Source organism: Rosa rugosa, chromosome 2 (genome assembly GCF_958449725.1).
Source record: "Rosa rugosa chromosome 2, drRosRugo1.1, whole genome shotgun sequence".
NCBI classification, from domain to species: domain Eukaryota; kingdom Viridiplantae; phylum Streptophyta; class Magnoliopsida; order Rosales; family Rosaceae; genus Rosa; species Rosa rugosa.
The window spans coordinates 45,376,254-45,438,710 of NC_084821.1; the positions used below are offsets into that span (position 1 = coordinate 45,376,254).

General features: G+C 39.2%; 6 protein-coding genes, 3 long non-coding RNA genes and 1 pseudogene across 22 annotated transcripts in view; 6 read left to right on the forward strand and 4 right to left on the reverse strand.

Annotated features, from left to right (window-relative positions):
- Positions 1 to 3,577: 3,577 nt before the first annotated feature.
- LOC133732986 (putative disease resistance protein RGA3) lies at positions 3,578 to 7,028 on the reverse strand. Of its 2 annotated transcripts, none has more exons than XM_062160582.1 (2): positions 4,246 to 7,028; positions 3,578 to 3,920 (listed from the first exon to the last, which is right to left on the reverse strand). In XM_062160582.1, the coding sequence occupies exon 1, from the start codon at positions 6,957 to 6,959 to the stop codon at positions 4,344 to 4,346; it is 2,616 nt and encodes an 871-aa protein (XP_062016566.1). In that variant the 5' UTR covers positions 6,960 to 7,028; the 3' UTR covers positions 3,578 to 3,920; positions 4,246 to 4,343. The 2 variants fall into 2 exon arrangements, with proteins under 2 accessions (XP_062016566.1, XP_062016567.1); XM_062160583.1 differs by lacking the exon at positions 3,578 to 3,920 and having other exon boundaries at positions 4,731 to 4,842; positions 4,941 to 7,028.
- A 2,749-nt stretch (positions 7,029 to 9,777) lies between these two features.
- On the forward strand, positions 9,778 to 15,079 carry LOC133733404 (uncharacterized). Of its 9 annotated transcripts, XR_009857684.1 has the most exons (7): positions 10,960 to 11,515; positions 11,973 to 12,101; positions 12,209 to 12,307; positions 12,671 to 12,804; positions 14,263 to 14,334; positions 14,447 to 14,601; positions 14,759 to 15,079. It is a non-coding gene; the product is annotated as an uncharacterized LOC133733404 (long non-coding RNA). The 9 variants fall into 9 exon arrangements; XR_009857685.1 differs by lacking the exon at positions 14,263 to 14,334; XR_009857681.1 differs by lacking the exons at positions 14,263 to 14,334; positions 14,447 to 14,601; positions 14,759 to 15,079 and adding an exon at positions 9,778 to 10,734 and having other exon boundaries at positions 11,133 to 11,515; positions 12,671 to 13,344.
- A 9,983-nt stretch (positions 15,080 to 25,062) lies between these two features.
- LOC133734533 (uncharacterized) lies at positions 25,063 to 27,319 on the forward strand. The gene is made up of 3 exons (XR_009858385.1): positions 25,063 to 25,105; positions 25,838 to 25,913; positions 27,045 to 27,319. It is a non-coding gene; the product is annotated as an uncharacterized LOC133734533 (long non-coding RNA).
- A 197-nt stretch (positions 27,320 to 27,516) lies between these two features.
- Positions 27,517 to 30,411, reverse strand: LOC133730845 (uncharacterized). The gene is made up of 7 exons (XM_062158359.1): positions 30,322 to 30,411; positions 30,172 to 30,216; positions 29,922 to 30,061; positions 29,633 to 29,833; positions 29,401 to 29,457; positions 29,190 to 29,245; positions 27,517 to 28,464 (listed from the first exon to the last, which is right to left on the reverse strand). The coding sequence occupies exons 1-7, from the start codon at positions 30,409 to 30,411 to the stop codon at positions 27,812 to 27,814; spliced, it is 1,242 nt and encodes a 413-aa protein (XP_062014343.1). The 3' UTR covers positions 27,517 to 27,811.
- On the reverse strand, positions 29,255 to 34,404 carry LOC133730847 (eukaryotic translation initiation factor 4G-like; annotated as a pseudogene).
- A 453-nt stretch (positions 34,405 to 34,857) lies between these two features.
- On the reverse strand, positions 34,858 to 35,664 carry LOC133728787 (uncharacterized). The gene is made up of 3 exons (XR_009856012.1): positions 35,568 to 35,664; positions 35,126 to 35,252; positions 34,858 to 34,919 (listed from the first exon to the last, which is right to left on the reverse strand). It is a non-coding gene; the product is annotated as an uncharacterized LOC133728787 (long non-coding RNA).
- Positions 35,665 to 36,015: 351 nt separating this feature from the next.
- On the forward strand, positions 36,016 to 38,144 carry LOC133732314 (peptidyl-prolyl cis-trans isomerase FKBP12). The gene is made up of 3 exons (XM_062159841.1): positions 36,016 to 36,349; positions 36,617 to 37,060; positions 37,886 to 38,144. The coding sequence occupies exons 1-2, from the start codon at positions 36,101 to 36,103 to the stop codon at positions 36,953 to 36,955; spliced, it is 588 nt and encodes a 195-aa protein (XP_062015825.1). The 5' UTR covers positions 36,016 to 36,100; the 3' UTR covers positions 36,956 to 37,060; positions 37,886 to 38,144.
- An 821-nt stretch (positions 38,145 to 38,965) lies between these two features.
- Positions 38,966 to 41,694, forward strand: LOC133734530 (protein LHCP TRANSLOCATION DEFECT). 5 transcript variants are annotated; one of them, XM_062162161.1, is made up of 4 exons: positions 38,966 to 39,290; positions 39,690 to 39,972; positions 41,020 to 41,149; positions 41,303 to 41,396. In XM_062162161.1, exons 1-3 carry the CDS (start codon positions 39,021 to 39,023, stop codon positions 41,121 to 41,123), a joined length of 657 nt encoding a protein of 218 aa, XP_062018145.1. In that variant the 5' UTR covers positions 38,966 to 39,020; the 3' UTR covers positions 41,124 to 41,149; positions 41,303 to 41,396. The 5 variants fall into 5 exon arrangements, with proteins under 5 accessions (XP_062018145.1, XP_062018143.1, XP_062018144.1 ...); XM_062162159.1 differs by lacking the exon at positions 41,020 to 41,149 and having other exon boundaries at positions 39,690 to 40,113; XM_062162160.1 differs by having other exon boundaries at positions 41,020 to 41,396.
- Positions 41,695 to 56,881: 15,187 nt separating this feature from the next.
- On the forward strand, positions 56,882 to 59,549 carry LOC133728540 ((-)-germacrene D synthase-like). Its single transcript, XM_062155941.1, has 7 exons — positions 56,882 to 57,086; positions 57,185 to 57,455; positions 57,559 to 57,940; positions 58,061 to 58,279; positions 58,397 to 58,535; positions 58,633 to 58,881; positions 58,977 to 59,549. The coding sequence occupies exons 1-7, from the start codon at positions 56,949 to 56,951 to the stop codon at positions 59,274 to 59,276; spliced, it is 1,698 nt and encodes a 565-aa protein (XP_062011925.1). The 5' UTR covers positions 56,882 to 56,948; the 3' UTR covers positions 59,277 to 59,549.
- A 903-nt stretch (positions 59,550 to 60,452) lies between these two features.
- LOC133730848 (aspartic proteinase 36-like) overlaps positions 60,453 to 62,457 on the forward strand; it is a 6,107-nt gene continuing 4,102 nt past the window's right edge. The window contains exon 1 of the mRNA XM_062158360.1: positions 60,453 to 60,865. Within this exon, the coding sequence (XP_062014344.1) occupies positions 60,453 to 60,865 (413 nt within the window). The remainder of the gene's footprint in view (positions 60,866 to 62,457) is intronic.

Consider the following 62,457-nt stretch of genomic DNA (forward strand, 5'->3'; position numbering starts at 1 on the left):
TATCCGAACTCCCATGATTGTTGCAATCAGGGGGAGATATTGACATCAGAGGGAGGTATGATGTCTACATGTTCGATCTCGAAGAGTGAAGGATGTGTTGTGCTCTTTTTGTCCTTCGACCAGGGTTATTTTTGTCCCACATGGTTTTTGTTACCTGGCAAGTTTTTTAGTGAGGCAACGATCAAAGCGTCATCACCAAGTTTGAGCGGCACAAGGGGGAGTGATGAAGGAAGTCGACATCATGTGTGCCTCTTCAAACTAGGGTTTAGTCCTAGAGTTGTAATAGGAGAAGGTTCTAGATTTCCTAGTTATATTCGGATTCTATTACCTTTTATATACTTTGTAAATCCCTATATTAAGGACTCCTATTATCAATAATAATACACGATTTCTCTCAGCAATTCCAATTTACTACAACACATTCCACATTCTCACCAAACTAGTTGCCCAAAAGCCTTTTGGACGGGCATTTCTGTTTTATGGTAATAAATGTTTCACATCCAAATTGTTTTGAAAACACCAGAAATGAAAATAATAGATACTTCTTCTCAAAAAAAAAAAAAAAAAGATACTTAATTGTAAAACATAGAATAGGCAGGCGTGACTGAGGTTTTAACTGTGAACATAAAATAACAATCATATTTAATGACCCATATATTCTTAATTGTAAAACACTACATGGATAAGAGAATATATATATATATATATATATATATATATATATATATATATTTGAAACAAGAGAGACTTTATTCATCAAACACGATTGAGATCGTACAAGAGGGCATCCGATAAGAAATCCGGAGCATGATTGAACCATTCAGTTTTGATATCAGAATCAAAACTGATGTTGGCTAGCCTATTAGCTTGTCTACTGACATGAACTAAAATAAATAAGGGCCAAGTTTGTAGTATATCTTTGATGTCTACTATCAAATTACTCAAACCTGATAGATCTTCAAATGGGGATGAAATAGCATGAACAGCAACTAAACAATCAGTCTCTATTATTGCACTGTTCACTCCCAAACCCAGAAGCAAGAGCAGCCCATGTTTTATGGCTAGCAATTCGACATGAAGAGGAGAAGTCACAAAGGATTTCCTGATAGAAAAGGCAGCCAAGAAAGCAGCTTGATCATTACGAAGAACACCCCCTACACCACCATAAGTAACATTAGGGAGATAAGACCCATCAATATTCAACTTCACAGTCTCAGGCCTAGGAGGACACCAAGATTTGGCTACAGGCCTCATTGGTGTAGAAGGAACTATGCCAGAAGGAACGTTGGCTTGGAGATACTCTTCATACCATCCCATTGCAGTGGCTACAAGAATTGGACCATCTTTGTGTTTCTCATTCCACAACTTATCATTCCGGTTCTTCCATAGGCTCCATAAAAGAACCAACATTTTGTCAAACAAACCGGAAGACAAGGAAGTAGCTCTCTCAAGTAGCCAGTTTTTGAAATCCAAATGAGATGAAACATCAAGAACAAGATTGAAAGGGTGGGCACCCCAAATATTATGAGCTATAAGGCATTGACATAAGATATGACCTAAATCTTCCCAAGGAAACTGACAGTGTAAACAATGAAGATCACCCATATAACCTTTCAGAGATAAACAAGCACGAGTTGGCAACAAATTGTGAGAAGCTCTCCACCCAAAGATTGCACCCTTACCTGGAACTTTAGCTTTCCACAATGGAGCATATGGGTAGCCTCCTGAAGAAGAAGACATAATATGACTCAAAGTAAAATCTCTAGCAACTTTATAAGCAGACTTTACTGAAAAGAAACCTTTCTTGTCCGGCTTCCATGTGATGGTATCTAGTGCTCTTCTCCGACTTAGAGGGATGCACATAACCTGTGTCACAACATCAGGGGGAAAACAAGCATGCAATGCTGCCACATTCCAAGAGTGTGAGCCAATATCAATAAGGTCTGCAACTTTATCAAAAACAGTATTAGCTGGTTTAGATAAAGAGTGAGAAGAGATTGAGGGAATCCACTCATCTTCCCAAATACTAATGTGACTGCCATCTCCAACATTCCAAAGGAGACCAGCTTTGATGACAGGCCTAGCCTCCATGAAGCTCCTCCATGCATAGGATGGTCTCTCTCCCATATCAGCAGTCAAAAAACTCCCATCGGGAAAGTAGATTGATTTGAATAAACGGCTCACTAGTGAGGCTGGATTAGACATGAAATTATATATCGTTAAGGCATTGATAACAGCCTTAAAGCTAGTACGGTTCAGGTTGACAGATTCAGTCCGTCCATTGGTTTAAGCGAGTTAGATACCTTAACCATCATCAATTTGGCTGAAAATTTGCAGAGATGATCTATACACTAGTACCTAAAAAATGAACGGTCCAGATGTGGATATGCGACCGAAAAGTGACCCCCAAAACTCAAACTTCACACGTTAATTTCAAAGAGGAGCTCCGCTCTGGATAAAATCTGTATATATATATATCTGTGCGTGGGAGAGAGAGAGAAAGTATGTACTGTAATGGTAGAAAGCGGCCTCTAAGTTTCATCTCCTTCCTGGGGCTATAAACACTTGTTGTCCTTAATTTCAATAAAAGAAGAAAAAGCAAAGGAGACCAGTTAGTCCCCTGGTTTGTATAGATATGCCTAGACTAACATTATCCCCTTCCTGGGAAAATCTCTAAGCAAAGGAGACTAGTTAGTCCCCTGGTTTGTATAGATATGCCTAGACTAACATTATCCCCTTCTTGGGAAAATCTCTATATGTATGATTGTATGAAGTCATTACTAATCAGGAAGTTCTCTCATGTTATTACAACTTAATGAATTTATGGTCCCTTTGAGTCATTACGAATCAGGGCATGATGTGATTGTTGTTGGAATCAATCTGATTGATGCAAGTTTTGTTTACATATATGTTTACTTCAGGGTATTGGACCTAGCTAGAGTGATGTGGATAGGGATTGGCGGTTCAATCTTTTTTGGCGTCCTCGAGAGATTAAAGCGCTTACTTGCTCAGAGATGACCAAAAGTTGGTGAAGACACGAAGCAGGACTAACGTGTAGATAAACCAAGGGGGATCCTTTATGTTCTCCATTTTTTGAGTGTAAAATGCCCTCGGCATTAAAATTGATTTCTGGGGTAGTTTGAAATCTTGCCATCAGCTTTGATAGGCTTTTTGTTTGTTTTCTTATTTATTTATTTATTTATTTTTTGTACAAAGAGGCCAAAAATGTCATTAGCTTGTACCAGATAGTGAATGGGTCGAACCGTCGAACACATTTCCTCTTCCTTCTCTGTTATTAAATTTCCTTTGCACCTCTTTTTTTCCATTCCATTATGTATTTTCCTATTCATGCCTTACATCTTTAATAAGTTGCTTCTTACACTAATTATTCATTCATAATGTCAAACAATTTGGCCAATAAATGGTTAGCAATGAGGTGATACTGTTGATCACCATTTAAACACTATGACCGGTAAATTGACACGAACGCCTCTGTATCGGAGTCTCAATCGGCTCTGACAACAGAGGCGTCCTCACAAACATGGCCTATGACAGATGATCATCTCAGAAGTGGATGTCTTAAGTTTGAAAGCTTGTTTGCCTTCCAGTGATAATTATAATATCTTGAAAGTTTGATCAGCTTCAAATTTGACTATACATTTCTCAAGTTTTTGAAACATTCTAGCGTATGTGTCTTATCATACACGGAAATCACACAATTATCATAAACGAACCTACTCAAACTCGAACAATCTTATTGTTTTATCACACAACACTTTCCAGTTAATCAACATATCTCTTATTCCAAACTTGAACATGATCCAAGCGTAAAACAATACAGCAGTGCAGGATTTCTTCATTCTGAATAAGCACCTCCAAATCTCCAATATATAGCGGCATGCATGCTTTTGTTGGAAAACCTACACGTTAGAAGTTTATGAAAATCAGATAGCTAACTTGCTTGTTATAAGAATCATTTCTGATTATAATTGGGAGCAGTTAATGAAAATTCGCATATTTTGGGTACTAACTCCTAAGCTGAATCCTCATTTTACATACTTTATTGGATAAGAAGCTATTGGTATACTTTATCTTACAATGCAGGTTGGAAAAGATTGGTCAAGGTAAAGATCACAATTCACAAAACTACCATTTTTTGTTGTTGTTAAAACTCTCGAGTCTTGATTATCTGATATATGAAAGCCACATATGTAGAGAAGAAATCAGTAACAGATAGTTTGTTACCTATATGTATCAGTTGATTTGGTATTGTCATTGAAAGCTCCTTCTTCACCTTCACCTTCATCTTCTTCATCATTGGTGTACCTTCATCTTCTTCATCTTCAGTCGATCATTGGTGTACCTTCATCTTCGTCTTCTTCATCATCAGTATTCACATCATCAAGCTTAATCTTTGCGTGACGTGCCATCTTTGACCAATCCTCACCTTTTAGTTGCCTTTTGCAGCTTCTGCTTAATTTAGGACACCCACTGATCTTCAATTCTCTCAACTCAGTTAGGAGATGCAACCCTGGTGGCAGAGCAAACAACTTGGAGCAGTCTACAATTTGTAGATGCTCGAGGAATGTAAAGTTTTCCAAGTCCAGAAGTTTGGACAGATTATTACAGTATTCCAATGATATGCTCTGTAAAGTTTCTGCAGAATCTTCAATCCAAGGGGGCAAAGCCTCCAAATCAGAATTAGTGATCTGCAATGATCGAAGGCCTTGAGGGCCTTCCTCCAAGCTCATCAACTGTAACTTCTCACAACCACCAATACCCAAAGTATCTAATGCGGTCAAGTGTTTCAAATTTGGTGGAAATGATTCCAAATTTTCACAGCTAGTAATAAACAGTTTACCAAGGTTAGTGAGGTACTGGATCTCTTCGCCCAATGATTTAAGATTGACACATTGGCAAAACCATAAAGATTGAAGTACCTTAAGGCGTCTCATTGATTTTGGCAAGTACATCTGCTTTGTAGTTATCACCAGGTATATGAGATTGATCAGGTTCCCAATGTCTTTGGGTATCTCCTCAAGTGCATCACAGAACCCAAGGTTTAAGGACTGTAAATTCAGTAGCTCACAGATGGATTTCGGAAGCCATTTGATCTTATCATTACAAGACAAATCGAGTGATCTTAAGTGACACAACCTACCAATGGAACTTGGTAACTCCTCAAGAAGCGACCCACTCAAATCTAGAACCCGCATATACTTGAAATTTGAGATGCATGTCTTTAAGAAACGTTGATTTATGATCTGGCAATCATCATCAAAACTTAGAATGGTTCGCAATTTTCTTGACTGGAGCATGAAATTGGGAATTTGGGATAAATCCTCCTCAGATATCGACACATGTCTGACCTTTTCAAAAGTACTAGAGGGACGACAATTAATGGTGGAGAACTCTACTTGGGCCACTGAAATTGCTAAATCATGAACTAGATCATGAATTTTAGAAATCACGACTGTTTTGAAATCTTGGTCAACTTGAAACAAACATCTAGAACAAAACTGCCGTACATAGTCTAAACCCATTTGTTCAAAATTTTGAGTTTTGTCAGAAATTTTGAGATAACCTTGTGCCATCCAAAAGCAGGTTAATGTTGCACTATTGAATTCAAAACCCTTAGGGAACAGTGAACAAAAGGCAAAACATGATTTCAAGTATGGTGGCAATGCGTCATAACTCAATTTTAATGCAGGTAGAATATTGTCATTTCCTATATTCCACATTTCATCGTCTCTGACACTTAACCAATAGTGTCGCTCTACTTTCAAATAGAGCATGCTCCCTACAGTAGCTACTGCTAAAGGAACTCCTCCACACTTCTTCACAATATCCTCTCCAATTTCTATCAAATGTTGATAGCGTTGCTCCTCTCCTTTCTTAAATGCCTTTTTGATGAACAAGGACATGCAGTCTTTGTGGGGAAGACCTTCTAAGGGGTGCATGTATAAGGGACTCACAAGTAAAGCAACTGATTTATTTCTTGTTGTTAGGATGATTTTACTTCCATTAGCTCCCACATTTAACAAAACTTTTAGATCAATCCATTTTTCAATCGTTACTCCAATTAACTCCGTATCCCAGACATCATCCAACACTAACAAAAACTTTCTACCTCTCAAAGTATCTTGCAACCTTCTTTTCATACGGTCCAAACTATCATCCTCACATTTTTGTTCAATTGCAGCATTGATAATGCCACGAATTAATGTTTGGACATCAAAATTCTCTGAGACACATATCCACATTTTCATCTCAAAATTCTCCTCTACCATGCTATCATTGTACACTAATTTAGCAAGAGTTGTCTTTCCCAACCCTCCTAGCCCAAGAACGGAAATAATAGAAACATGTTCCTCACTAGAGATAACAGTGTTATTTAAGAGATAGCTAATAATCTGTTTTTTATCATCATCTCTCCCAATAACATCTGAAGCCTCCACCAAAGAATCAGTCTCTCTTTTATTATTGTGCTTCCCTTGGGACACATGATGATCTTCAGATATATTAGCAACTTCGACAAGAGCAAACTCTCTCTTATCATTTTCAATCTCAAGTAATTGTTCTCTAATCTCTTTCACTTTATGTCCCATCTTAAAGTTAAACACAACTGGATTCCAACGTGAAAAAAATTGGCATACCTTTCCTTTGACAATCCCACGGTTGTTGACCAGAACTTTCTTTCGCAGCTTTTGAAACTCTAGTTCGTCAAGGACATCATCAACGTCATGGCAAACATCTTTGAGATTTCCCAACCAATGAGTGATTAGGGGATTCTTCACTTGCTTCTTCTCTGCATCCTGAAGCACTAGTTTGATGGTAGATAAGGTCTTACTGAGCTTGGTGAGCTCAAGTTGGGCACCCCATGCCAAGGAGATCTCTTGGGAAGCATAGGAAGCTAGCCTACCCAAGACGTTCTCTGCAATGCTGGTGGCAAACTCCATGATGAGAATGAAGGAAAGAAATAATTTCTTTGAAGGAGGAAACAGTAAAAGGTTTTGTTGATAAAATGGGAAGGAAGTGAATGTGCGTTTTATAGAAAGTGAGGAGCTTGCTTGCTGTTTTCCCTTCGACACTGACCCAAAGAAATGTTGTGAAAAATGAAATAGAGAAATAACAACTGGCTGCGGCCATACAAATTAAAGATGGATCAATAATATAGCTCAAGTCAACTTAATTTCCAGTAGGACAAATTTGAATAGTTAAGCAGAGCCATACAAGTGATCATTTTAAATGAGTTAATTGCTTGAATAAGGTGATCGTAATCTTTGGATTCACATGGTGAAAATGTCATATATACAAAAATATTATATATTTAAAACGTATTGCTTGAGAAAACACCCAACCCAGAATTTAAAATATCTCAACTTCCCGGCCAGTGATATTCAACTCTGTTACAGCTAATCATCTGTAATTAAATTAGTAACATTGAAGCTGATCTTAATCAACTTGCGTAATACATTTTAATTTTGTCCTCTAATCTCCTTTGCTAGTGGGTCACATGCATCCATATGCCTCAGGCATCTTCCACGGCTCTAGACTTTGTAAGTCGTTCCAATACGTGTTCTTGTATAATACATTAATGTAGTCTATTCTTAATTTATTCAAGACCATCGACGTCTCGGGGTATCTTTTAAAATTTTCATTGTTTTTCAGGACCGGAGGCCATAGTTATTTTTGATCGAGATCGGTGCTATTATTTATTTCAATTAATTAGTTATAGAATATGTCTGAACCTCACGCATGTTTAAGTGGAAGCTGTTGCTATGCTATTACCAAGTTCCATTAACTTATTATGCGCCCGAAAAATATTTCACTCGAATTAATAAGATGAATTAGGCCGAGACACAAGCCTCTGAAGTGTCTGAAAATCCAAAAAGCACATGGTTGTTGTTGATATCACTTATACCACATACCGCCAAGCATAAGCAACGACCTCATAGGTGGGCCCCACGACATGGCTAGCCCCGCCTATGACATGCATCCGGTAGACCGACACTCGAGCTACGTTGCCATGGTGGAGGTCGGCCGGTAACTAGTCGGGAGGCCACCCTCCCATGCTCTCCAAGAGGCTTCAAGGGAAGCAAATATGTGTATTATTGTCCCACATTGGAAATATAGAATAGGATGGGACGACTTCTATATGCATTTAGTCCTTACAATTTATTTTGGAGCTGTAAAAGATGGACCAAAAGAACTCCAAGGAACAATCTCTCCCAATGAAATTGTCATCTGCAAATTTCTACTACTATTTTTCTTTGTATATACTGGACCGAACTAATTGTTGAAGGATGTCGACATAATGTGTGCCTCTACAAACTAGGGTTTAGAGTTATAATAGGAGAAGGTTCTAGGTATTCAATGTATTCGGATTCTATTACCTTTTGTGTACTTTGTAACTCCCTATATAAAGGGCTCCTATTATCAATAATAAACACACAATTACAATTCTCTACAACACGTTATCAGCACGAGCCCTAACCCTAGCTTAAAAGAAAAAAAAACCCTAAACCTGCCGCAACCCTCTTTGTTGTCCCTGCAGCTAACGAACCCAGCACCCAGCCTTGAACCCTAAAACCTAAACACCCAGCCTTGAAGCCTCTGCAGCCCTGCAACCTACCTGGCACGTTTGCTGCCTTGCTGCTGCCCTGCGTATCGCGAATTGGCCGCTTCCATTACGGTCGATCTAATTTCATAGCTTCCACACCTGCTCATTGGGGAGCCAGCGGATACACCTTTGTCATTCTTTCTAGGTCTAGCTACTCGAACATAGTCCACAATGACTTGACGATCAGCGACGCCAAAAGTCTTATACTCGATTCGATGGTCAATTGTTGGGGAAGTCAAAATTGAACTATCCCCATTCCCAGCCCGCGCTGCTGCCTTCCTGCGCTCCTACCGCACACCCAGCGCGCCCGTGTGCCTGGTAGCCCGCCAAGCAACGCGCCCGCATTCCCGCAGCCCCGCAACCCACTACAGCACTGCGTTTCAGCCCTCTGCCACGACCAGGATTGCAAACCGACTACAATCCTAGCTTAGGATCTAACAGCCACTGCAATCCTATCTAACAGCCACCGCAATCCTAGCTTAGGATTGAAGCAGCATCTGCAATCCTTTCACGGTTTCAAGCCCCGCAGCCTCCTGCCGCAAGCACTGCAGCCTACTGCCGCAAGTTACAATCCCATATTAGGATTGAAGCAGCATCTGCAATCCCGACCCAGGATCGATAGCACGTCCGCAATCCTTTCACGGTTTCAAGCCCCGCAGCCTCCTGCCGCAAGCACTGCAGCCCACTGCCGCAAGTTACAATCCCAGATTAGGATCGAACGGCCACTGCAATCCTAGCTTAGGATTGAAGCAGCATCTGCAATCCTTAACACGCCTGCTCCAACAGGCGCGTGTTCTCAAGCCCCGAATCATCAAGTAAGCTTTGTGATTAAAGTTGCTGCTTTCTTGTCTTTTAAATTCCTTTATTTTCTGCAGGATTTGTATAATACGAACATGGGTTCGATTATTTAATAAGCGGAATTGTGGGGATTCACGCTAAACGAACTAAGAGCGTTCGTAATCAATGAACTAAGAGTGTTCATAATAAACGAACTAAGAGTGTTCGTAATCAATGAACTAAGAGTGTTCATAATATTCGGACTAAGAGCGTCCGCAAGCATCAAATTGTGACCATATTAAACATCAATGTTTCGGTCTAATCCAATCACTACTAGAAATCTGTTCATAGACATCACATGTTTTAAATCGGTCAGACTTGCCCACGATGTAAAAAAGTAATCTAACATCGTTTTACGAAAATACCGATTTAAATGTATGTCATTAACACCAGTTCTTAAAATGACCGGTGTTAAAAGTTTAGTTCGAAAATTTGCGGGAACCTATTTTTGCAAAAAAACGCTAAGTTTTTAAGTGAAATGAAGAAGCGGGGACTAAAACTCAAAACTTTCACACTTAGAAAAAAAATTGCGCCCAAATAGAAACAGATGGAAAACCCTAATGTTACTCTCCCTCGACCTCCTTCATTCTGAACTCCTCCCAAACTAGATCTCCTCCCAAACTCGACCTCCATTCTGGACCCTAAGCTCACTCGAACTCGCCGCCATTCTGGAGCTCCTCATTGCTTCCTTCATCTCCCTCTCTCTCCCTCCCTAGTTTCACAGGTAGCTAGCTCACACAAATCGAGCCATGGCTCCTCCCAGTATTCTCGGTCCTCCCGAGTTCCACAAACCCTCACCCACCACCACCGCTCCGCGCGCCACCCCAACCCAAATCCAAACCCGACTCCAAACCCACCACCGGCGAATCCTTCGTGGACCTGATGGTGGCGAATTTCAACGACGTCGGAACCAAGCACGACCTCCCAATGGGCCTGACGGAGAACGACTCTGCCACGTTTCTCTCCACCGGCAACCCCTGCCTCGATCTCTTCTTCCACGTCATCCCAAACACTCCAGGCGACTACCTCACGTCCTCACCGATGGGACTCCAATGGTGGCCAGTGTCGTGTCACTGGATTCTTCCTTTATCGCAATCACTTCATCTTCTTCACCTTCATATTCTTCTTCGTTTTTAACGAAACTAAGGCACGCGCCGAGTCTGTGACTTTGTTTTGCAGTCACGCCCTTGAGTGGGAAGAAGCACATGGCTCACACAATTGCTCACATCACTCTCGGCCTCACTCAGATTTCTTCTGTCTTTGAAGCCCCAAAGGTTTTGCTCTGCTCCGTTTCGCTGAAATATTTGGAATTTTAAAATTGCTTGGCATGTATGTGTTATTTGTATAGAGATTTTGTTATCTGGATTAGTTTTTGGTGTTAATTTTAGGAAAATAAAAATCTAATCTAGAACTACTTTGTAGTTGTTCATGATTGCTCTTATTAGTTGTTTGATTGATCTTGAGCTTTATATATGTAAAGGATCGATCTATTTTGCTGTGGTGATTCGATTTTTGTGTTTATGTGATTAACTTTTGTGGAATTGAAGCTATACATAATATGTGAGCAATTTGATTTGATTGTAACTGGATTTCGTTGTGTGATGTATTGATTTGATTGTGATTTATGAAGCTCACTAGCAGAAGAGGCCTCAAACATTGCTTCCTTATATAGTGATGTTCTACAGGTAGAGGTTCTGGGCTGTTGGTTGGGCTGATTGGGAAAAGGTGAAGTTTTCAAAGGTTGAATTGCTCCCAAAAGGCTTGGAAATCCGGACTGAAGTTTTCAAAGGTGAACTTTTTTATTTTTTGCGTATCTTGAACGAGGTTGAGTATGTTATACTGTTTCCACTCAATATTTGGAGTGCGAAATCTTGCCAATGTTCTCACACCTGGTTCATTTTAGCTTTACTATTGCCATTTTGGTGGGCCATACTTGTAATTTTTATGTTGATTGAGTTATATCTAGTATTGCTATGTGCTTGCTTCCTCGAAGGCTTGGAAATCCGGTTTCAATTGCTCGCAACAGGATTGGAAATCTGGTTTCTTTCACAGAAGGTATGGCCTTCAGCAATATTAGTTGCTCTGTTTTTTATTTTCCTCCAGTTCAATATTGCATGTAAAATCCTTTTCTGAACTCAACCATGCTTTGTTCTTTATTTATTCAACTCTTAAACTAAGGAGATATATCATTTGTGTTTATCTACTGGATGTGTGGTTGTAAATAGCATCATGGTCTCAGAGTTTACTGCATGATTATTTTTATTTGTTGTAAATAGGATCATGGTCTGAAAGTTACACATTTTGTTGAAAGAAGTTATTGTGCGTTTGTACTATTCTAACTTGCATCAGTTAGGATTACGAGGTTTAGGGAAATTGATATCAAAGAGGTGCCAACTTTTGCAAAAGGATCAGATTTCTCATTATTCATTGCACATGCTGAGATTAGTATAAACCTTGTGAGTGTGCTATTTCACTTTGTTCTCTATGATTGATGATATGTTTAAACTTACAGATTTTCCTCTGCTGAACTTGCTACGAGGACTGGTATAATCTAGGTGGTTTTCAGGTAGGAGGTGGGATCAATTCAGATAATTCTTTGCAATACATAGAAGAAGGGGCTACCCACGTCATTGTCACTTCTGTGAGTTCTGTTTTTCTCCTCTTCTAAAATTGAAAAACCATGTATATTTCTTAGAACAATTAATATCAGGAAAACATTTTCTAAAACTTGTCATGGTTTTCTTGCAGTATGTATTTAATAATGGGCAAAACCTTGAAAGGCTTAAAGATCTTGTTCGTGTTGTTGGAAAAGAAAGGCTTGTTTTAGACCTTAGCTGTAGAAAGAGGGTATGAAGTTATCCAGAATTATACGTCTTATGTCCTTCATTTGTTCACTTTCTTTACGAGGCTAAGCAGCCTCATTAGACTACGTATTCTTGAGCAGTTTTAATTATTGCCTTTGAAATATCAGTTTATTAAAACTCAGATCATATTATGAATGCTAGAACACAGTGGACGAGTTTTGCAGCAAGCTACTGGAACTATTGTATTTTTTTTTTTTTAAGCATTTTCAAGTACCATGTTTAATATATAATAGGCTTTTGTGCTTTAGCCTAATAAGCAACTGTCACACATTCGCCATCTCATTAATTTATTCAAGCCCCTCTTTTATTCGTTGGCCTTAATGTGTATCTGGTCTTTTATGTGCAGGAAGGTAAATATGCAATTGTCACAGATAGATGGCAAAAGTTCAGTGACGTGTATCTTGACAAGGAAATATTAGACTTCATTGCCAAGTATGCAGACGAGTTTCTGGTACATGGTGTCGATGTGGAAGGGAAAAAGTAAGTCATTTTTATTGCCATACATGTTTCTTTACACAATACATATGCTTACATAAGTGCGGCAGAAATATAGATATTTAAATAAATGCTCATGAAAACCATTTCCTTGTGCGAGTCTTTTTTTATATTTTGTCTGTTTCTTTATATGGTCACACTCTTTTTGTTGTTATCAAGAAAACATATTTTACCAATAAATTAGAATAGTTGAGGAAATTTGGTGGATTCCCGAATTATAAATTACTACTGATTTTACTACTGTTCAGAACATAGTGTATATGTTCTTTGGTTTACCAAGAGTCGAAGTAGTTTAGATTGAAAAGATTTGGCTTATTGCTGCTTTTTCCGTTAGTTTTAGGCAGTGTTTGGTGAGACTTCTTCTGATAATCAACTAGCAGAAGAACATATGTATAGCTGGTTTGACTTTTGAAGATGATCCAGTCGATAAAAGTGAAAAGCTGGAACGAGATGGGAAACAATGGGTTGATATGTGCTCTTCAAGGTGTTATGTACCCAGAGTGCATGATAATGTCCTGCTGCAAAAGTGGCTATGTGGGAATAATACAAACGTTTTCTTTAGCATAATTTACCCCAACCTAACACTGGCTGACCTGAATAAAGAACTGTTCAGTAATTGGTGCTAGGGTAGGTATTCACAATCTGGTCAGTTCAAGTGTGTTTATTATACAAATAAATAAAAGCACATTTATGTAGATTATGTTAAATTTCTACTTGTTTCTGACTATATCAGGAGCTCAGTTAAGGCCCTGGAAGTCTCTCATTTTGCTAGTTACTGATGTCACTGAAAACATGTGCATATAAGTATACCATTTTTCTTGTGCTCCTTGAATCCTGTTTTCTTTTTCTTTTTCTTTTTATGGAGAAGAGTGCTCCTTGAATCCTTAAGCCTGATACTCTTAACTTTCATTTTATCTTGTGCTTTACAGATTATGAAAATAATGTTTCTGAATACAGGGTTTGTGCATCTGGCTTCTGTTATCCTTATTCTTATCTTTTCCCATCAAGTTCTTTATATGGGCAGTTTTATTATACTGTTTTCCTATGATACATCATAACTGCTTCTTGGAGTTGTTGTGATAGTGTTTTTTTTTTTTTTTTTTTTCTTTTTCTCTTTTTTTCTTTTCTCTGTGATAGCTTCTCTGAGCGTTTGTATAATTCGCTAGTATGTGATTTTCATTGTTATATCAAGAATCAGTTCAAATTGGAGCTAGTCTTATGGTTGCTCAGAATTATACTGAAATGTTCAACCAATGATACTTAAATTCAAATAATAAGTGATGCATTTTGAAATCCACAATCAGAAATTACGCAAGCATATATATTTGGCTGATTGTAAAGTTGCTCAAATGACATGGCATGTTAGCATTCTTCTTGTAGTTTGTCCCCTAAGTAGTGGTAAAATTAACAATAGCATTCTGCTGCCTATCAATGTTACTGCAGATCACTATCTTCTCTTTGATTTTCCAACACCAGGAATATTATCATGAAACTCATAAAGAAGTTAAACCTCAAGTTATGATTATATTCTTCTTTTGTGATATTGTTGCTTTGACCATTCACCATGACCATGAATGATTGATGTGCCTTCTGCTCTTCATTTGGTTGGCTTCCTGATTTTCTGCAGTTGGCTGCAACGCATTTAGTTGATGCCCATATATGCAGTGACGTTGCAAAGTATGTTACTGCATTTCTTCTTTTTTATCAACCATGATACATATGGAGCTCCCACACATAAATGTCTTCTCTAAGATTGATTTGATACATAACTATGGAAGCTAGGTAATGGCTGCAGCTGTCTTCCCTTTTTTTTCTTTTTCCCTTTGCTTACACATGACTTGCAATGTAACTGTGTGGAAAGGTGATATGGGATTATGGGGTTTTGCTGCATTTGGAAAACGAGTTTGCTTGCAATTTCATGTCTTTGCTTTTGACACAGGTACTTGCATGAACTTCTTACTCAAAGAGATGAATTTGACACCATTGCTTTGTTGATCCGGCATCTACATATAATTGTCAAAGAGACGACTTTGTACGTATTGAAGTGGCTGATTATATACAGAGTTTGGCTACCAACATGATTTTGAGTAAGACTAGTTTTTGCTTTGAAGCAAAGTTTGGTGTTGAACTTTTGTAGTTGGTTGCTAATATGTTTATAGGCTAGCCTTTGTAGGTTTTGGGGTTTTATTTTGTGAATTATGTAGAATCATGAATGAAGATGAGAAAATTAATGGAAAGCCCCAATTTTTGAATGATGAGAATGTATTTCAAAATATTTTCCCACCACCAGCAGCTAGATGATTATTTGCACATCATTCTTATATATATGAACTGATGTATATAAATGGGGAACAAAACAATAATGACAGAAAATGATGTCAATTCAGAGATTAGAAATCAGTACCTAAAACTGGACTGATGTCTCATGAATATCAACATATCGAAATGTCACCCCAAAATCGATGTACACAAAATCAATGCACATCGATATCTAAACACCAGACCGTTATCTAGTGTCAACGTACAAATCAGCTGTTATAAAGTAAACCGATTTACCATGAAATACAGGACATCGGTTTTGAAAAATAGAAATGATGTCTACAAAACTACTAGACATCGTTTCAACTAACGAAAAGCGATGTTCCTAGTAACATAAAACATCATTCTTAATAGATTAACTGATGTTGCCTAAAGGTACATACATCGTTCTCTGGAGAATAAGACGGCAAGATGCACGTAAAAATGGACACGAACAAACAAATTTTTTTAGAGACTGATGTCTACGAGTGTATTAGACATCATTTCTGAAATTGTAATCGATTTAAATGTTCACTTAGGTATTGTTCGAGATATACTTTATTAAGCATAAAATGTGAAAATATGAAGAATTAGACATACCTAACATACAAAAATATGATGATTATAACGATTATACATCGATTTGTTTTTTAGAATCGATGTTGGTTGTTGTCTGGGACATCGGTTAAAAACGCGCTTATACTGATGTCTATATCTTTCTCTACACCCACTAAGACATCGGTCGAAAATTAGTTTAACATCGGTTCTGGGCCGATGTCTATGAACAAAATTCTAGTAGTGAATTATTCTTGGAAATTGATTTCTTGGTAGCATAGCTCAGAAATCTTATTATTATTAGTTTTCATGGAAGTTTAGCTCCGAAACTAATTCGTTCTTGTTTTACCCTTTTTCAGGATGTCAAACTCGAACATACTCGATTTTGTTCCATTGAATTATGCAGGCAAAAGATACCTAACGTGGGCTCAGGATGTTGAGCTCCACCTTATTGCCCGTGACTTATTGCATACAATCCAAGAGCTTTGTCCTATAGAAACAGCTCCAGACCCTCAAACTGAGAAAGATATTTCCAGGGCACTTGCCTTCATGAAACGTCACATGGATAATGACCTCCAGTTTGAGTTCATAAATGAGGATAGCACTATAAAGCTTTGGCAAGCGCTTCGCGAACGATATGGCAATGTTCGTGACTCCATCCTTCCGAATTTAGAAGCAGAATGGAATGATCTTCGCTTCTCTGACTTTGATACAGTCATACAATTTTATTCAAAAACCCTCTGCATCAGAGCAATGATGCACTTCTGTGGCAAGACGATCACAGAAGAACAATTGATTGAGAAAACCCTCAATACCTTCCTTGTCTATGCTATGAGGTCCTGTAATTTATTTCGGACTTATATAAATGCAAGACGGATCACAAGTTTTCAATAGCTTATTGAAGCTATGAACAGAGAAATTGATAGGCCTCAAGATGGACATCAAGAGCATCGTCCAATGGCTACAGAAAGTCGCCATCAACGTCATGATCCATATGATCGAAATGCTCATGAAGGTAGTTGCCAAAGGCGACAATCACGCCACCATAGGAGCCGTGACTTTGAGGGAAGAAGGGTTGGAAACCATGGAGCCAACATTGGCCATGGTCATCATTTTCCAACGCCACTGGTCCTAGGAACCATGCAAATTGCGCCAATGCGCCTCAATCAAGGGAAAATCTTCTTCATGGTATCTATTTCTGATATGGAACGTCTGATCAATGAGCCTGAGTTTGCAATGTACCTAAGAAGGTAGCTGCCTCACAGTGATCAAGACATCGAGGTCAAGAAGACTTTAAATCTGGCGATGAAGACAAAATGCCGCAGATTTTTTAGAGTAGTCTTTTATTTCCAAGAATTATGTAATGGCAGTTATGCCTTAAATCAATAAATGACATTTTGTTTTAACTCTTTCTCACTTGGCTCACCTAATTAAGTATGATGTCTAGGAAAGTAATTGAGATTAGTGGTACTTAAGAGAGCCTCGCTCCACCGACATCTCTTCCTACTTTCCTGGTCATATTTGATTGGAGTCACCGAACGGATTGAGTGACTACAATTTGTCTAAGTTTGACTTTTATTTTTGGATTAGACTTTGGTTAAGAAACTTTGATGTAATCACTGGCTATTAATAAAGTGTCGATTCTTTTACTTAATGTCTTGGACATACCTTAATTCGAACTTTATTTGAAAGATATAAGAGCCAATGGTTTTCATGTGGAAACACATTGTGAGAATGGAAAAGAGTTCCTTTGCATCACCTCTAATGACTACGAACATAAACGAGTATTAGAGAAACTTATGTGTCGCTCTAGTGGGTTGTATGCAACCACTATTCGAGTCATTGAATCCAACCATGTCATGAGAGATGATTTATGGGATTCTGACACATATAGGCTTTGGCATGACCGTTTGGGACACCCAGGTCGTGACATGATGATCCATGTATTAAAGACTTCACACGGACATCCATTTTTCAGAACGAAAAGAAGTAAGAACCAAGAATTGGTTCGAGGAGCTGCACATGTGCCTCATGGCGCCATGATTGTGCAAGACTGGCCACACATGGCCAGCACCGCCTACCCCCACGGCCAATACATGGCATTGACGCCATGTATGGAGACTTGGCTCCTCTCTCTACTTCTCAAATTAAATTGTGACATTCTGGCTTAACCAAAACCTTTATTGGTTGATTATAAGGCCAATCTTTCGTTCTGTAAAGCCTGTTTTTTAAGGATCACGACCATCCTATGCAAAGGACACTAAAAGAATAATTTCATTCTTACAAAGAATCCAAGGGGATTATGTGGATCGACTCAACCAACTTGCGGACAGCTTAGATGTTTTAAGCTGTTGGTTGATATGTGGACACGCTGGTCACGTGTCACACTATTGTCCACTCATAATGCTGCTTAAGCTGAACTCCTAGCCCAAATCATATGGCTACGGGCTCACTACCAGGATCATCCCGTTCAGTCAATTCGACTTGAAAATGCTAGAGAGTTTACATCGAAAATTTTCGATGACTATTGCATATCATTGGGTATTGATATCAAGTATCATATTCTCATGTACACACCCAATTGGTCTCGCGGAAAGGCCACCATTAAACGACTACGATGGTAGCCCGGACATTGGTAATGCACGCCAATATTTCCGCTTGGGTTATGCAATATCGCATGCAGCTATGCTAATTCGTCTACGACTCATAGCAGCCACTCAATTTTTATTTGCGTTACAACTAGTGACTGGGTTCGAGTCTAATATCTCGTACTTATGCATATTTGAGTGTGCGGTTCATGTGCCAATCGCGCCGCCACAACGCATCTACATGAGTCATTGCAACGAATGCATATATATATTTGTGTTGGACATGAATCTCCAACTATAAGTCCGCTATGTAGAACCCTTGACAGGCGATCTCTTTTTTCGCTGGATTTGCGAATTGTCACTTTGATGAGACAGTCTTCCCGTCGTTAGGGGGAGATTAGAACGTCAACGTTCAACAGGAACGACAGGAATTGTCGTGGTCTGTCCCCACTATGTCTTATCTTGATCCCCTAAAAGTGACGAGATCACATATACCTACTGCAAACATGTCTGCAAGGATTGATGTCCCCACAGGAGGGCATGGTGCCACCCAGAGGAGATGGGTACGGCACCACTACCATGGATGGTGGTATAGTGACGCCACAAGGTGGCATAATGGCGTCATAAGCCATGGGTTTCGCTAGAGAGCGTAGGAGACCCATAGGTTCGATGGATTCTCGCCCTAGGAAGAGAGCAAGTTTGGCACAACTTGATCCATTGATCATTGATACTCAAAATCCGTCTCATGAGAATATTCTGGATTGTGGTTATGTCCAAGAGACATCGTTGGGGGACGCCTCAATGTTAGTACCAATTCCTGAGAATATAGAGATCTCTATGAACTATACTAGTGTACATGAGGACGTGGAATTATTAAAACCAATGACATCGAACCTTACTCCGTTGAAGAATGCCAACGTAGAAAAATTGGCCTAAATGGAAAGATGTGATCCAGGTTGAATTGGATTCACTAACGAAGAGGAAGGATTTTGGGCATGAGATGCCAACACCTCCTAACATAAAACATGTTGACATTAATAGGTCTTCGTTAGATAGCGTGATGAGAAAAAGAGATGATAATCTTGCCTTATGGCGCAAGGCTTCTCACAAAACGCCTTTGAATCGACTACGAGAAGATATATTCTCTCGTAATGGATGTCATTGCACTCTACTACCTTGTCAGTTTGGTAGTTTCCAAATAACTGAACATGCAGCTTACGAATGTGGTCACTACGTATCTCTATGGGGATCTAGATACGGAATATAATGAAGGTTCTTGTGGACTTCATTTACCCAAATCAAGTGGCTCTTGACCACGGAGCGCGTTTGCAATGAGGGTGAAACGCTCACTAAAGTGACTACTTGATTGGGAAGGGATATGATGAACTATGCCCCTGCGTTTTCATGACAAGTTCTGGATTTGCAATTGTCACGGTTTATGTTGATAAACATAATTGGAACCCTTGAGAGTTATGGGAAACCACTGAACACCTGAAATCCGAGTTTGAGATGAAGGACCTTGGGAGCACACGATTTTGTCTAGATTTAGAACTTGTATACCGTGTCAATAAATGCTTTGACATTTTGATAAAGTCAAGGATGCACTCCCATGGTCGTCCGTAGTCTTGACCCTAAGAGGGATACTTTTCGTCCCAGGGATGATGACGAAGACATGTTAATTGGTAGAAGTGTCTTACCTAAGTCCAATAGGCCCATTGTTGTACTTAACACAATACAAGACCGGACACCTCATTTGTTATGAACTTGTTGGCTAGATGTAGCCCTGCGCCAACGCAACGCCATTGGACTGGTATAAAGACAATTTTTCGTTACTTAAAATGTACGATAGATATGGGCTTGTTTTATCCCTACAGAGAGAAAAGAAATACCGGAAGTGTGGGATCGGACTCCACAAGGCAAAACGCCACCTTCCGTGCTCCTCCTCCCCTCCATCAAAATGACAACGATGTCTTGATGAGTTTTGCTGATGCAGGGTATCTCTCTGACCCTCACAAAAGTCGCTCCCAAACGGGTTATGTCTTTACCATGGGAAGCACTGCGATATCTTGGAGGTCTAAAAAGCAGACCCTTGTTGCTACTTCCTCAAATCATGCAGAGATTATTGCTCTACATGAAGTTGTGCGAGAATGCATATGGCTAAGGTCTATAGTTAGACACATTCGAGGAACTTGTGGTTTGAAGTCTACCACAGATGAACCTACATGCATTTATGAAGATAATACAGCTTGTATTGAGCAAATGAAGTTAGGTTTCATCAAGGGCGATAACACCAAGCATATATCGCCTAAGTTCTTTTACAATCAGCAACAACAGACACTTCTAAATATTGAAGTGAACCAAATCCGATTTGAGGATAATGTAGCGGACTTATTTACTAAGTCGTTACCTAAATCCACCTTCGAGAAACATGTGAAGAGCATCGGATTAAGAAAGTTATCCGAACTCCCATGATTGTAGCAATCAGGGGGAGATATTGACATTAGGGGGAGGTATGATGTCTACATGTTCGATCTCGAAGAGTGAAGGACGTGTTGTGCTCTTTTTGTCCTTCGACCAGGGTTATTTTTGTCCCACAGGGTTTTTGTTACCTGGCAAGGTTTTTAGTGAGGCAACGATTAAAGCGTCATCGCCAAGTTTGAGCGGCACAAGGGGGAGTGTTGAAGGATGTCGACATAATGTGTGCCTCTACAAACTAGGGTTTCGAGTTGTAATAGGAGAAGGTTCTAGGTATTCAATGTATTCAGATTTTATTACCTTTTGTGTACTTTGTAACTCCCTATATAAAGGGCTCCTATTATGAATAATAAACACACAATTACAATTCTCTACAACACTAATCACATAATTTGTTCAAAGGCTGCTTCCTCCCTCATTTGGTTCAATTGTTCTACTTCTTACATTTCACTTTAGAATATAAAAGTCGAAAGTTGAATCATCTTAATTGTAGAGCATTAAAAAAAAAAAGGAAACAAATTTATGCTTCCGGTGTAGAGTATTATGTGATTCAGACACTACTACAATTTTCCCCATTAGCACCTCCTTTTTAGCCACTAAAAAAAACCAGTGCCAAAAATAAATAGTATCACACTGATATAAAACATCAGTGACTTTTTTTTTCATCTCACTGATCATCAATGTATAATTGTGTACAGTGCATACAAGCAATTACTTGTTTAATCCATATGTCACTGTTAATGGTGTCCAAAGGAATAAAAGGCCATAAGAGCCCCTGATGAGAAGCTACTGCTCACCATCGATCAAAGACAAGAAGTGGGCTGGGTAAGAAGACGAGAATAAAAAAATAAAATAAAATAATGGAAGTGGGGTGGCATCACGTTCACACAGCCTTCTTGTTTTTATTTTATTTTATTATTTATTTATTTATTTCTATGTTTTTTGCTCATTACCACTGAAAACGGAAAATTTTCCTTGCTCATTAATACTCAAGTATGGCTTAAAACTATGTGCGTGTACATACCTAGAAGGCTAGAAACAGATTTGGAATAGCAACCAGTCGAAAGTTAACAAGTTCATCAGTAAATATGCTACTATCTTCAACAATGCCAATAAATTATCTCAATCCGTAAGCAACTCTATAGCATCAATCATAAAGAAACATTGAACGAAACATTACACAGTTTCTAAATAACAACCTTTCCAACTTTTCATTATCCTCATTCCAGGACTTGTTTACTTCCTAAAATGATAATCTTCAACTCTAAACATTAAAAACCAACCCATAAACCCTAAACTCAATGGATCCACCAGTACCAGTGGAACTAGTTCCCATGGGCACTTGAGCAGCCTGATTGCACCTCTTCATCTGCTTTTCTCGAGCGCTGACGTTCTGGAACCAAAAGTAAATGTTCTTGCCCTCAACCTGTCCATACTGGTTCAGCTGGAGACAGATCTCGTGAATGTGCTCTGTAGTTGGGCACTTAACTCCCTTGTCGTAGTAAAGATCCTTGAGGATTCTTATTTGATCTGGAGTAGGAATCCACCTGGTACGGCTTCGCCAGAAATCCGTGTTGGCACTACTCCCGGCTGCTTGGTTGTTTCCTCCATCCTCGATTTGTTGCTGGGTTTGGAGCTCCATTAGTTGCAGAGTTCGTGGTTCCATGGTGTTGGGTTGAGAGGAAGTGAAAATTGAAGAACGATGATGTTGAGAGTGGTGTTGGAGATCTGAACTTCTCAGATGAAAGAAGGGCTGAAGATCTGAGAGAGAAGGATTGAAGATTGGTGAGGGAAGGACTGGAAATTTGAGAAGAGAAAGGTTGAAGAGTTTGAGAGAGAAAGGCTAAAACTCTGGAGAAATTTCTTTTCTTTGGTGTGAACAGTTTTTCTCCAGAATGCACCTATTTATAGAACAAGGTGCACAGATCTCCACCGTTGGATGGACGATCTCTGAGATTCAATCTACGCGTTGGATTAAAGTCACCCGAAAACACGGAAAAGCTGTTGGCGCGTGGAGAGCGTGTAAGGGGACCGAGCGAATCTCGAGACGCTGTGGCAGACAGCTTTCGCCGAAAGTGATCTGCTTTCCGTAAATCACGGAAGAGACGTGTCGTGGCACGTGGAGTGTACCGACAGTTTGTTTTTATTCTATCGCTTATTATAGAATAAATAAAAGGAGTTGCATGGATAGTAACGAGAGCAGCTGGTGCTCTAGTGGTTGAAGAGCAAAGCTCTTGTACAAGAGGTCAGAGGTTCGAACCTTGCCTCTCGTTTATTTTTATTATGTTCGCTTATGACATAATAAGTATAACATTTGTACACATTATATTAAGCACAGCTTGTGCTCCAGTGGTTGGGGACAAAGGTTTCGTGCAGCAGGTTAAGGTTTCGAACCTTGCCTCCCCCGTTATTTTATTTATGTCGCTTATGACATAATAAATATAACACGTGAGCATATATTCATGAAGGCAGCTCTTGCTTCAGTGGTTGGGAGCAAAACCTTCGTGTTCGAGGTCGGGAGTTCGAACCTTACCTATTACAAATATTTTTGGATCTCGTATATGCTTGATATACGGACGTATATACGGTCTGTACGGTATGCATACGTATATACGGTATACCTACGGTATGTACAATTTCATACCGTAGCCGAGCTGGAAGTTGGTGGGCCGATTGGTAGGCCCAAATAGTAAGCCCAATTGTTCGGCCCAAATGTTAACCCAAATTGGTTCGGGCCGGTTCGAAATGTGGATGGTTTGGTTTCTTCGGCCCAATTGGCCAGCCCTAATGCTTAGCCCAAGGATTGAGCAAGCCCAAGTCATCATCACTGGGTGACATGTTTTATTGGCGTGCTTTTGAGAATGATTTGTTTTGAGCGATGCATCTCTATTGTTGTGAAGAATAGTGCATGCTTAAATTTTACTATGGAGGTTTACCGTGATGCTAATTGTGTAGCGAAGCGCTTTGTGAGAGTGTTTGCTGTACTTGTATGCTAGTACAGGATGACTATTTTTGTGAAAACAGCTATATGTGCAATGCCACGTGGTGATTTGAGTGTGGGTTGCTTGAGGCAATTGTTGTGTTGTAATTTTGAGAAATAATGCTGTGAAGGAATGTCATGTTGATGACTTAAGTGGAAATGAGGATTTCATTTGTGAATTCTTGTTGTGTGAGTTACGTTAGTGTTGAATTGTTTTAGTGGCTATTGGGATGTATTTTATACAAAGGGTCGTAGCTTTGTAGACTACTACAGTTTGGGAAAGATGGAGATTTGATGGTTAGGTTAACCTTTTATTCTAGAATTCTTGTGGAGAAGCATTTTGCCTGAGCCTAAGCTGAAGAAGAATTTTACGATGGAGATAGTGTAAGTCAAGCGTAGTATAGTTGAAGTAGAAATTATTGTGTTCACTTTTGGTGGTTGGTTAGTATTCTGTATGAATTACAGAAAACCTTAATCGGGAGAAATCGACTTGCGCTTAAATTTCGGGACGAAATTTCTTTAAGGAGGGTAGATTGTAATAACCTGTTATTTTATTCAAAAAATTTTGGTGGCAAACACCTTTGTTAAAAGGTATGGTGTTCCTTGATTCAAGCTGCTGTTGCTGTTTTAATCATCATTTATGTCGGCTTAATTAGATTAATCAGACAAATTCTCTCTCTCTCTCTCGCTCTCTCGTCCGAAAGCATCCAAGAAACAGAGCAAAATTCTCCAAAACTCATCCTCGATCCACCGACCACAAATCAGCACCAGACCACCTCCCACAGCATCACCTTGACCTTACGCAGCTGCCGGTGGCAGCCTTGCACCGCAACACGCCCGACAGTAGCGGCGGAGGACACGGTTCCGTTTGAACTCAATTTGATTCGATCTCGATATCTTGAGCTACAGGCCGTCAATTCTCTTGATTTTTAGCTCATTGGACTCACCACAACTTTCTGAACAAGCACCAAGAAGGACCAGACCTGGATCGACCATTTTCACGTTCGTCGGAGTTTGACCCGTGGAAATCGAAGAACAAGCTTTCGATCCGGATATCTCGAGCTATAGACCACATTTTTCTGTGATTCTTGGCCTCGTGAGTTCGCCTTGAGGTTATTAACTACTCTCCAGAAGGGATCGAGGCCTGAGGTTGAAGTTTTTACGTCGGAACTCAAGCTCACCGGATTCTGGAATTTTTCCGGCCACCGAAACTTTCGATCAAGATATCTCGAGCTGTAGAGCTTCGTTTTGAGTGATTCTTGAACCAGTGAGTTCGTCTTTAAGTTCTTAACAGGTCTCCTGAAGGAATCGAAGCGAAAGGAGGACATTTTTACGTTGATCGGAGCTTCGCCGGTTTCTGGAAAAATTCCGGCCACCTCGACTGTTTTAGGTAATTTCAACCACTTCCGTTTATTTTCAGCTTACATGGTAGTTATGAAAGTTGTTAAGCATGATGAGAGGAAGAAGAGCAGCCCGGCCCCGACACCATTGGTAGTGGTCGGCGGCGGCTCTGCCACTAACTCCGGCGGCCCTTTCCGGCCACCTCCGGGGGTCAAAAATATGGTTTCTATACATTTTTAGATCCTATATTTCAATACGATCATTTCGATATATTATACGCAATTTTTGGATATCGTATGATTACGTTATGAATTCTTAAGTTTCGATCGATTTCGATCGTTAGATTTGTGATCTGTGAAGTTAGGACCGTCAGATGGACTTGTAGTTTTGATATGATGATCTTATGACTGTCCCAGTGGCTTTGTGTGGTCATGGGCGAAGATCCGACCGTTGGATCTTCGTATAAATGCAAAACAGTGATTAGGGAGGCGATTCGTGAGAATCCGTCCGTCGGATTTTCGTATAAATTTGTGAAGATGTTAGTAATGACGATTCAAGAAGATCTGACCGTTGGATCTTCGTGATAATTTTGGAGGATGATCCTAAGGGCGATCCGTGAGGATCCGACCGTTGGATCATCATATAATTTTGATCTGACCGTTGGATCATCATTAAATTAGAATCCGACCGTTGGATCATCATTAATTTAGAATCCGACCGTTGGATTTCCGTATATGTGTAGTTTATGAATGATTGCTAAGTTAAGGTCATGTTTGATTAGGTGATTGACGGTCTTCCTTGGGTGAGCGGTTTCGGTGTGTATTGTGTTAAATTGAAGACGCAGCGGGAATATCGAGGTGAGTAAACCTCACGTGGTTCATATTACGAACCGAATAAATTTAATTACTTTATTTTGTCGTAATTGTGTGAAAATATTTATGAAATAAATATTTGTTTTAAATCATATGGGCTTGATCAACTACGGTCCATAGGTAAGTAAAATGAGTTAATTATACAAAATGAATTTCACGATTTTTATGCTTGAACTATAGTTGGTATTAGTGATTATCCCTGAGCGGATAATTACGTATATATATATTTACGTGGTTATATATGGATTGGTGTGACATGGAGATGTGTGATTTTATAATGATTTAAGTGATGTGAAATCGAAAACGTGATTTACCATATTCATTTATGATGATAGTGATTGGTGAAATTATATTGGAAATTTATGGATGACGTGGTATTGAGTGATGATATGATTGAGTATGGATTGGTGATTTTTGGAGTTGTATTTTGAGTACATATATATACACAATAATAGTACGTATCATGGTATTATTGATCCTATTGTGTGAAAGAATATTATTGTACTCGATTTTGGTTTTAGGGTCAACATAGTGACCAGTATGGGGGAATCAGATGCTCTAATACTAGGTGGATGATGGGCTACGATTGGTTGAGTTTAGGGTCAACATAGTGACCAGTATGGGGGAATCGGATGCTCTAATACTAGGTGGATGATGGGCTACGATTGGTCGAGTGTAAGAGACGCCCCAACCCTTATTGGGTGATGGGCTAAGTTGAGTATGTGTATCGGATGTTCTAACCTATGTTGATGAACTACGATATTGATAATCATGTCGGATGCCATAACCTAGGCCAGGTGATGGGCTACGATTCAGTTAGAGCTCTAGTCTGTCAGTCACCGTATTTGTATAAATACGCTTTCGGGGTTTTGAGAAGAAAGATGTGAGTTTAGATTCCGTATAAATCTTTGGTGATTTAGAGTGGTGATTTTAGTGACTGATTTTGGGGATTGAGGATTGCTTCGTGGATGTTGTGATTGTTGGTTGTTTTGCTTGAGTTAAAAGAAATATGATTTAATAAATCAACCGTTCATTTCTTGTTTACTCATACGAGCTGTCAAAAGCTTACCGGGTTTGGTGTTGTTGCAATCCCGGTACACTATTCAAATTGTGTAGCGGGTAATCCTGCAGGTCAGGAGAATCAGGGCGGTGATCGTGCGGGTTAGAGTATTTGTTATAGTTTTACAGCAATTGTAATAGTGAGGTGAGTTAAGCTCATTTGAGCCTTACAATTTGATTTGGTGAGAGTGTGCTGTAATAAATAACTTGAGAATTTGGTTTATTGTATTATTGAGAGGTGTGAAGTGTGGTTGTTTGTGAGAAAAAAATTCAGGACGTTTATTTGTAATTGTTATTATTCATGTTTCGGACTTTGAATTGATTATTCAAAATTCGGGGCGTGACAGATAATCTTCAACTCTAAACATTAAAAACCAACCCATAAACCCTAAACTCAATGAAGCTTTCCATTTACAAGCTAATATAGAAACTGAATAACTACTCATCCTAAATTAGGTGAAGCTAGTTTGCAAACTAACACTACTGTTCCTATAAACCCTATCTCAGCTTCTATGTGGTGAACTGGTGATCTAAGGTTCTGCTGATATAGTGTAGTCCTAACAGTACCATACACAATAGAACAGTAGAAGCCGTAATTGTACTCCTAACACCAGAAACCTCACCCAATTTTCAAATGCAGGAAAGATTTCATGAGAAACATAACAGAGCACTCACCTCTGCGCCTGTAAATGCTCAGTCTTGCTCCCCTATTCCAGCTTCACCAAGCAATTACATCAATCAGCACACAAATCACAATCAAAATTTCCCAATTGAATCAGCAATATCCAAAATTATCTCAAATTTCAACAATTCAATACTCCAGATCACTCGTTGTGGAGAACTGTATGTAACAACGAGTATTTAGAGCATGTTGTTATTGTGATGTTGTGGTAGACTACTTTTCTTGTAGTGATAGCTGCCGCAACAATTGAGAGCCACCACAACTGGTCGAAGTTTGGAATCTGCGACAATACGATTTGCATAATGCCCAAAGCAATCATGTATGGGTTGCTGTTGATATGGCATGGATCTTTCCCACCACTCCTGTGAAAGCAGTTAGACCTCTTTATTGCCATCATGCTTATAGATGATGCTATTGTGTGTGTATCCAATATTCCAATGGCACATCCAACTAGGTTCAAGTACTGAGCAACTCTTGTCTTGACCTTGGCTCCTCCGAGGGTAGATTGAACAGCCTGCATGTATGTGTAGTTCCTCTGTCCAGTGTCTCCGGAGCGACAGCAAGCACAGAGCAGAGTTGACGTGTAGTAAGTCACTCCAGAAAACAAGAACATGACAATAGGACCTGCAATCCATCCAAGCTGAGCTATGACCCAAGCCAAGGACAGCATTCCAGATCCAATCACCGCAGTGATAATGTGTGCTGATGCGGTCCAGAGAGTTCCGGTTCTCTTGAGACGGCCATCATCATCAAAGCGGTTGTGTGAAAGTATCTGGTTATTGTTGCATGTCCCCCCTCTTTACAAACCAAAAAAACAAAGCTAATGGGTTACAATGCAAAACTACAGAACTCCTACCGTTAAAGGCTTTAGGAAATGGGTACCGTTGCTCAACACAAAGCTAATAGAAAGAAATGTAAATATTGGTGTAGATATAGATGATTGGATCAGTTTGCATGGGATGATGTTTTGGTTGGTTTGTCATTCAATCTCAGCGCTGAAGTATTTGTGAGGTTGGTTTGTCATTCAATCTGAGTGCTGAAGTATTTTGTGTGATCCAACTACCATACAAAGATACTCTAATATTAGGATTGTTCTACGAAGAGAACATTTTTGCTGCTGTTTTTTTTTTTTGGCAAAGTTGCTGCTGTTTAGATTTTTAGATTTAAGTCCTATTTTTAAAATTCTTTTTGAACTGTAACAATGCGAGTATTATATTTTTAATCGAATAATAAACATGCTCATTAGTAGAATCCAAAAATATTTTAGGTGTATAAATTATTTTCTTTTTTAAATGTAGGCATTGCTCAGTGTCAAGCAATAATTAATACACCTAAAATATTTTTTATTTGTCAATCTAAATACTTTCTTTTCTAAATGTGCCTCCCTATTGCTTAGTACAATCTAAAAATATTTTAGGTGTATTAATGCTTAGTTACCTCCCTATTTCTTAGTTTTATATATTTGATCGAATAATAAAAACAGGCTTTGTACCTCCCTATTGTTCATGCCTCTCTTATACCATCCATTGTATTAACACTGTTACCCTCCCAGTAGAACCAAAGAATATCTGCACACCTGAGACAATAATACAAACAGATAGTGACATCAAAATAACATCGATGGACAACTATGGTCCAAATTTTGACAACATAAAAGAAAGTTATGCGATAAATGCACATCATCGTTTCTGCAGATGAATAACTAGAAGCGCCAACCAAGAATCTACAAACCATAGAAATCTAGTTGCAACATTACTTACAACCCCAATGAAAATTCCCCCAACTAATCTACATTAGTAAGATAGACATATCTCTAATCATACTCATCACCTCCCTCTTTAAAATGATTCACCATTCCCATGTCATTAATTATTTACAAACTTGAGTTGAGCCTCCATTTTAAAGCTGGTCTTCTACTATTTAAAACTGAGTCTTTGTCTATGGGCTGTCATTGTAATTTTACGGATCCCTGCTTCCTGTTGTCATCTGAAGAAGACCCCACCCCGTTTCTTCACTACCATTGTGTTGTTCTACAAGTCCAGCACCTCTGTCAGTCATGGTATCAGGTGAGTTTGAACTGCTTGTGCATGAAAGCCTGCCATTTTCAGATATCACAGACCTCTGAAGAAGTTGGCCACTGATATTGCTATTCATAGCAGCAACCCTGTGTGCATAGAAGAGGCAACTTAGAAGCAAAACAGAGAACACAGACATGCAATGTAAGTAAATAAATGGATGCATAGTCAGCTTACCTTCTTTGTTGGAAGACTGTAAGTCCGAAGATAGTCAAACAGGAAGTGTAACTGGGGGACCAGATGAACACGGCTCTGCTGATTAGGCATTTGTGAACTTGAATTAGGTGGCCAACAAACTGCCGATCTAGTTGTGACACCTGATACAGTATTGTTTGGATTAAAGCTAGCATCAGAAAGTTGGAATATCAACAGTTCCTCCCCAAGGATTTATAGCAAACAGATGGCTGGTCCCCCTCCAGGAACTAACCAAGATCCAGTTGCTGTCGTCACTGAAACTAACGTCCTGAATAATCTGCAAAGGTACAAACAAATAGGGAATAAGATTAATATCAAACAAGTGATTGTTGTAACATGCGCCATATTCTACACTGGACCAAAAAAAGAACACGATTCTTACTGCATTTGTCATTCCGCGCTGTAGCCTGTAAAGACGTACATGAGATGCATTAGCATCAGTTGAAGAGGAGACTCCAGGAGGGCCAGGCATTATGTTAAAAAAACATCGATGTTATGCCCCTGAACCGAAGCAGGCACCAAAAGCGTGCCACTAGGATCAAAGCATAATGCTGAAATAGTTTTGGTGAGCCTGGAAATGTGTAGTGTGCGATAACAGCTTTACTGACAATATCTCTGACAATGACCTGACAAACCAAAGGAAATAATAAACACAGGGAACCCAAATAATTGAATATGAAAGGACCAGTAAAGGTGTCATTACCCCTATAACATGATTTAAGTCAAAAACACAATGATTCAATCATGCAAATGATGAGTAAATACCATGCCTAATAGCACGAATATTGTTCCAATATATAAATTGTAAATTGATGAAATTCCTGAAGTATAAAACATTTTCAAAACAGGTCTTACGACGCCAGTGAGCACTTGTATTCATGATGTAAAAAAAAAACAAAGGTTTTCCGTAAATACACTGAAATTATATCAAATTCTAGAATACAAATTACATCTACGTTAGCATGAAAACAGAATTTCGGGAACATATACCATTCCAACACTATGTCTGTTGACTGGCCATTGACAGTATATGTCCTACCCTAGCCCCAAGTCCTATCCATTCCCATAGGCATAGCACACATGCCCTACCTCTCTTCCACTAAATAAAAATAATTTCTAACACCTAAGGTCCAAGAAAGTAATGCAGTTAAATTAAAACAGTATAAGCATACAAAGGATGAGAATATACCTGTAAAATTCTTTAATTACTCCCAAGGACATATCTCTAAGGCGTTCTTCAGACTTTTCTGAAGGAACTTTTGAGTTAGAGCTGCCCCCTGTGAACGTGCGGGTGGTGACTGATTATAATCTGTACTACGCTTTTGTGCACTTGACTGATCATAAGTAGCTGGAACTCCAAATCTATCAGGCATACCTCTTGGCATTAGAACATCCTCGGGTTGTAAGTTCCCCGTTCTGAGACGGAACTGAAACCATTCAAACCAGCTGTCATCCCCGCTCTAAGGTGCACCTTCATCTCTGACTGCAGCAACTTGCTGAGCAGAGTCAGCAGCAACTTGATGAGTAGAATCAGCAGCTTCCTGCTTTGACATTATGCTAGTAGAGGTGCTTTCAGAAGATGCTGTATCTTTCTTGTCTTCAGGGTTCTTATAAGCCCCATATTGATCAGATGTTACCCTAGCAGGATCAGCCTTAGAAGAAATTTCTTTTCTCTTCTTCTTCCCTTTTGAAATAGTACTTCTAGTTATACTCAGTTTGGGAAGAGGTTTATCCTTGAACCTGACACTGTAAGCGAATCACCACCACTACCAATATCCTTCATGCTTTTAAGTAGTACCTGAAAATTCTCTAGATTGAAGAGGAACAGAGGGCTGATCTTGTCTACTGGGGTTTAAGGAAGCAACTTCATTATTACCCAAGCTAATCACTTCTGCGAGAAGAGGCATCCATCCTATCTAATTCTGTATTGTACCTGACATGTTGATCTTTGCCTCCTTGTGCAGTTTCAGAAGTTGCAATAAGATTGCCTTTAGCGGTTTCCTTTGCCACAGACTGCTCTGCTGCTTTGTCAACAGATTCCAGACTTTGCACAGGGTAGATTCTGAAGTAATACGAGGAGTATCAGCGTCCCATTTGTAACCTTCGACCAAACTTTGTTCAGACTGTTTTCTGCCCCCACCAATTCATGTTTTCCTTTTACATGCAGCATGCCTAGTTGACTATGATGAACAACATCAGAAGTATTGACAGCAATCCCAACACCAAGTAATTTAGAAGGAGATGGCGCCTTCTCAAACTGTTTCAGCCTTTGAGTCAGAAACATTAGTGGCCGTACCGCCGTACTAACATTTGATGGTGATTCCCTGGCCAATTCTGACACAGATTCAATACTTTCTGGGACAGCAGCTGTATTACCCTCTACGGTTTCAGAAACACCAATACTAGAAGATATAGCATGTTCTGAAGCCTGAGAAGGAACGCTTGATGTAGTACTAGATTGCCGAACAACCTGTGTCGAAAGCATACAAAAGATTTCAAACGGTTAAACAATTATATTTTTTTTGTCTAAACCATCAAAATGAAAAGACGAGACAGAAAAGGGTCTGCCCTACCAAGTATTAATAAAAGTACCTGATGCTGTGGTTGGATACTTCCTTTCTTGCCTGGTTACTTCTGCAGTTTGACTGACTACAGGATAAAGAACTGGAACTGGTATAGAGTACAGACTCCTCAGCTAGGGCAACTTAAATAGAGGATAAAGATATTGAACTTGGCTTTCAACAGAAGGAGCAGCCGGCACACCTGCAGATACTTTTGCTGCAGACGGCAATGATTTTCTAACTGATGGGTCACTGACAGGAAACCTTGAGGATGAGATGAGATAACTTCTCCAGCTGGCCTTGAAGGCTTTGAGAATTCACTGTGCATAGGGGCCCAGACTTGGTGACAGGCAGGAAATTGTGAGCTGACAGATTTTTGAAAGGTATACTTTGGGACTTTGGGTAGACCCTGGCTCACTGGATAGCTAAATCTGGTGCTTGTGAATTGGGTGACTTGTGACTACTTGTTAAAGGATGTGAATTCAGAGATGGAAAAAACAGGGGATTAGGATTGGTATAATAGCTTGTAGAATGAGAACTCACAAACGAAGGCATGGGCTGGGATTGAGAAACATTGGGGTAAGTCCTGGCGGCTGATGATCCACCATCTGGATATGAATCTGCCCGTTTATCAAGCCTTAACTCTTCATGTGTATCTGGATGTGTAATCTTGACAGGAGTTTTACGAGGGCCAGCAAACTTTCCACCTTGCTGTTGGGGGTATTGTGCAGCTATGCTGATCCCCAAGTTGCCCAACTGAGGGAGCTGAGGACCCGTTTGGGGGGTAAAACTCAGGTTCACTTTTTGATGCATAACTACAGGAAGCTGCATGGGATGGGGTTGTAAACCTGAAATGAACACTGGCTGCTGTACTTAAGTGCTACCTATTGGTAGTGGAATCGGAATTGGCATTTGGAGTGAATTGGCAGTCAAACAGGAGACTGAATCTGCTGGTTCGGGCCACCAAACTGCACAGAAACCTGTGGCTGATGAAATGGCATTGACATAGGGATCCCAGGCATTGGAGGACCAGAAGGTTTCTGACTTTGGCTAGCAGTCGTTGTAGGTGAGACTTGCACATCCTTTTTGGCCTTGGGTTGCAGATGAGCCTTAGCAGCACTAGATTGGTCGACAGAAGGTTGATATTTCCTCGGTAGCTGCTTAGGAACTGCAGCGGTTGGCAATGACGGTGCAGGTCTAAAGGACTCAAGCCGTACCTGCATGTTCAAAAATGACATAATCATTTTGCAGAAACATTGAAAAAGACAAAAAGAAAAAGGAAAAGAAAAAGAAAGAAGCAGCAAATAGAATAATCAGCTAAAACACAAATACTGCTTAATTTACTGTCAATTAGGTAACACGCTGCGAAAATTGAACTACATACACAGGCTATCACACAATATGTATAACGAAACAATATAAACAAAAAAATAAAAACACTCTTCAATATTATTGCAAAGGATAAAAGGAATGAAAGAAAGATGCACTAAATCAAAGATGTAAGCTAAGCTTACGATGGTGACCTGATCGCGTTTCTGCTCATCCAAAGTTGGGGGAGCTGAGCTAGCTCGAGCAGGAATCTACAAGCACGAAGGAACATTCCCAGGTTTAAAAACGTACTTTGAATTCTTCAGCACTTGAAGACAGGAAACTAGACAATTGGCATCAAGTGTTCAAAATAAAATTACCTGCATCCCATTCATCAAACCAGGACTTATGGACCCAAACTGAAAGGAAAATCCCTTGGACGCATCCCCTGGGCCTGAACCATTGGAAATAACATTAAGAACATTAACAGCTGTGACCTACCCTTTTTTCATCTTCAAAGTTTTCTTGTGTGTGTGAAGTGCATTACTACACTGTTCCTTTGATGTACCAATGTAGATTGAATTAAAAATTTCCATAGTCCCATTGTTTCAACATACTGAAAATATGCTAAAGCCTCCCCAGCCATTCCCCAATATCAATGACATGAAAATCTACCGTTCCATATTATCAACTTATCTTTTACAGGAGTATTGAGTGCTCTTGTGTCAGGAGACAGACTGAGAAGCTGGAGCTGGAGCTATTGGAACAGCTTGAGAGCTTCTCGGTGCAACTGAGAGCAAGTCTACCCGTTGAGCTTGACCGGTCAAGACTATTCACTGTTTTTTTGCCTTGTATTTCCACTATTGAGGTTGGCAAGTCAGACACTGTAGTCAAAATGTCAAGAATGGTCACTTTCGTAGTCAAGAACTTGACTACGAAAGTGACCATTCTTGACATTTTGTGAACAATGTCTGACTTGCCAACCTCAATAGTGAAAATACAAGGCAAAAAAACAGTGAATAGTCTTGACCGGTCAAGCTCAACGAGTGGACTTGCTCTGATGGTTCTGTTTGCTTGGGAGCTGTGGTTGTAACAATTGTCTCCAATGCTTCTATATTAAGACATAACAAAACAAAAATGCTTAGTAAAGAAAATCAAACCAAACAGGAAAGCACATTGCAAAAAGAAAACCAATTGTCCAAAATCCCCATTTCCCTTCAACTAGCTATAGAAACTTATAAAGCATTAGCAAAAACTCCCATACACTCCCATACTGATAAGAAAGTACATAGCTTGGATATTTTGACATACATATACCATGACATTGCGACTGTACATGGGCGACATTTTGATGTGTAGAAGCACTACCAGGATCCAAAGGATTTACAGTGGCTACATTCCCATAGATTGCCCTCATTGTGCATTGCTGTTAAATTTCTTGTAGCTGAAAATTCATTATAAAACAATCAAAACATAATTCCCAACAACCACATAATTCAGAAACACACAACAATACAGGAAAAAAAAAATTCTCAGTCCTCACATTGCAGTCAAAAGCAATTCAATTGAATTGTATTATCTAAAAAGAAAGAAAAAAAATTAAAATTTAACAGAACAAACCCAAGAATCCAAGCATACAGATCGACAAATCGCCAAAACCAAATCAATCAAACTACAAAGCCTAACAATCCAAATACATATATATGCACATACAACCACCCAAGTAAAGACGAGAGTTATTACAGCTTGATTAGTGTACCTGCGGAGTGAGAATGGAAAAATTAGGCTTTATTTGGGAACGCAGAGAGTGATAGAAAAGGCAGATTTTTTAGGTGGATCATGGAATGGGCCTTGCGATCTGACTCATAAGCAGTGTTTAGTCCAGTCACACTTCTTAAATGTAGAACGGTACAAACTTTATCTATATTTAGATATCATACATGATCGTGTTAGTTTAATATAAGGATAAATCGATTTTATGTATTGATAAACTAGTTATGAATTATTCTATTTTGTACTAACCTAACCTATATTTACATTTACATGGAACAAAGTTTAATTAATGTAACATCGTAGCATTTTTATTCGGTATCATGTAGTCTTTAATGTGCTACTTAGCATCAAGGGTTTAAGAGTCAACAAATTTCCATGACTCAGGTTTTGATCACTTGAGCATTGGAAATACGGTAGGACGTAGCACACCTTATTAGTACTTGGCCCAAGACACGAGTGGATAGAGGAGTGATCAAGCTGGGAAGAGTCAACACTCAACAGTCCACTCAGGACTCAGAAATGGCTTCCATTCCATTATGTACCACTGCTGCTTCCCACTCATGCCTCACCTCCAACTCCTTCAGTTCTCCATCTTGTTTTGTCAAACTCAATGCCCAGTTTCTGGGTACCCGAAACAGGCAGGGTAGGGTCAGACCCTTTGGTCTTGGACCCTCCAAGTGCTGGTTCAAATTCGTTATAGATGCAAAGGTTGCTGGAATCTACGCAAGCCAATCCGGTGGTGAGTTTGATAAAGATAATGTAGAGCAGGTTTGACTCTCTCTCTCTCTCTCCCACTATTGTTCTATGTTAGAGAATTAGAGTACCCAAATAATAGTTGGCATTGTGTATTTTCATGTGTTCTGAGAAAAGATGAACTAAACTTGAGCATTTCTACTATTAATTGCTAGTAAGAGGAAGAAGTAAAAGGTTTCATAGTAGAAAGGTGTTTGCTAAGTAATTTGAAGAATCTTTGAAGGGTTATCATCATTATTGTTATAATATGGTTCATTACATTTAAATCAAATTTGACTGAAGATGGGAGTGGAGAAGCAAGTTCTGAAGGCTGGAACCGGTCCCAAACCGGTAGCAGGTCAGAATGTGACCGTTCATTGCACCGGTTATGGAAAAGATGGTGATCTGAAACAGAAGTTTTGGAGCACTAAGGACCCCGGGCAGCAGCCTTTCACCTTCAAAATTGGGCAAGGGAATGTTATAAAAGGGTGGGATGAAGGAGTCCTTGGAATGCAAGTTGGAGAAGTTGCTCGTCTGCGGTGCTCTCCAGATTATGCTTATGGAGCTAGTGGATTTCCTGCTTGGGGGATACAACCTAATTCAGTTTTGGATTTTGAGATTGAAGTACTACGATTGGAGTGACATCAGGGCAGGGAGTTGGAATATCTGCAAATCCATATGCATAACATAATAAGTGGCATATTGTTACTAAGGAGGTGAAGGACTAATAAGTAGAAGCAAGAACAGGTTAGTTTTGGATTGTAGCACCTACTTTCACTTATTTGTGCTTATTCCTTGAGTCATCTTTAAAATAGTTGTGTCCTTTTGGTATGAATTTTTTCAAACTTATGGTGAATTTTAAATTTAGACCAAGATAAATTCTAATGAACTGAAGATCATTATTCTGATAGGGAGTGCAGATAATTGAAAACACCCGACTCCAATTTACTTTTAAGATTAATTGCTCCGCATCAAAATACTAATGGAAACTAAATTAAAGGCAGTCGCTTCCTGTCAAGTGAACTAATAGTGTGTTGTTGAAATGAACTATTAGTTCTTTGTAGCAGAAGCTGCAACAAATGCCCTGCACATAATAACCGGAACTCACTCACATTGTTGTCACTTGTTAGACCCTTGATTGAGTGGATTGACATGCTTTCCAAATATCTGCTACTATTATATTAGAGATGGTAATATCCGAAGTTATGTGGCATTTCAATGTGGAGAAAAATGTTTGCTATTTGCTTCATTTTCTTTTTACAAAAGTTTGTAATTTGATCTGTTAATCACCTATTGTTTGCAACCATGTATATCAATGTCATTGTACTGGTTTTGAACTGAGTGATAACAATGTGGATAAACTTTTCACCTGAAAAGAAAAGTATCAAAGAACTAGATCCCCATGATGTTGGCTTATAAGAAAATGCTTTGGATGTGTTGTGCATAACCTGAATTAGAACTGCTTCAATTGAACCTGCGAATTTGTTTGGAAATCAATTAAAGCAGCAAATCACTTCATTTTTGCAGGATCTCTCTTATAACAATTATGCTAAATGCTACTATATTTTGCAGGTAGGAAGCGAGGGTGGCAAAAGAGCATCTGCTCATGTCATGACCTCAATTTTGACGTGTTACTGACCGTACTCTTGAATTCCACTTCTGCGGGCATGGACAGTGAAGGCAGACACTTTTGAAATGATATTTAGGAAGGCTCAAAGATGTAATAAACTTTTGCTTTTCTAATTTGCCTCGTTTATTGGCAATGATCTCGCATTGTTTGAGGAGCTCTAGAAATTTCGTAATGAGGATATGCTACTTAAAGATTTGCAATTTTGCTAGTGTTGAATAAGCGTCTTGAGCTCAAAGAAAAAACAAAGTTAAAACTTCTCTCTTACTCCAAGCGGAAAGGTCACCTATGAGCCCTTTTGATTTTGTATCACACGGATAAAAGTTCAATTTTCTGAAACTCTTTAGACTTGAGCCGTTAGATTAGTCATTATCTATGATATGCCCCATACATATAACAATTATCATTTTTCGAATTTTCAATACTCTTAAAGTATCGTAAAACACCACAGTTAGATACAGTCATCATACATAAAAAGAATGTAGCTATAATGAATTATTATGACGAAGCTCATTCGTCATAAATTGACCAATTTTTAAGTATCTCTTCTTCTTTTTTGTTGATTTGATTTTCAAGAAAGAGAAACTACAAAGAGAAATTTTCATAATAACTTCATCCTAATTGATCAAAATTAAAAATTTTGGCGGTACTTTTTATTCTATAGCTTTAAAAGACAAAGAATGAATTAAAATTTTCTCACCATCCTGCACATGACCAAGATTGTTAAGAAACCATGAAAGGGTTTGACTCAACTTATGTCACTGCCCACTTGAGAAGTTCTTGACTCTTAAGTCGAACTCAAGACTTTCCACTAAAATAGAAAAAATAGTGACTTATGTATTTGACTCGAGATGAGTATTAAAAATTCTTTAACAAAATATTCTCAAGGTTTGTTGTGTTTCAAATCCACGTCTGTTCTATCTAAATTTTAATCCACGTACTTAGGATGAACGGTCGAAGATCTCTCTTTCATGAGAAATATGGTAGACCGCAGCACACCTTATTAGTACTCTGCCTATACTTGAGTGGATAGAGGAGTGATCAAGCTCAGAAAGTTCACAGTTACTGGAGAACTCAGACATGGCTTCCATTCCATGTACTACTGCTCCTAGCCACTCATGCTTCGCCTCCAACTCCTTCAATTCTTCAACTTTTTCAGTCAAACTCAATACCCAGTTTCTGGGTACCCGAAGTAGGCTGGGTCGGGTCAGACCCTTTGGTCTTGGACCCTCCAATGGCTCCAGAGCCAAGTGCTGGTTCAAGTTCGGTAAAAACGGTATAGATGCTGAGGGTGCTGGAATCTATGGAAGCCAATCCCGTGATGATTATGATAAAGATGATGTTGAGCAGGTTTTTACTCTTATCTCCCTTTACAACTTTTGCCTATGTAATTTGTGTTTTGTGTGAATGTGGGTTAGTAGTGATTAACTAATAACTGTTGTTCTGTATGTGAGAGTTAGAGTAGCCACATGATAGTTTGTTATGTTTGTTTTGTGTGTTTTGGCAAAAGATAAAGAAGCACAAGCATTTCTGGTATATTCTGTACAAACATAGTAAATACTAAGAGAACAATATTTTAGATTACTTGTTACCATATATTATTACATGGTAGTTATCAACTCATCAATGAATGAAGTGATTTTTAGATAAAAAGAAAGTGCTAGTAATTAGAAAAGGTAAAAAAAACTTCAAAAGTTAAAAGGGAATTTGAAGAATTTTTAGAGGGTAACTATCATTATTAATATGAAGATGGGAGTGGAGAAGCAAGTTCTGAGGGCTGGAACTGGTCCAAAACCGGTAGCAGGTCAGAAGGTTACCGTTCACTGCTCCGGTTATGGAAAAAATGGTGATTTGAATCAGAAGTTTTGGAGCACCAAGGACCCTGGGCAGCAGCCTTTCACCTTCAAAATTGGCCAAGGTTCTGTCATAAAAGGATGGGATGAAGGTATCCTTGGAATGCAAGTTAGAGAAGTTGCTCGTCTGTGGTGCTCTCCTGATTATGCTTATGGACCTAGTGGATTTCCAGCCTGGGGTATACAACCTAATTCAGTTTTGGTCTTTGAGATTGAACTACTAAGAGTTGGAATATCTGCAAATCTATACGATATTCTAAGTAACTTGCTTCGCCTCAGGAATATACAATTATCATGAAAAATGTTGTATTCAAATCTTGGTGAGTATATCCTTTATTGTTCTCATCAGCATATGGGTTGGCTAAATCTCTACCCTTTTATGATATATTTTCTTCTCGAGTTTTGGACGTCTGATTGGTTGCACCATGATTGGAGTATAAGAAAGATAATTATCATCTGTTTCAAAAGAAAAATAGAGATAGTCCACAACTGTATGATAGGGTGCTGTATGATATGATGATCCACCATCAGGGCAGGTAGTTGAAACATATAGTTTCTTAACAATTAATTTACTCAATAGAGCCATGACATACACAGAACAAAAGACCTTGCCAGAATTTATTGCAGTGCAGACCTTTTTTTTTTTTTTCTGGGTTTTATAAAGGCACAAGGTGATCGAAGCATCAATTCTTTGGTCCTTGAAACGTTGTTTGGTTGAAAATTCAATAGTAAAAGCTGATTATTGGCCTCTAAGAGTAGTGTGGTGTGTCCATGGAAGATGCTCATATATGTATAACTGAAAAGTTGTTAGAAACAGATAACTTGATCGGTCCTCTGTGAGGTTTCATATGTGGCATGACAGAACTCAAATATTATAAATTTCGGGATCTGCTTCATGTTAAACTAATTTGCATATATGCATGTATGTTAACATTAGCAAGATGATATCCTTGTTTGCTGCCATATTAAGAGAAGCTTTCTCATGTATGTTAAAACTTGTCAAAATAATGTGAGTAGGGAGAACTTTAGACTTGGTGCTAAGCATCTATTGAAAGCATAAACATAACTCTTTTTCAGAGACCTTAGGCTTGAGTTCGGTATGCATCGTACCTGCAATTGGATTTGGAAAACATTAACACTTATTTATCTGTATACATACTGTAGAAGTCCTAGTTTGAGGTTGTCATATGCTTTTTGTGGATGAATTACAATTGGCTTTTATCCAGCAATTGATGAGTCTTCAGTTTCTCTAAACAATGTACCCGTTGATATATACTGTTGGCGGGCGGTCGTTAGCTTTTCTATCAATGCATCATTTTTGGAAAAATAAAACTGAAGCAGGGCTTTTGACAGCAGGTAAAGTGTTTGTGTTATTAATCGGTTCACAGTTGCACTTCACTTTTTAAGGAGTGCAAATGGTAATACATGTTCAAAATTCCAGTGCTAAAGTAGCTCCCCATTTTCTTTAAAGCTAAATTTTCAACTAGAATCGTGATTTGTTGTATGTAGGCAAAGAATCGATCTGAAACGTGCCTTTTGATTACAGTATTTCAACTACATGGGAATGCTTGCTGTTGAGGGTACGTATGATAAGATGAATGCTCTTTTAAGCCAAAATATCCACCCAGTAGATATTCTATTGTTGATGGCTGCCTCAGAAGGTGACAAGCCGAAAATTGAAGAACTTTTAAGAGCCGGAGCTAGTTACTCTGTTAAAGATGCTGATGGGCGAACAGCTCTTGATAGGGCTGCAAGTGATGAAATTAAAGACTTCATTCTTGGTTTTTCAGTTCAAAAAGCATGATTGGTTAAGTTTGGTTTAATATTTTGTTGTGCTTGATGACTTTGTCAGAATCACATCATGTAATAAATTCTACAGCAGACTTTTGCATTTTTTTGAATTATTATCTTCTTCATTTTTTGTGTTGAATGAACAATATATTGATTTATCAAATGATAAAATACAATACTCAAGGAGTTAAAAATGATTATCTAGAACCAGAAGTTTTAACTGTTTTAATAAGCATGGTTGTCCCAAAAGAACAGGAACTCTTTGGACGGCAACTGCTCACATAATTACTACAATATATGGGTATGAGGTTCTGTGTTTAGCTTAGGTCATAGCTAGCTCAAAAGATTTAATTCTATTAACTTTTTAGTATTCTCCAATATTTCAACTAATTCTCAAAGAAAGTTGGAAGCAATCAATTAACAATATAATATGCTTGTCATATATGTTTACCAGCCAACTCTATTATATATTCATATCACATACTATACATCTAATATCTACAGTGGAAAATGAGTTTCACATTGTGCTATTGTGACAGACATGTCATGAGGAATTGAATGGATTTAGCACCATCTTGCCTCACAATGCATGATAGCCCCGTTCCGGGGACAAGATTTGTAACATCAACATTAGCAGGTGGGATTATAAACACTAGTGAAAAATCTATAGCTAATAAATAAACGCCACTCCGTAACTTCGCAACAATCATATGGCTAATGACACAACCCATTAGATAGACCATATTTTTTTTAGATGGAGGCATTGGTATTGTAGTCCGTGATGAGCATGTTACCTGTATCGCAGCAATGACACGTTATTTCCCTCATGTCCTAGCCTCTCTGCTATTCACATGGAAGCTGAGGCTTGTAGGGCTGGAATTCTTTTGGCTATTCATCCATGTTGGGATACCTTTGACCTTGAAAGTGATTGCTCACTTGTGGTGGCTGCGTTGCAACAAAATGTGGAAGATCGATCTGAGGTAGGGCGTATTATCGATGATTGTAAGTCATATTTAACATCTTTACACTCTATTCAAATTAGGCATATCTTCCGAGAAGCAAATTGTCACACCCCGAATTTTGAATAAAGGAATTCAAATCCGAAACGCGAAAACTTAACAAGCGCAAGAAAACACTTCGAATATTTTTCATTTAAACTATGCAACAAACAAACCAAGCTCATCAATGTCAGTACCAACTCGTTCTTTAGAGTCACATATTACATTACAAAGAGTTTACAAATTAAACTGAATGACAATTCAATAAGTAAACTCACCCACACTCTCTCACTACACAGAGGAAGATTTAAAACTAAAAGTACCCTTCGACGTCCACGCTACCGAACGTACACCTCAGCTTCGACAACGATCACTCGATATTCTAGGGTTTATTGCATAATGATGTTTGATTCATGATTGACTTGCCAAATAGATAAAAGAAAAAAAAATAAAATAAATAGAATTACAAGGGAGGATAGTTAGGGTAATTTGTAAAACAAAATTAAATTAAAGTAATATAAAAATAGACGGGGTGTGTGAATAGAGAAAATGGGTGTGTGAATAGCACCACCCAAGAAATAAAGAAACCAAACAATAGAAATGAAAAAGGAAATTAATTAAAGAAACCAACCTCACGCTAATGAATCCTTCCAAAACTCAACACCTTTTACCAAAAGGACAATTACAAGTCACCCCGTGACAAAATCATAGGAAATGTTAACCTAACAAATCAATATGAAAATCCGGTCCAACCTGGACACGTTGGCAGACAAACTAGAGCTTTAACTGATCGTAACCACTCACCCGACCAAAGACATGATTCCCGATATATTGCCTGAGGTCACAACCTGCGACCCAGAAATCCTTAGGTCAACCTGACCCTTAGATCAAAACATTTAAACAAGTCACTCTAGACCCAAAACATTACTCAAATCACCAAAAAGAGAAATCACAACCTGTGGCGTCTACATCTTCAAACACTTTCCAAAACAATGGAAATATCATTTCCCACAATATATTATTTCCCGAAATTTATACCCCAAAACAATAACGAACTCACTCATACACATTGCTTGTATCACCATAAAATCACCAGCATATAATAAATGCTCAAATTAATATTCCAAATAAAATCACCATTATATTACTTTACCCAATGCCACACCATCCAGATATATATATACATAGCAATCCACTCAGGAATGCCTATTAATACCAACTATAGTTCACACATCACGAAAATCGAGAAATTCATTTTTATACTTAAATACTCATTTTTCATACTTGTGAACCGCAGTCCTATGAACCTTAGTCGATCGAGTTCATATCATTTAAAACAAATATTCATTTCCAAAAATGATTTACAATTATCAATTAATTCCTATTATTAAGTAACTCGGTTCGTAAATGAACCACGTGAGATTTACTCACCTCTAAATCCTAGCCTACTGCGTCTTCTCTTACAGCAGATAATGTATCGAATACGCTCCGTCAATCACCTAAGTACAATACGATCTTAACTTAGTACATGAATTGAAAACGAATAAAGTTCGAACCCCCTTTGAACTAAAATCCCGAAAGTAATGCCAATCGAGGCGAAACTTCATCCGAGACCACCCGAGGTCTCCAGAATACTTCTACGATCAATATATCAAAGTTACAAGTCGATCGGACGGCCGAATCCTCACGGATCGAAAACGATTGAACCGAAAACGCTAAAACCCCTAACATGCTCATATGATCTCTAAAAATTACAAACCATATATTGAAATGCTTGTATCGATGAGTAGATCACAATTAAGGACAGAAACTGTCCCTGAGGTGACCGAAAGCCGCTAGAAAACGCCGCAGCAGACGGTGACAGAGCCATCGCCGACCTCCAAATTGGGCGGCGAAACCTATGCTCAAATCTAGCCCACAACATGTTGTTTTAACCAATATTTGGCAAGGCTCACGTGGCAGATAGGTGGGCCCGACCTACAAAGCGTAATGAATTACCGCGGCTAATTAGCCGCAGCACATTAAAGATTTACAAAGTTGATTCTCAAATTAGCCGCGACACATTAAAGATTTACAAAGTTGATTATCAACTTTATGGTAGAAGATAACGTGTTCGGAGAACCGTTACTGAGATCAAATGACTCACAAGGCCTAATGAATGACCGCGGCCAATTAGCCGCGGCACGTTAAATGTTTATTGTCAAATTTATGACCGAATATAACGTGTGCAGAGAGCCATTATTAAATCAGGAGAGATCAAATGAATCACAAGGCGTAATGATTGACCGCGGAGCCACAAGTCATAATGAAAGACCGCGGCTAATTGGCAAAGGACCGCGGTTGAATAATTGTTTAGTGGGTATGTGAACGACTAGTTGGTATCACGAGTACCACGGCTGTTGAAGAGCCGCACTTGAACGGACGCGGTTAATAAAGGTCCATGGTTAAATAATTGTCTACTGGGCATATAGAACGTATAATCTATAATCCTCAACTCTTTGGGTGGTACCGGAGAGTTTTTCTAGTTTTTGGCAGTAACAAACGGTTGAATAGCTGCGGCTATCAAATGATCGCGGCTAGTGAAGGACCGTAGCTGAATGTCCATAATTTAATGGATCATGGTTAAATGGTTGAATAGCCGCGGCTATCAAATGATTGTGGCTAGCAAAGGACCGCGGCTAAATGTCCATAATTTAATGAATCGTGGTTAAATGGCCGTGAAGGAGTAAGCTTGAAACCAACGGTTGAATAGCCGCGGCTATCAAATGATCGCGGCTAAATGTCCATAATTTAATGAATCGTGGTTAAATGGCCGTGAAGGAGTAAGCTTGAAAACAAAGTTTGCTTGATCAAGTGTAATGCTCAACAACCAGGGGCAGTTGTGGCTAAGAGGCATGAATCAAGAGTTTAATTATTGAATGTTGCTCAAAACACAGGAGTCTGAAGAGCTTATTGAATGTCGTTCAAACATACAAACGGTTGAATAGCCGCGGCTATCAAATGATCGCGGCTGGAGAAGGAACGACCGCGGCTAGCGAAGTGCTGCAAGTAAATGGCCGTAGCAAGCGAAGGACAACGGCTAGCAAATAGCAGCAGATGTATGGCCACGACATATGAAAAGACCATGTTTGAATTGAACCATGGTTAAATGGCCATGGAGTAATGAGCTTAGAAACATGCAAAATATTGAGAGATGTCAGCAACATTAGGCAAGAAGCGTATAGAGTATACCTTGCCAATTAAGCCTATAATATTATCCTTTAGTCCCTTCACCACTCGGCATCTATGCCGAATCTCAAGGGATTGGGGTAGGCTCTGTTTGAATTCAAATTTTGCAAGCCCTACATGGAAGACAGGTGGGTAGGGCCCATAATGAATTTGGCATAGAACCGCGGTTAAATAGTTGAATAGCTGCGACATAACGAAAAACCACGGTGAGTGACCCCGGCATGATGAATGTTAGCAACGCTTATAATAGAGCGTGTTCCTTGCCAAGTGAATTTTTTGGAAATAGTCTTTTAGTCCCTTAACCATTTAGGGTCTATGCCGAAGCTCAAGGGACTTGGGGGGACTTTGTTTGAACCTAAAATTGGCAATGCCCACATGGCACACAGGTGGGTAGGGCCCGCAAGAAATTTGGCTTAGGACCGCACTTGAATGGTTGAATAGCCGCGGCGTAACGAAAAGCCGCAGTGAGTGGCTGCTGGGTAGCGAATGTCAATAAATCTTATAATAGAGTGTGTGCCTTGCCAAGAGAATTTTCTAGAAATAATCTTTTAGTCCCTTAACCACTCAGCATCTATGCTGAAGCTCAAGGGACTAGGGGGGCTCTGTTTGAACCAATATTTGGCAAGGCTCACGTGGCAGATAGGTGGGCCCGACCTACAAAGCGTAATGAATGACCGCGGCTAATTAGCCGCGGCACATTAAAGATTTACAAAGTTGATTATCAACTTTATGGTAGAAGATAACGTGTTCGGAGAACCGTTACTGAGATCAAATGACTCACAAGGCCTAATGAATGACCGCGGCCAATTAGCCGCGGCACGTTAAATGTTTATTGTCAAATTTATGACCGAATATAACGTGTGCAGAGAGCCATTATTAAATCAGGAGAGATCAAATGAATCACAAGGCGTAATGATTGACCGCGGAGCCACAAGTCATAATGAAAGACCGCGGCTAATTGGCAAAGGACCGCGGTTGAATAATTGTTTAGTGGGTATGTGAACGACTAGTTGGTATCACGAGTACCACGGCTGTTGAAGAGCCGCACTTGAACGGACGCGGTTAATAAAGGTCCATGGTTAAATAATTGTCTACTGGGCATATAGAACGTATAATCTATAATCCTCAACTCTTTGGGTGGTACCGGAGAGTTTTTCTAGTTTTTGGCAGTAACAAACGGTTGAATAGCTGCGGCTATCAAATGATCGCGGCTAGTGAAGGACCGTAGCTGAATGTCCATAATTTAATGGATCATGGTTAAATGGTTGAATAGCCGCGGCTATCAAATGATTGTGGCTAGCAAAGGACCGCGGCTAAATGTCCATAATTTAATGAATCGTGGTTAAATGGCCGTGAAGGAGTAAGCTTGAAACCAACGGTTGAATAGCCGCGGCTATCAAATGATCGCGGCTAAATGTCCATAATTTAATGAATCGTGGTTAAATGGCCGTGAAGGAGTAAGCTTGAAAACAAAGTTTGCTTGATCAAGTGTAATGCTCAACAACCAGGGGCAGTTGTGGCTAAGAGGCATGAATCAAGAGTTTAATTATTGAATGTTGCTCAAAACACAGGAGTCTGAAGAGCTTATTGAATGTCGTTCAAACATACAAACGGTTGAATAGCCGCGGCTATCAAATGATCGCGGCTGGAGAAGGAACGACCGCGGCTAGCGAAGTGCTGCAAGTAAATGGCCGTAGCAAGCGAAGGACAACGGCTAGCAAATAGCAGCAGATGTATGGCCACGACATATGAAAAGACCATGTTTGAATTGAACCATGGTTAAATGGCCATGGAGTAATGAGCTTAGAAACATGCAAAATATTGAGAGATGTCAGCAACATTAGGCAAGAAGCGTATAGAGTATACCTTGCCAATTAAGCCTATAATATTATCCTTTAGTCCCTTCACCACTCGGCATCTATGCCGAATCTCAAGGGATTGGGGTAGGCTCTGTTTGAATTCAAATTTTGCAAGCCCTACATGGAAGACAGGTGGGTAGGGCCCATAATGAATTTGGCATAGAACCGCGGTTAAATAGTTGAATAGCTGCGACATAACGAAAAACCACGGTGAGTGACCCCGGCATGATGAATGTTAGCAACGCTTATAATAGAGCGTGTTCCTTGCCAAGTGAATTTTTTGGAAATAGTCTTTTAGTCCCTTAACCATTTAGGGTCTATGCCGAAGCTCAAGGGACTTGGGGGGACTTTGTTTGAACCTAAAATTGGCAATGCCCACATGGCACACAGGTGGGTAGGGCCCGCAAGAAATTTGGCTTAGGACCGCACTTGAATGGTTGAATAGCCGCGGCGTAACGAAAAGCCGCAGTGAGTGGCTGCTGGGTAGCGAATGTCAATAAATCTTATAATAGAGTGTGTGCCTTGCCAAGAGAATTTTCTAGAAATAATCTTTTAGTCCCTTAACCACTCAGCATCTATGCTGAAGCTCAAGGGACTAGGGGGGCTCTGTTTGAACCAATATTTGGCAAGGCTCACGTGGCAGATAGGTGGGCCCGACCTACAAAGCGTAATGAATGACCGCGGCTAATTAGCCGCGGCACATTAAAGATTTACAAAGTTGATTATCAACTTTATGGTAGAAGATAACGTGTTCGGAGAACCGTTACTGAGATCAAATGACTCACAAGGCCTAATGAATGACCGCGGCCAATTAGCTGCGGCACGTTAAATGTTTATTGACAAATTTATGACCGAAGATAACGTGTGCAGAGAGCCGTTATTAAATCAGGAGAGATCAAGTGAATCACAAGGCGTAGTGATTGACCGCGGAGCCACAAGTCATAATGAATGACCGCGGCTAATTAGTCGCGGCACATCAAAGAGGTTGATTGTCAGGAGAAACGTTACCAAAGTTTGGGGCAATTAACTTGAATGAGCATCAGGAGGTGTTATTGCCAATCATCAGTTACAAGACCTGATTGATTGCTCATGAAAGAATCAATCATTGATAACGTCAAAAATATCACAAACATGAATACTGTTCTATTTGTAATCAATGCGGTCTTAGCTGTAAAGGTTGAGATTGTTTCTTTTCCTTCATTCAGTAGTTTAGCTTCACTATAAAAAGGACCATAGGATTCATTGTTAGAGGTCCTCGACCAAACGCTCTACGCGATTACACAAATTTTATCTCAATATAATTCAACAATTCAGCAACACTTATCAATCTTTACTTGTTTATCTTATCGCTTTCTTTACCGGTATTTATCTTTCCTGCACTTTACTTTGTCTTTACCTGCACTTTCGTTTATGTTATTTATTTCGTGTTGTTTACTTTACGTCATTTACTTTATACAAAATCATAAAAAAAAGAATCATCATCACTTCACTTTCACCTCAATCACCGAGTTGCACGGCACTGCGGCTAGGTAAGGCCGATCCGTGCTAAAGTCCTTGCATTCAAGGCAAAGAGAACCCCGCGGTCGAGATCGATCCTTCCTCGGCCCACAATCAACTGATCAGAAGTCAGATCGGCGCAAGATCTACAATCTAGAACAAAACCTCGCTTGGCCTACCAGCCGCGAGTTGGCACGCTCGCGCACACGTCACCACTCCAGAAGGACACGGGTAAGCCAAAGAAGCCCTCGGCCCAGTGACACGCGGCCGGGACGATTTTTGAGCGAACACATGTACATAAACTTTCATAACTGGGACAAAGTCTGAATCAAAACCATTTGGTCAGAATTTACCTCAAAAGATTTGAAATCCGATGAACCCTAGATTTCCAATCTTCAAAATTCGATCTCCACACGTTGAATCGTTGCAAGCCACCTTGGGAGAAAGCTTCTACGTCTTCTGGGCTCCAAAAGCCCTCAAGAATCGCCGCCTATGGTGGCCGGAATCGTGAGTTTCGATTTGGGTCCGACGTTGCGCCGCCGCCGTACTTTGCCTCCTTGTTGCGCCTTCCTCCGCTCGTTTCGTGCTCAGATGCTACTGCATACTTCAAGAGGAAGGTGAGATGAAGCCATTGCGACTTGTGGCGCAGCCAACGGTGGCCGGACAACGGAGTAATCACCGGACGAAGCCGGCTGCTCGGAAAAGTTCGGGAGAGAGAAAAATTTTCCGAAAATGGAAACTTTAGGTTTTTCTGTTTTTTTTTTTTCGGAATTTTTCCTATTTAACCAAAATGGAAACTTTTTCCGATGTCCACAACTTTTTCATACGAACTCCGATTTTCGCGTTCCACATATGTACGAATTCGTATCGACGCGCTCTATGACTTTCGTGAAGGAAGATTTTAGAGAAACTCAACGAATAAAAGTCAACTCTTTGACCGCTCGAAAATAAAATGTATTGAGTAATTATTCGTCCGAAACACTTTCGCTTCACCTTCAAACCACCGAAACTTACTAATGAACGCTTTATTAATTCAATGAGATTCCACAAAATTAATAACGAATTTCCGGGGTCTTATACAAATGGTGTAGCAAATAGATTTGCTCACCTTGCTAGTTTGATTTATCTAGATGATATTTGGTCAAAAGAGTCTCCTGTGATTATCCGGGATGTACTCTACAAGGACTTATGTACTGATACTAGCACAAGATCTCCCTCTATGCATAATTCTAATATTAATATAATAAGTTAGGCATGGAGATGAGCTTCCCAGTTTGGTTGGGTTCCAAACCCCCTAAAAAAAAATGACACAACCCATTAGATAATTCACAGCTAGCACCAAATTAGAAGGTCAAGAGTTCAAACAATTACTAAATTTATGGTGCTCAAGAGTATCTTACATATCTAATAATCCGGAAGCTCGAGTTTTGAACTATTATGTTTAATTAATTGATATAAAGAACAATTATTGAATGAACCTATATGATTTTTGCAAAGTTATAGCTTCTGTGTAGTAGCAGCATTTTTATCATTGTTTCGCCTAGGATGAGAAATAAAATAAAAGGGACAGAGTCTTGCCATCTAGCTTCAATATCAATGTTGGTGAAGCCAACATGTGGTGCAAATCAAAGACCATGTAAAAGTGCAAGAGCCTCCACAGATATTGGAGGGAGACTACAAGTGCACCTTTTAAGTGCCCTTGATAGTCTCTGAATATTATACCTGATAGCTAAATTTATAAGCTATTGATTTTCCTTATTCTCCTGCAAATATGTCGATTGTAATATAGGGAAATAAGGGTCTCCCGCAGAGGATTAAGTTAAACTAAAAGCTTCAACAAAAGTCACAAAACGTGACTGCAGTTCCTACTGAACAGCAGTCGAAAAACAAACTAAGAATCTAACAAAAACAACCCAGAAAAATACGAAAATTTACAGAGACGTACTAGACACATAAAGCGTCCATCACACAAAATTTGGGAATTTTTGGATTTCGGTTACTATGAAAGTAAAATACGTGAAAACAGAGGACAGAAGGAGAAACGAAACTGAGACAGATTTGAGATTGGTTGATATCAAGATGATGAAACTAGCTAGGAAGGAAGTATCCACCCCCAACAATCACACACAACACACTTTGTCCAATTTGCTACCAATTAACTTAGTTGAAGACACTCAGATTGGCTCGGTACGCTTGAACACAACCTATTACTCTTTCTTACTTTGTACGCTAGGCAGGAAGTGCTCTACACCTAGACTATTCCCAAGCAATGCAACCTAAAGGTACGCTTCTTAGATTAAACATGCAGAGATCATTAAGTTTAAAAAGAGTTTGAGCAATCACTAGGCATCGCAAATAACTTAGAGCCTTGCTAAACCTAGGGTTTTGTTTACTTGCTAGTGAAAACTACCAATTACTTCTCTAGATAATTTGAGGAATCCAATTATTGATCCAGGCATCAAACAATCAAAGTATTAGAACCCTAGCATGCATACTAAGTAGGCCTCCAAAGCATACAAACATAGAATTCATCAATGAGAAATACGGTAAACAAAACCTCAACTTTATTAATTAGAAAACAAATTGAATGTCAAAGTATGTTATGGATCATGTCTAGGGGCTTCAACTGCCCCCTAACTACTGGAAATTTAGTTACACATAATTGGAATCAAAAACACAAAATAATGAAAAAGGGAGGAAGAAGAAGAGAGAGAGAGAGAGAGCTGCTGCAGATTGATCTCCTTTTATATGCTTAGAGGTTAGGAAATCCAAAACCTAAAAGAATTAGGGTTCACGTGCTTAGGTGGAGTTTTCCTATTGGCTCTTGAACTTGATGACTTGTCGTGCCATTGGTCCATCATAAGTCGGAATATGAAGCACAAACTCGTCCTCGGGCTTCTTGGTGTGATTTGGGCCTCGAAACATAAATTCCCGTCCAACCTCAGATTCACGCGCAGCCTGACCTCTTGTACTAAATCGGCCATAACTTCCTCTAGAAAAATGATATTGATGAGCCGTAAAAATATTCGGAAACTAGACATCCGAGGCTATCCATCAATATAAAGATAATCCTCTGGATCGTTCTGAGCTAGTCTCAGTGCTCTGTCGAAGTTAACTGATCTGCACAGGCAGATTTCCCGATTTTGCTTTTCAATCCCTCTTTTACTTCTTTTCTTCTTCTTTACTCCAAGATACCTATAAAACAAATAAACAAAGTAAATAACTAGAAAATACACTAAACTAACAAAGAAAGTATGGAGATTAACGCTATTAACATCGCATAAATATGCTCTTATCAATACCCAGACAACATACTCCTCTTTTCACATCGCAGGCCCCATCAAAATTAAGTTTAAGTGTTCCCACAAAAGGTGGTGACCATTTCACACTACTTTGTCTTTGTGAAGCTTCCACATTCTGCCTTGAATTTCTTGTGTTCACATGTTGCAGCTGCCAATCCCAAGCTAAGCAAATCAAATCATTGGGGTCCACGGTCTTATCTCCATATCGATGGAGATTTCTATTCTTCCAGATCCACCAAGCCACAGAGCAATATAAATCAAACTCACTCCCAGTAGCAGTAGAGAAAACGTGATGCACAAGGTCACTGAAAGATGGCTCCTGCTAAATAAATCATCCAAGATTCTTCTCTTATGCAGGTTTGTTGCACACGGTAGAAAGTCCTGAACTGCTCTCCATATAAAAACCCGGACCTTATGTGGTGCATTTATCCTCCAAATTCTCCCCCAAACCTCCTTACTTTTATTACCACTACAACCTGCCATGGAGCTTCCTATTTGATCTTGCATTTCTTTTGCAACCCAATAGCCCGACTTCACACTATAGACACCATTTTTGGTATAATGCCAAACCAGTTTGTCCGGTACACTTCTTAATCCCAGCGGCATACTTAGAATCATGTCAGCTTCGTGGGCTAAAAAAATATCTTTAATCAGAGGAACATTCCAAGCACCGGATTCAGTAAACAAAGATCTCACCTTCTGTACATGTGTCCCGTAAGATTGCAGCGCCGGATTCAGGCACCGGACTTGATGTTGGAGAGTGGAGATTCTCCGACAAAAGAAAATATAATTTATAAAATTGGGGGGGGGGGGGGGTGACGACAAGCTTTATTAAGTGAAATTGAGGAGTACGTAGAGTGATGCAAGTGCATCGAAAACAAGACGCAGAAGCGCATATAGTTTTGAAGAGTAACCAGGGTATGACTAAATGGCTTACGACCTAGAAATATTCCCAATGAATTTGTTTTTGAATTTTTGTTATTCAATGAAGAAATTTTAACTTTAATTATAAAATTGAGGAATTGACGGAAATACCTTTGTATATCAACAAATTTTAACAATGTTAGGGGTTAGGGAATCGGTATCAAACTGTGCTAACAGAATAAATATACAAAATACAAAACTTTGATTTTTTTTTTTTTTTGATAAAATAGAACATACCAATAGTATGCTCCGGTTCATAGATAAAGAATAGTGCAGAAGACTACTCCATTGAAACATTTCTGCTCAGAGTAGTCTATGCCACATAAAACACCTCGCCTTGTAGGCAATCTGCTAGTTTACCTAACTTTACACGCCGAGCACGCAATTGTGGTACGCTAAAGCTAAATACTTCCACAAAACTCATAGAGATATTCTTACTAGCATAGACAATTAACCCAACTAAAACAACTAGACCACTACGGGCTCTTCACCTCTAAAAGGGTTAGAGCTTTCGACAGGCCCTACCAGCCCAAACATGAGACCAAGCCCTCAAAACCCAGGCCAAGTGACAACCAGAAACAATGGCAGAAACTCCAATCTGCATCTGCCAATCCATCATCACCGCCGCCGTCCGAGGTTCTGGCGGACGGCCTTGCCAACATAGCATCAACAACTCCATCCCTGGCCTCTTCATGTGCAGCAGACCAGGTTGATTAGCACCGGAGTAGGAACCCGATCTTTTGAGACTCGATCTGCCTTTCCTCCACTCCGATCAGCAGCAGCGACGACAACAACAAACCTATGAGCACGACCACCACCTGCGCCCGATCCCACGTCTCCTTCCAGTAACACAGGTCCACACCACACAAGCAAAAGAGGAGCCCAGATCCGTGCAGAGGTAGGGAAGTCAAAACGAAAACCTATCACCAACGAGGACACCGACCAAGAAGCAAGCAACCACGTCTGGGCACAAGCGTGCGCAAGGCTTTAGAAGAAACACGCCGACAGGCGACGACGTCTGGGCGCAAACGGGAGCGTGCGCAAGGCTAGAGCACCGCGGCGCTCTGCTAGGGTTGGTGAATAAAAGCGACAACTTTATTATCGTCTTCTTTCAAATGATTGATAATACAAAACTTTGCTAGTTGGGTATCAAAATGAAAATCCTCATAGTCCGGGGATTATTTTAATTAATTCTAATTTTTGCTTCTACTTGCTTTTGTACATCTTATATATACATAAAATGTTTTCTTTTCTTCTTAAGAAGGTGGGCGTGCAGCACATCCTAACATCCCCTAAATACCGTGCATGGATACCACAGTAGGAATCCAAGGCTCACGGTTTAACTTTTCATCAAAGCTTAGGGTAGATTCGGTAGAAAACCCCTTTATGCATGTAGGCAAAGATCGATCTCACATATGCGTTTTTATTACAGTATTTCAACTACACGCGTCTTGATTCCTTTTAGAAATTGAGACATGAAGATATAAGGAAACCTTAATATATGTAGAAACTTCAACGCATGCATTTTTTTTTTTCGATAGAAATCAACACATGCAATTCCATCTGCTTTGGTATGCATCTGTTATTAGTTTCTTTGCTCCCTCATCGTTTTTTGTTTTGTTTTTTTTGTTTCTAGTTCCTCATACATTTCCTAGAACCATTAGAATCACCTAAAATGGGAACATGTATTATACATAATGCATGTGTTTATACTTCGGAGCAATTAGCAAACTCTTTTACGTTATATCACACATTATGCATCTAATATCAACCAATGAGTTTTGTATTGGGCAATTCTCACGGATATCTAGATGAAGTGAGGAACTGGTTCAGCAAGCAACATTTTCAGCCTTGACTAGTCTGGTAAGAGCATCTGCACTGCTCAAATCATATCTTCCACAAATTAAATTTTGGGAACTTTGACAAATTTCTCTACTAGATGTATATTTAGTTCATAATATCTGGTATAGTAGTTTTCTTTGTTTTTGTACTGAATACGGGTATCCGGAAAATATCATATCTTGAGCAAATTTCATTTTACCTCTTTGACTTTTATACTCTAAATCACATGTGCCTTTGCATTCTAATTTCATCACGGGTACTCCTATATTTTCAATTTCAATCAATCATGTATAATCTTTAGTTTTTTTTGCCAATTATTGTATAATATGTTTTGAAATTCTGGTCATTTATGATATAATTTTATAGCCCACATCAATGAATCATCATCCTACAAAGTACAAAGGAGTCCATTAGAGCCACGTTTTCAATTTATAGAACATTTGACGGAAAAACGTGTTTCCAGTTTTGTCAGATCATACGACCGATCGAACACGTTTAATTTGTATGTTTGGTTTCCTCACCAAGGAGACTAGCTAGGTAGGAGTTAATTCAATGCTATTTGACAAACACGTACATTTACAGCTGCATATGTCAACTATGCATAGTGATATTTAATGTAGGAGATGAATCACCATGTGATATTTAATGTAACAGATGAATCACCATGTGATATACGTACTTGTATTTTAGGGCTAGTTTGTAACCCAGATATTTTACTAGATATTAAGTTCTTTTTGTATACTTAATTAATTATGGATTGGGAGATTTAGAATAGAACGGACAAATAATCTGTGAGTGTAGGGTTGCTAAAGACCATTGCACACAGATTTCAGTAAGTAATGAAGCCAATACATATGGATTGGAATCAGTGTCTAATGGCTTTTTTGCTAGTAGTATATTACTACATATACTACATTAATAGTACATATATGTAAAGTAGTATTGTCAAAGATGGTTAAATAACATAGTTTAATTGAAAATGGCTAAAACTTGATGTCATATGTACAAAAGAAAGCTATAATAACTAGATGAATGGAAAGTTTACGATTATAAAATTGAAAAACTTAGTATTCTCCATTCTAATTTATATTACAAATAACTAGTTGTTTTAAAGTTGGTAATACAGAAAACTGAAATACCGAATTTGATAGATATGACTAAAAACCAAAAATTTTGGTTGGTAATTGGTAACTCAATTTTGAAACCGAAAGCTTTGATTTTGAAGTTGGTAATACCTATAACCTATTTGAACCGATTGAGTGACAGCCCTAGGCACAACCGATCGAACACGTTTTCTTTGCATCTTTGGTTTTCTCACCAAAGAGACTTAATTGGTAGGAGTTAATTCAATATTATCTTATCAACATATTTACAGCGTTTCGCGTAAATCCATATGTCATATACATGTAAATGCATATGTCATTTATGCATATGTCATATACAGTGCAGGAGATGCATCACTTTGGTGGGTGGATTCATTGACGGAGTCGAATTTTCCTGCTTTAATTATGCATGTAATGTGGGTCAGTACCTACTTGTATCTTTTAGGGCTAGTTTGTAACCCAAATATTTTACTAGATATTAAGCTCTTGTATACTGTTCTTTCATAGATATTTTACTATAAATACCAAAGCAATGGGAGCATTTCAACTCACAACTCATACTACCCAGCCACTTTAATCAAACCTTTGATAAAATTAAGCCACATTGAAATATGTCTCTCAACGTGGTCAGTGTAGCTTCTCAAGCCCCTCCTACCCTGAATGCCTCTACTGATGCCGATAGTCGACGTTCGGCTAATTTCCATCCCAGCATTTGGGGAGATCAGTTTCTGTCTTATAACAACACTATGGTACGTACATCTGAAGCAACACTACATCTATTACATGTTATTAATTATCTGTCTGATGAGATGATTGATATTTTTGTTTCTTCAATCGGCCTGTATAGGAAACTAACATAAATGGTGAGCAACATGTCCAACAACTGAAGGAAGAAGTGAAGAGAATGCTAATGGCTCCGCCAGTTCAAACAAGTTTGGGAAAACTGGAGTTGATTGATGACATTCAACGCTTGGGTGTATCTTACCATTTTGAATACGAAATTGACCAAACTATGCAACAAATTCACCACAATTTTAATGGTTACTGTGATGATGATCTGCACACTTGTGCTCTTCGTTTTCGCTTGCTGAGGCAGCATGGTTACAATGTTTCATGCGGTAAAGTGGCTATATATAATTTTCCCTACATTAATCCTATTAACTCTTTCTGTTGAAAAATAGGCTAATTACCGTAAACATTGACATATGAATAATTAAGCAGATACGTTCAACAAGTTCAAGGACAGTGATGGAAAATTGAACAAATCGCTTCACGATGATGTAGTGGGACTACAAAGCTTGTATGAAGCCACACATCTTAGAGTACGAGGAGAGGATTTTCTAGAAGAAGCACTAACCTTCACCACCACACATCTAGCGTCGGCAGTGCTAGCAAACCGTTTAAGCCCCCCGCTTTCGAAACAAGTAAGGCATGCCTTGAATCAACCACTCCGGAAGGGCTTACCGAGGCTAGAAGCGAGGCACTACATGTCTCTCCACCAGGAACTACACGGATCACGTAACCAAATTTTGCTGAGTTTTGCAAAGCTGGATTTCAACCTGCTCCAACAATTGCATCAGAAAGAACTAAGTGATATTGCAAGGTTAATATTTATTACCATACTCATTAAGTAGACACCATGTAAGAAAGTTAAAGAAACACGAGAAAATTGTTCTAATTAATTAGATAAATGTGTCTGATAACTAATTATGTGATTCATTAGGTGGTGGAAGGAGTTGGACTTTGCTAGCAAGCTACCTTTTGCAAGAGACAGAGTAATTGAGTGCTACTTTTGGATTTTGGGAGTCTACTTTGAGCCCAAGTATTACTTTGCCAGGAGGACACTAACCAAAGTTATTGCCATGACATCCATTATCGATGACATTTATGATGTGTATGGCACGCTTGAAGAACTAGACCTCTTTACTAGAGCAATTGAGAGGTTTGAGATTGACACACACACACACACACTTTTTCCCTTATATATATTATATAACATCAATTTATTCCTGACAAAAGTTTCTCCACGTATAATCGCCGTTGTCTTGCTTATATGCAGGTGGGACATCTCCGCAATGGATGAACTACCGGAGTATATGAAAGTCTGTTACGAGGCACTGTTAGATGTCTATGCTGATACAGAACAACAGCTTGCAAGCGAGGGAAGATTATATCGTATCGATTACGCAAAAGAAGCGGTAATTAATTAAGCCTCAATTTACGTTCGGTATTGTAAATACAGAAAGTTATTGAAGGTTAATTATTAATAGTCGACTTGCTGCATATATGTCTTAGATGAAGAGACAAGTTAGGGCATACCATGCTGAAGCAAAATGGTTACACAAGAACTACACACCAACAATGGATGAATACATGGAAGTAGCCCTTGTCACTTCAGCCTACTCAATGCTAGCAACCACATCCTTTGTTGGAATGGGAGATATCGTTACAAAAGACTCCTTTGAGTGGATCTTCAGTGACCCTAAGATTGTAAAGGCTTCATCAGTAGTTTGCAGACTCATGGATGACATTGTATCCCACAAGGTAATTGAATTTGCCGCAGTAATAACAGAAATTATATGTACTTTCTTAGAACTCTTCCTTAGCTAATTTTTACCTTAATCTTCTTGGCTATATAGTTTGAGCAAAAGAGAGGACATGTTGCCTCGGCTGTGGAATGTTACATGAAACAATACGGTGCGACAGAAGAACAAACCATAATTGAATTTCGTAAACAAGTGATTGATGCATGGAAGGACATAAATGAAGAGTGCCTCCACCCTACACCTCTTGAAATGCCACTCTTAATGCGAGTTCTGAATCTCACACGCGTGATAGATGTAGTATACAAGTCTGAAGATGGCTACACTCATGCTGGAACCATTCTCAAAGATTTTGTAGCTTCTCTACTTATCGAACCTGTGCCTGTGCCTGTATAAGTGGAAATTGGGAACTTGTTTTATTTATTATAAGCTGTTGGAAATTGGCTGGTTTAGTTCCAGGAGTCTATTGTAAAACGCAATCCTTTAAAGTTGATCGTGGGAATCTAATAAGTTTGCCTGTGACTAACAAAAGCTGAACTTTTGTTTAGTTGCGACTTTGACATTTCATATATATAATAATGGAAATAAATTCACGAGTCATCTTGTATCTCAACCTTATATTTTGTCATATGATATTGTACATGTTATCTCAAACACTGCTAAATTTGAAAGCATTAGTTTATAAATGCATTTTGCCTGAGCTTATAAGTGCATTTTGCCTATTAATACAGTTCTTAGTCATTAAGGAGTGTAGTTTCCATAGTTGTGAGATGCTTGAAATTGATGGAGAGAATTAGCGAGAAAGCAAGGAGGAAGAAACCGGACAAAATAGAGTAGTCCTTTATTACCACTAGTCATCATGTCTGGAGGAGCTTCTGTCCTCGACGATCCATTAACTTGATATTTTGTAGTTTACAACATCTTAGTTAGGGTTGACATATTTTAATTCGACAGATTTTTGAATTGAATAAAAGGAGACCTAAATTAAATTATGATTGGTTATGATTTTAGTTTACAAGTCTGAATAAGGGAGTTCTCACTTAAAAAATAAATATAAAAAATAAAAATATAAATTTTCCAATAAAGTTTTACTATTAAGTGTTTCTATTGGAACCTATAAATCTATTAAATTTTTTTTTTTTTGAGTAATGCCACTGGGGCGAAATAGTATATTCATCACAAGCCAGAATAGGCCGTTACATACCCTTCCGCTGTCATTTATAGACAGACAAAAAGCTAGTGGTAGTACCCACAAGTGGTACGTACATATAGTCCTACTCATTGTACAGTCAAATACGTAGAGATAGCGGATATTCTCCTTCGGTACTACTCCAGAGACGCTAAAGAGACAATGGGTGCACAGTAGTGCATTGGTTCCTAAATACAAGGAATTTATTGTAAAAGACAAGCTAAAACATAGTAAAGGCCTAGGGCAACAACCCTAGCCCAAAATAGCAAGCTCAAGAGCATCCAAAGGAAAAGTCCAACTCCAGAGCCCATCCAGCTGGTCTGGCCCCAGCCTATCCGTCCTCGACGACATGTCGTTTGCCACAATCCCAGCTTCCTGACGACATGCCGTACGTCACAAACCCAGCAGCACTGCCCGACCCGCTCTGCCACGATCCATGCCACGCCGATCTGCGCCGCCGCGACTACTCACCGCTTCGGCCCAAACCACCGCGCCTCACGCCGCCACAGCTCATGCCTCGCCTCACGCCGTCCGAAAACCCGCTGGTCTTGATCAGCACACCCCGCCGCCGATTGAGATACGGCCAGAAAAACCCCAACCCCGAGCCATCTGGAACCCGAAGCGCACCACCCATGGATGATTCTCAGGCTAAATCAGATCGAAAGCCCGTCCGACAGCAACCCCAAGACGATGGCAAGGTCCGGAGGCCAGCACCGGTAGGGGAGCCGCCGGACGAGATCGAATATTGGAGTGGAAAAAAACCGGACTTTGGGGATTTTAGGGTTTCTCTCCCGAGGTTAGAGAGAAACTAGCTATTAATTTGACCTCACTGTATTATGATTTATTAAATGTCATAACCTCTTATAAAATGACTATTAAAGGACAACAATTATACAAAAAAAATATTATATTTATTTTCTCTGAACTTTCTAATTTAATAATATTAGATTGCATTCTTTATTATTTTCCTTATCTATTTTCATTTTCCTCATTATTCCTTATCTATTTTCATTTTCCAATTTCACAACATACTCATTTATACAATTGTAATTGGTTGGGTAAGTGGGCAATTTTATAAGATGTTTGGGTAAATGAGCTTAGGGTGCGGTTATTGCCACCCTACCATTTTCTTTGTTCACCCTACATGCTCATTACACCCTACATATTAATTTGATTATTAAATTTACTTATCTAACCCATTTCTGTTTCCAGAAATATTCTTATATGACATATCTAAATAAATAAAAAAATTAATGAAAATCTCTCATTTAATTTATACAATTACAAAAACTAAAATATATTAAAGTTTCCTTTTTTTTTTTTTTTTTTTTAACCAAATCATTCATTCATCTCAAGCCAGAATGGCACGGATACATACCTTCCCTTGCCAACTCTAGAACAAGTTTAGGACGTGGTATGCTAGCACTACCCATTAGACAACCAGTGCTCACTTATTCAGCGAGCCTATGAACTATGAACATACATAGTAAATAGGCACAAAAACAAAACAAAAGTGCATAGCTCCCTAAAAAAATAGGGTATAACTTAGAAAGAAAAATCTATCTAATTTGGAGGCCAAACAGACCCAATAGTAGCCCTAGGACCAACACTTAGCCCAAAAGACAAAGTGAATGTCCGGGCCTATAAACCACAGCCCTACAGGATATGCAGCCAAGGCCCAATAGTGAAGCCCATCCCATCATCTCTCTACAACGCAGAGCCTACGAGCCTCACGACGCCATCGCCGCCCGACGCGAGAGCCGCCCGACTTCCTCGTCGTCCGACGCCATCACCGCCTGACGCCATCGCTTCCGATCTCGCGCCCAACCCAGAAGCGAGGTACGATCTACTCCACAGTTCGACCACTCGAAACCCAGCACGGGCCGCACAACGCCGTCGTCTGGAGCGAAACCTAGCCGATGCCAGTTAGGAGCGAAAAAACCAGCCGCTTCCTCGTCATGAACCTCCAGCCTCAATCTGTCTCGATCCGAATAGGTACAGCTACCACCATCAAAACCTTAAGCAAAGACCCCATAGGGCTAGACCATGTATCACCCGTCCGGCAGCATCCCCACGAAGTCAGGGAGACGTCGGAGAGCCACCGGACGAGGCTAGAGATGCCTTCGCCGCCGCAAAGCTTTAGGGTTCTCAGAGAGAGTTTGAGATAGACTAAGTTACGTGTATAACAGTAGATCTCATCCTATTAAAGTTTCCTAATGAAATCATAATCTGATTTACTTCCATTTTTTTTAAAATTTTTTTCTTTCAGTTTCAATGTTTGTCTATTTCAATCCATATCAAAAGATTAGTAAGTTAACGACTATGAGCAATGAACAAGGGATTGATTTTTTCTTTCTTTCGTGTTTTACATTTATATTTTCAGTGTTC

What these genes read in the sequence shown, in the direction of transcription:
- LOC133732986 (XM_062160582.1), bottom strand. Translation starts at nt 6,959, where the DNA reads ATGGAGTTTGCCACCAGCATTGCAGAGAACGTCTTGGGTAGGCTAGCT.
- LOC133730845 (XM_062158359.1), bottom strand. Translation starts at nt 30,411, where the DNA reads ATGCCTGGCCCTCCTGGAGTCTCCTCTTCAACTGATGCTAATGCATCT. An exon ending in ACGACAGCAACTGGATCTTG is followed by an intron (nt 30,062 to 30,171) that starts GTTAGTTCCTGG and finishes ATACTGTATCAG; the next exon opens with GTGTCACAACTAGATCGGCA. An exon ending in CAGTGTTAATACAATGGATG is followed by an intron (nt 28,465 to 29,189) that starts GTATAAGAGAGG and finishes GTTTGTAAAGAG; the next exon opens with GGGGGACATGCAACAATAAC.
- LOC133734530 (XM_062162159.1), top strand. Translation starts at nt 39,021, where the DNA reads ATGGCTTCCATTCCATGTACTACTGCTCCTAGCCACTCATGCTTCGCC. An exon ending in ATAAAGATGATGTTGAGCAG is followed by an intron (nt 39,291 to 39,689) that starts GTTTTTACTCTT and finishes ATTAATATGAAG; the next exon opens with ATGGGAGTGGAGAAGCAAGT.
- LOC133728540 (XM_062155941.1), top strand. Translation starts at nt 56,949, where the DNA reads ATGTCTCTCAACGTGGTCAGTGTAGCTTCTCAAGCCCCTCCTACCCTG. An exon ending in TGGTTACAATGTTTCATGCG is followed by an intron (nt 57,456 to 57,558) that starts GTAAAGTGGCTA and finishes ATAATTAAGCAG; the next exon opens with ATACGTTCAACAAGTTCAAG. An exon ending in GAACTAAGTGATATTGCAAG is followed by an intron (nt 57,941 to 58,060) that starts GTTAATATTTAT and finishes GTGATTCATTAG; the next exon opens with GTGGTGGAAGGAGTTGGACT.
- LOC133732314 (XM_062159841.1), top strand. Translation starts at nt 36,101, where the DNA reads ATGGCTTCCATTCCATTATGTACCACTGCTGCTTCCCACTCATGCCTC. An exon ending in ATAAAGATAATGTAGAGCAG is followed by an intron (nt 36,350 to 36,616) that starts GTTTGACTCTCT and finishes ATTTGACTGAAG; the next exon opens with ATGGGAGTGGAGAAGCAAGT.